The sequence below is a fragment of the Bos taurus genome, chromosome 6, assembly GCF_002263795.3.
Source record: "Bos taurus isolate L1 Dominette 01449 registration number 42190680 breed Hereford chromosome 6, ARS-UCD2.0, whole genome shotgun sequence".
Classification (NCBI taxonomy): domain Eukaryota; kingdom Metazoa; phylum Chordata; class Mammalia; order Artiodactyla; family Bovidae; genus Bos; species Bos taurus.
The window spans coordinates 25460533-25523185 of NC_037333.1; the positions used below are offsets into that span (position 1 = coordinate 25460533).

Here is a 62653-nt window from a genome sequence, read left to right on the forward strand (position 1 = left end):
TTGGTTTGTAAAACGCCATAAAGGAAGGATTGAAAATTTTTACTGTGTAAAAGTACAAAATAAAATTTTCTTAAGGTGATTTTGAGATTTAGCCTTAGGTCATACTTGTGGGTCTAGATCTCCAAAAATCATCTTGAAATTGGTCAGAAGTGGTCTGACCAGTGTCATCTTGATTGTCTTAAGTAGAGCTAATCTTCAGTTTCAGGTTGGTTTGTTCCCATTTCCTTAAGGCCAGTTCTTGGAATTGTGACAGCTTATGTCATGGCCACAGTCTGTCAACGTAGTTAACTTCTACCTGATGGTGATTTCAGTATCTGTAAGACAGCTCACAGGATATGGCTCAGAATATTATCTGTAGCCCTTGAAGAGGAACTAAAGGTCCTTAACTATGGTTAATTACAGCTATTATCATTTAGTCTCCCCCCCCCCAATTTTTTTTCATTTATTTATTAACTTTTTAAAAATCAATTTATTTTTTAATGAAAGATAATTCTTTACAGAATGTTGTTGTTTTTTGTCAAACCTCAACATGAATCAGCCATAGATATACATATATCCCCTCCCTTTTCAACCTCCCTCCCATCTCCATCCCCATCCCACCCCTCTAGGTTGATACAGAGCCCCTGTTTGAGTTTCCTGAGCCATACAGCAAATTCCCATTGGCTATCAATTTTACATATGGTAGTGTAAATTTCCATGTTACTCTTTCCATACATCTCACCCTCTCTTCCCCTCTCCCCATGTTGATAAATCTATTCTCTATTTCTCCATTGTTGCCCTGTAAATAAATTCTTCAGTACCATTTTTCTAGATTCTGTATATATGTGTTAGAATATGATATTTATCTTTCCCTTTCTGACTCATTTCACTCTGTATAATAGGTTCTAGATTCATCTACCTCATTAGAACTGACTCAAATGTGTTCCTTTTTATGGCTGAGTAATATTCCATTGTGTATATGTACCATGATTTCTTTATCCATTCATCTGTTGATGGACATCTAGGTTGCTTCCATGTTTTAGCTATTGTAAATAGTGCTGCAAGGAACAATGGGATACATGTGCCTTTTTCAATTTTGGTTTCCTCAATGTATATGCCTAGGTAGTGGGATTGCTGGGTCATATGGTGGTTTTACTCCTAGTTTTTTAAGAAATCTCAATACCATCTTTCATAGTGGCTGTACCAATTTACATTCTCATCAAAAGTGTAAGAGTGTTCCCTTTTCTCGACACCTTCTCCAGTATTTACTGTTTACAGACTTTGATGATGGCCATTCTGACCAGTAGGAGGTGATATCTCATTGTCCTTTTCATTTTCATTTCTCTGATAATGAGCAATGTTGAGCATCTTCTCATGTGTTTGTTAGCCATCCGTATGTCTTCTTTGGAGAAATGTCTGTTTAGGTCTTTTCCCCACTTTTTGATTGGGTTGTTTGTTTTTCTGGTATTGAGTTGTATGACATGCTTGTATATTTTGGAAATTAATCCTTTGTCAGTAGATTCATTTGCTATTATCTTCTCCCATTCTGAGGGTTTTCTTTTCCTTTGCTTATAGTTCCCTTTGCTGTGCAAAAGCTTTTAAGTTTAATCAGGTCCCACTTGTTTACTTTTGTTTTTATTTCCATTACTCTAGGAGGTGGGTCTGAGGTTATTGATATTTCTCCCAGCAATCTTGCTTCCAGCTTGTGTTTCTTCCAGTCCAGCGTTTCTCATGATGTACTCTGCATAGAAGTTAAATAAGTGGGGTGACAATATACAGCCTTGACGAACTCCTTTTCCTATTTGGAACCAGTCCCTTGTTCCATGTCCAGTTCTAACTGTTGCTTCCTGACCTGCATATAGGTTTCTTAAGAGGCAAGTCAGGTGGTCTGGTATTCCCATCTCTTGAAGAATTTTCCACAGTTTATTGTGATCCACACAGTCAAAGGATTTGGCATAGTCAATAAAGCAGAAATAGATGTTTTTATGGAACTCTCTTGCTTTTTTCATGATCCAGCGGATGTTGGCAATTTGATCTCTGGTTCCTCTGCCTTTTCTAAAACCAGCTTGAACATCTGGAAGTTCACAGTTCACGTATTGCTGAAGCCTGGCTTGGAGAATTTTCAGCATTACTTTACTAGTGTGTGAGATGAGTGCAATTGTGCAGTAGTTTGAGCATTCTTTGGCTTTTCCTTTCTTTAAGATTGCCAGGAGAAATATCAATAATCTCAGATATTCAGATGACACCACCTTTATGGCAGAAAGTGAAGAGGAACTAAAAAGCCTCTTGATAAAAGTGAAAGAGGAGAGTGAAAAAGGGCTTAAAGCTCAACATTCAGAAAACTAAGATCATGGCATCTGGTCCCATCACTTCATGGGAAATAGACGAGGAAACAGTGGAAACAGTGTCAGACTTTATTTTGAGGGGCTCCAAAATCACTGCAGATGGTGATTGCAGCCATGAAATTAAAAGATGCTTACTCCTTGGAAGGAAAGTTATGACCAACCTAAATAGTATATTGAAAAGTAGAGATATTACTTTACCAACAAAGGTCCGTCTAGTCAAGGCTATGGTTTTTCCAGTGGTAATGTATGGATGTGAGAGTTGGACTGTGAAGAGAGCTCAGCGCCGAAGAATTGATGCTTTTAAACTGTGGTTGATGCTTTTGATCTGTGGTGTTGGAGAAGACTCTTGAGTGTCCCTTGGACTTCAAGGAGATCCAACCAGTCCATCCTAAAGGAGATCAGTCCTGGGTGTTCATTAGAAGGACTTATGCTGAAGCTGAAACTCCAATACTTTGGCCACCTCATGCGAACAGTTGACTCATTGGAAAAGATTCTGATGCTGGGAGGGATTGGGGGCAGGAGGAAAAGGGGACGACGGAGGATGAGATGGCTGGATGGCATCACTGACTCGATGGACATGAGTCTGAGTGAACTCCAGGAGTTGGTGATGGACAGGGAGGCCTGGCATGCTGGATTCATGGGGTCACAAAGAGTCAGACACGACTGAACTGAACTGAACTGAGGAGGTGGGTCATAGAGGATCTTGCTTCAATTTATGTCATTGAATGTTCTGTCTATGTTGTCCTCTAAGAGTTTTACAGTTTCTGGTCTTACATTTAGGTCTTTAATGCATTTTGAGTTTATCTCTGTGTATGGTGTTAGGAAGTGTTCTAATTTCATTCTTGTACATGTAGCTGTCCAGTTTTCCCAGCACCATTTATTGAAGAGGCTGTCTTTGCCCCATTGTATATTCTTGCCTCCTTTGTCAAAAATAAGGTGCCCATAGGTGCATTGGTTTATTTCTGGGCTTTGTTCCATTGTCTTGTTCCATTGGTCTGTATTTCTGTTTTTGTGCCAGTACCATACTATCTTGATGACTGTAGCTTTGTAGTATAATTAAAGCCAGGAAGGTTGATTCCTCCACCTCCATTCTTCTTTCTCAAGACTGCTTTGGCTATTCAGGGTCTTTGTGTTTCCATATGAATTTTTTGTTCTGGTTCTGTGAAAAATGCCATTGGTAATTTGATAGGAATCACATTGAATCTGTAGACTGTGTTTGGTAGTATAGCCATTTTCACAATATTGATTCTTCCTACCCAGGAACATGGAATATCTATTTGTTTATGTCACCTTTGATTTCTTTCATTGGTGTCTTATAATTTTCCAGGTACAGTTCTTTTGTCTCCTTAGGTAAGTTTATTCCTAGATATTTAATTCTTTTTGTTGTAATGTTGAAGGGGATTGATTCCTTACTTTATCTTTCTGATTTTTCATTGTTAGTATACAGAAATACAAGTGATTTCTGTGTATTGATTTTGTATACTGCAACTTTGCTAAATTCACTGATTAGCTCTGGTAATTTTCTGATACTATCTTTAGGGTTTTCTTTGTAAGGTATCATGTCATCTGCAAACAGTGAGAGCTTTACTTCTTTTCCCATCTGGATTCCTTTTATTTCTTTTTCTTCTCTGAACGCTGTAGCTAGGACTTCCAGAACTATTTTGAATAAGAGTGGTGAAAGTGGACACCCTTGTCTTGTTCCTGCTCTTAGGGGGAATGCTTTCAGTTTTTCACCATTGAGAATAATCTTTGCCATAGGCTATCATATATGGCCTTCACTATGTTGAGGTAGGTTCCTTCTATGCTCATTTTTGAAAAGTTTAAATCATAAATGGGTGCTGGATTTTGTCAAAGGCTTTTTCTGCATCTATTGAGAGTATCATATGATTTTTATCTTTCAATTTGTTAATATGGTGTATCACATTGATTGATTTGTGTATATTGAAGAATCCTTGCATCCCTGGAATAAACCCAACTTGATCATGGTGTATGAGCTTTTTGATGTGTTGCTGAATTCTGTTTACTAAAATTTTGTTGAGAATTTTTGCATCTATATTCATCAGTGGTATTGGCCTGTAGTTTTCTTTTTGTGTGTTGTCTTTGTCTAGTTTTGATATCAGGGTGATGGTGGCCTCGTAGAATGATTTTGGAAGTGTTCCTTCCTCTGCAATTTTTTGAAAGAGTCTTAGAAGGATAGGCATTAGCTTTTCTCTAAATGATAGAATTCTCCTATGAAGCCATCTGGTCCTGGGCATTTGTTTTTGGGGAAATTTTTTTATCACAGCTTCAATTTCAGTGCTTGTTCATAATTTCTATTTCTTTCTGGTTCAGTCTTGGAAGATTGAACTTTTCTAAGAATCTGTCCATTTCTTCCAGGTTATCTATTTTATTGCCATATAGTTTTTCATAATAGTCTCTTATAATCCTTTGTATTTCTCCATTGTCTGCTGTGACCACTCCTTTTTCATTTCTAATATTGTTGATTTGATTCTTCTCTCTTTTTTCCTTGATGAGTCTGGCTAAAGGTTTGTCAATTTTGTTTATCTTCTCAAAGAACCAGCTTTTAGTTTTATTAATCTTTACTATTGGCTCTTTCATTTCTTTTTCATTTATTTCTGCTCAGATCTTCATTTCTTTCCTTCTACTAATTTTGGGGTTTTTCTGTTGTTCTTTTTCCAGTTGTTTTTGGTATAAAGCTCGGTTGTCTATTCGATGGTTTTCTTATTTCTCGAGGTAGTATTGTATTGCTATAATCTTCACTCTTAGAAATGCTTTTGCTGCATCCTATAGGTTTTGAGTTGTCGTGTTTTCATTGTCATTTGTTTCTAGAAATTTTTTGATTTCCCTTTTGATTTCTTCAGTAACCTGTTGGTTATTTAGAAACGTGTTGTTTAATCTCCATGTGTCTGTGTTTCTTAGTTTTCTTCTTGTAATTGATATTTAGTCTCATAGCATTGTGGTCAGAAGAGATGCTTGATTTGATTTCAATTTTTTTTAATTTACTGAGGTTTGATTTGTGACCCAGGATGTGGTCTATCTGGAGAATATTCCATGTACACTTGAGAAGAAGGTGTATTCTGCATTTAGATGGAATGTCCTGAAGATATCAATGAGATCCATCTCATCTAATGTATCATTTAAGACTTGTGTTTCCTTATTAATTTTCTGTTTTGATGATCTGCCCATTGGTTAAAATCTCCTACTACTATTGTGTTATTGTCAACTTCTCCTTTTATGTCTGTTAGTGTTTGTCTTATGTATTGAGGTGCTCCTATGTTGGGTGCATAGATATTTACAATTTTTATGTCTTCCTCTTGGATTGACCCCTTGATCATTATGTAGTGTCCTTCCTTATCTCTTGTAATCTTCTTTATTTTAAGGTCTATTTTGTCTGATATGAAGATTGCTACTCCTGCTTTCTTTTGCTTCCCATTTGCATGGAATATATATTTCCACACTCTCACTTTCAGTCTATATGCATCTTTAGGTCTGAAGTGGGTTTCTTGTAGACAGCATATATATGGGGTCTTGTTTTTGTATCCATTCAGCCAGCCTGTGTCTTTTGGTTGGAGCATTTAATCCATTTACATTTAAAGTAATTATTGATATATATATTCCTATTGCCATTTTCTTAATTGCTTGGGGTTGATTTTGTAGATCTTTTTTCTTCTCTTGTATTTCTTGACTATATAACTCCCTTTAACATTTGTTGTAAAGCTGGTTTTGTGGTACTGAATTCTTTTAATTTTTGCTTGTCTGAAAAGCTTTTGATTTCTCCATCAATTTTGAATGAGATCCTTGCCAGGTACGGTAATCTTGGTTGTAGATTTTTCCCTTTCAGTACTTTAAATATATCCTGCCATTCACTTCTGGCCTGTAGAGTTTCTGCTGAAAGATCAGCTGTTAAGCATATGGGATTTCCCTTGTATGTTACTTGTTGCTTCTCTTTGGCTTCGTTTAATATTTTCATTGTGTTTAGTCTTTGTTAATGTGATTACTGTGTGTCTTGGCATGTTTCTCCTTGGATTTATTCTGTATGGGACTCTTGGACTTGATTAACTATTTCCTTTTCCATCTTGGGGAAATTTTCAACTATAACATCTTCAAAAATTTTCTCATACCCTTTCTTTTTCGCTTCTTCTGGGACACCTATAATAAGAATGTTTGTGTGTTTTATATTGTCCCAGAGGTCTCTGAGACTATCCTCCATTCTCTTCATTCTTTTTACTTTATTCTGCTCTTCAGAAGCTATTTCTACCACTTTATCTTCCAGCTCACTGATTCGTCTTCTGCTTCAGATATTCTGTTATTGACTCCTTCTAGAGTATTTTTTTCAGTAATTATGTTGTTTGTCTCTGTATGTTTATTCTTTCATTCTTCTAGGTTTTTATTAACGGGTTCTTGCATTTTCTCCATTTTATTTTCCAGGTTTTTTATCATCTTTACTATCATTATTCTGAATTCTTTTTCAGGTAGTTTGCCTATTTCCTCTTCATTTATTTGGACTTCTGTGTTTCTAGTTTATTCCTTCATTTTGTATTATTTCTCTGCCTTTTCATTATTTTTCTTAACTTATTGTGTTTGAGGTCTCCTTTTCCCAGGCTTCAGGGAAAGTTGAATTCTTTCCTTGAAGAAGGTTGAATTCTTTCTTCCTTTTGGTTTCTACCCTCCTAAGTTTGGTCCAGTGGTTTGTGTAAGCTTCATATAGTGTGAAATTTGTGCTGAGTTTTTGTTTGTTTGTTTGTTTTGCCTCTGATGGGCAAGGCTGAGTGAGGTGGTACTCCTGTCTACTGATGATTGGGTTTGTATTTTTGTTTTGTTTGTTGTGTAGATGAGACTTCCTACACAGGGTGCTTCTGGTGGTTGGGTGATACTGAGTCTTGTATTCAAGAGGTTTCCTTTGTGTGAGTTCTCACTATTTGATACACCCTAGGGGATGCGGGAGCCTGCTGGGCTGCCGTCTATGGGGTCGCACAGAGTCGGACACGACTGAAGCGATGCAGCAGCAGCAGCAGCAGGGTTAGTTCTCTGCAGCAGCAGCAGGGTTAGTTCTCTGGTAGTCTAGGGTCTTTGAGTCAGTGCTCCCACTCCAAAGACTCAGGGCTTGATCTCTGGTCAGGAACAAAGATTCCACAAGTGGTTTGTTATGGCATTCAGTGAGATTAAACTAAATATCTAAAAATGAGAAACCAAAGATGAACCCCAGACAAATGGCAGTTACAAAATAATGAAACAATAATTAAAATAATGAATATACACATATACATACGCACCCATGAACAAAGTAAAAACTCCAACAAAAATAAAGTATAGTAGACTGACCCAATGAACAAAGGAAATCAAAAATTATATTCACCAGTTAAGAACAAAACTAACTAAAGCAAAAACTAGAAAACAAAACTAAAGCAAGGTGCCAAGGGGGAATAAAGCAATGAAAACAAAACTAACAAATATATTGAGAGGAAAGGAAAGAAAGAAAGAATAGATAAGCAAAGTTAAACAGAGGTAGATGAAGATTAACTACAAGGTTAACTGCAAGGGGAAAAGATCAGTAGGAGAGGCAAACAAAGGAATAAATGTAGAAAACAATAGGTTTAAAAGAATTAAAATTAAAATTATAAAAAAGATAAAAGAAAAAAGGGAAAAAAAGAAAACTTCACAGAATTGCAAAAGCCCAATGTAGAGGCAGAGGTTTATAACAACAAAAAAAGTGTGAGTGAATATACACACACACATATATATACACCCATAAGCAAAATCAAAACAGTCCAACAAAAATAAAGTACAATAGATTGACCCAGAAGGAAACCAAAAATTATATCTACCAGAGCAAAACTAACTAAAGCATGAATTAGAAAACAAAATTAAAGCAAGGTGCCAATTGGGGAATAAAGCAATGGAAATAAAACTAACAAATATGTTGAGAGGAAAGGAGAGAAAGAAAAGAAGGAAAGAATAGATATGAAAAGTTAAATAGAGATAGATAAAGAATATTTATATACATTAAAGATTAACTGCAAGGGGAAAGAACAGTAGGAAAAGCAAACAAAGGAATAAATGTAGAAAAAATAATAATCGATTTTTTAAAATTAAAATTAGAAAAAGAGAAAAGAAAAAAAAAAAGAGAGAGAGAGAGAGAGAAACTCCACAGAACTGCAAAAGTCCAACATAGAGGCAGAGGTTTATAACAATAAAAAATGTGACTGAGAATAAAAAAGCTTAATTGGATTCCATAGAGCCAATAAAATTGACAACTACAATAGAGGGGAGGGAAAAAAGGGGGGGGAAAAGAAAAAAAATCCAAAAGAATCTGTAGAACAAGTCAAAACATAAGAATAATAAGTGTTTTTCTTGAGTCACTTCTGTCAGAGTTCTTTCCCTCTCTGGGAGTCACAGGACACCTTACCTCCCTAGGATGCCCTCCAACGCTGTGCTGATCTCTGGACCTGCTTTGGGGGCAGCTCAGATTCTAATCTGATCCTACTCCTGTGTATTCTTGCCTCCAATGCCCACAGCTATCAGAACTAGTGTGTTTTCTTTTGTGGGAGTTCTCAATGTCCTTTTATATATTCCATAGACACAGAGTCTGCCTAGTTGATCATGTGGATTTAATCTGCAGCTTGTACAGCTAGTGGGAAGGTTTTGGGTCTTCTTCCTTAGCCACACTGCCCCTGGTTTTCAATTATGGTTTTATTTCCACCTCTATATGTGAGTCATCCACTGGGGTTTGCTCCTGAGGCTGCCCTGAAGGATTTGGGTTTGCCCCTGCGAGGGCCAAGCGTGGAGGTGGTGCAGCTGCTTGGGTCGCAGGGGTTCTGGCAGCACCAGGTACTCAGCGGAGTTGACAGCTAGGGCAACAGGAAATATAGTGCTCTAGAAGGGTACAGCAACAAGTATTGGCCAATACGCTCCAGCATTCTTACCTGGAGAAACCCTCTCCTTGATAGAGAAGCCTGCCAGACCACACAGTCTACAGGGTCACAAAGAGTCCAACATGACTGAAGTGACCCTGCACACACAGATGCAAGACATTTTTTGCCTGTGGCAGCTCTGCCCCAGTGAGAATTGAGCATGAGGGTGGCACAGATGCTTGGCTTGCAGGGACCCTGGTGGCGCCAAGTGTGCAGGGACATGGACTGCCTCAGGTGCAGGAGCTATGGCCCTATCAAAGTCTTTTTTCAAGCCTCTTGTCGCTCACTGCAGATGGTGATTGCAGCCATGAAATTAAAAGATGCTTACTCCTTAAAAGGAAAGTTATGACCAACCTAGATAGCATATTCAAAAGCAGAGACATTACTTTGCCAACAAAGGTCCATATAGTCAAGGCTATGGTTTTTCCAGTGGTCATGTGTGGATGTGAGAGTTGGACTGTGAAGAAAGCTGAGCGCCGAAGAATTGATGCTTTTGAACTGTGATGTTGGAGAAGACTCTTGAGAGTCCCTTGGACTGCAAGGAGATCCAACCAGTCCATTCTGAAGGAGATCAGCCCTGGGATTTCTTTGGAAGGAATGATGCTAAAGCTGAAATTCCAGTACTTTGGCCACCTCATTCGAAGAGTTGACTCATTGGAAAAGACTCTGATGCTGGGAGGGATTGGGGGCAGGAGGAGAAGGGGATGACAGAGGATGAGATGGCTGGATGGCATCACCGACTCGATGGACGTGAGTTTGAGTGAACTCCAGGAGTTGGTGATGGATAGGGAGGCCTGGTGTGCTGCAGTTCATGGGGTTACAAAGAGTCGGACACGACTGAGCGACTGAACTGAACTGAACTGTAGCTGACAAACAGAAGGCCTCTTTGGCCAGTCTTTCTCCATAGCTCTGCCCATTCAGGTACTTAAAGGGCTCCCTTGCCTGGGTCCTTCTCTGTTGGTCAGTGCATCAGGCACTTAAAGGGGCACCGTGGGTGGGGTCCTACTCCATAGTTCAGTGCATCACGTGTTTGATGGGCCAGCCTTTCTATTGTTCACCTGCCGATGCTGGCATGTGAGGAGAGAGAGGCTATGGTGATGGCTCCACCCTCTGCGTGTAGACTTAGCAGTACTGCCTTGCTTCCATGGCTGCCTGACTTTCCTCCACCAGCATTTCCCACCACGATCTCCTCCCTCACATCCCCTCAGTCTGCCTCTCTGCAGTCAACAGCAGCCCTCACTCTGGGATTGCTCCACAATCCCTAAACTCCAGCTCCCAGCCACTGCACCTTCCAGGGAACCAGGGTTCCTGTCTGGGGTATGTATGGCTGTGGCAAGGACTGTCTGATTCTCATTCCATTTAGGCTGCCACAGGTCAGCTGTTCCACTCTCAGCCTTAAATGTTTCTCCTCTGACTCAGACAGTTGCCCCAGTGTGGGGATTGAACCCCTGCTTCAGGTCCCCCACCCACTGAGGGCAGGTCCAGTCCTACTAACACTCCTGTTTTTCCCCCTAGTTCCTTTGTCCTACTGAGTTTTGCATGGTTCTATATATTCTTTTCCACTTGTCAGGTACTCCTGTCCACTCTCAGCTAGTGTTCTGCATGCACTTGTGTGTCTGAAGGTGTATTCTTGATGTATCCGTCGAGAGAAATATACTTCACGTCCACCTACTCCTCTGCCATCTTGTCCCCCCCTCCCCTTTTTTTTAAATTAGACTTTTAGTTGGCATTTCAGTATAAAACTCTCAAAAATTAATAGAATGAATACACAGAAAAGTAGAAGGATAGTGTATACCATGAACCAATACAACATAATTTAAATTATACAATTTTCACACAATAGCAGAGTACAAATTCTATCCAAGTTCCCATAGACTATAAACCAAGAGACACTGGAACATATCCAAGGACATAAAACAAGGTGCAAAATTTTCATGATTAGTCTTGTCAGATTGTTTTTCTTTGCTTCTGCTTTTTCTCACTTCTGATTAAATTTATCCTTTGGCCAAAGTTTTTCCACACAGACAGTGTGTGGAAAATTTAATTTAATAAATAAATTTAATTTGTGTGGATAAAATAAATTTAATCTGTGTGGATCACAATAAACTGTGGAAAATTCTGAAAGAGATGGGAATACCAGACCACCTGACCTGCCTCTTGAGAAACCTATATGCAGGTCAGGAAGCAACAGTTAGAACTGGACATGGAACAACAGACTGGTTCCAAATAGGAAAAGGAGTACGTCAAGGCTGTATTTTATCACCCTGCTTATTTAACTTCTATGCAGAGTACATCATGAGAAACGCTGGACTGGAAGAAACACAAGCTGGAATCAAGATTGCCGGGAGAAATATCAATAACCTCAGATATGCAGATGACACCACCCTTATGGCAGAAAGTGAAGAGAAACTAAAAAGCCTCTTGATGAAAGTGAAAGAGGAGAGTGAAAAAGTCGGCTTAAAGCTCAACATTCAGAAAACGAAGATCATGGCATCTGGTCCCATCATTTCATGGGAAATAGATGGGGTAACAGTGGAAACAGTGTCAGACTTTATTTTTGGGGGCTCCAAAATCACTGCAGATGGTGACTGCAGCCATGAAATTAAAAGACACTTACTCCTTGGAAGGAAAGTTATGACCAACCTAGATAGCATATTCAAAAGCAGAGACATTACTTTGCTAACAAAGGTCCTTCTAGTCAAGGCTATGGTTTTTCCTGTGGTCATGTATGGATATGAGAGTTGGACTGTGAAGAAGGCTGAGCACCGAAGAATTGATGCTTTTGAACTGTGATGTTGGAGAAGACTCTTGAGAGTCCCTTGGACTGCAAGGGGATCCAATCAGTCCATTCTGAAGGAGATCAGCCCTGGGATTTCTTTGGAGGGAATGATCCTGAAGCTGAAACTCCAGTACTTTGGCCACCTCATGCGAAGAGTTGACTCATTGGAAAAGACTCTGATGCTGGGAGGGATTGGGGGCAGGAGGAGAAGGGGACGACAGAGGATGAGATGGCTGGATGGCATCACTGACTTGATGGACATGAGTCTGAGTGAACTCCAGGAGTTGGTGATGGACAGGGAGGCCTGGCGTGCTGCGATTTATGGGGTTGCAAAGAGTCGGACACTACTGAGCGACTGAACTGAACTGAAAGTTTTTCCACAGACAAAAGGCTGGCAGAGGACATGAGGAAGAAGGAGCATAGGGTCCTGCTACATTTCAGTACCACACAGCATTCTGTACCTCAAAAAGTTCATCTAATATCTGTTAAACCATTGAACAATTTCAAATTACTTGATCATTATTAAATATTTTATATGTGTAAGGCACTGCAGAGACACAAGATGAGTAAGTCTTTGTACTAAGGAGGAAGGTCAAGGAAAGAACTCAGTGTTTCAGATTATAAGGCAGAATAGGATAGATGGTGTAAAAAACATACCAATTGCCCTGGATGTTCAAAAGAAGGGAAAGAATGGAAAGATCAGAAGAGGCTTCATTTGGAAGATGATTTCTGAGATAAGCCTTGAAGGAAAAGTAGTAATTTCACCTACAGAAGTGGAGGTACAGGAAACAAAATTAACAAAGGAGGGTAAAAAGACACCCCACTCCAGTACTCTTGCCTGGAAAACCCCATGGATGGAGGAGCCTAGTAGGCTGAAGTCCATGGGGTCGCTAAGAATCGGACATGACTGAGCGACTTCACTTTCACTTTTCAGTTTCATGCATTGGAGAAGGAAATGGCAACCCACTCCAGTGTTCTTGCCTGGAGAATCCCAGGGACGGGGGAGCCTGGTGGGCTACCATCTCTGGGGTCGCACAGAGTCGGACACGACTGACGCGACTTAGCAGCAGCAGCAAGAGATAATCAGGTGACAGCTGAACTTTTCAGCTTTGTTGAAAACTAATGCATTAGCTCCTAAAGTGTACCTCCATACATATTAGTAGGTTAAAAATCCTTGAGTTACAGGATAGCAAATTCATATCTAATTTGATACATCTATTATGCAACCATTTAGATTTTTGAATAGGAAATTAAATGATTTTAATGTCCCTTTGGAAATCTATTTTGAAGAAGTAAGAGACTAGGAGGTCAATGAAGAAGTTGTGAGAGAAATACCATTCAAGAAACAGTGAGGAATACTATTTCACACCTGCTAGGATGGCTACAATGAAAGAAAAAAAAAAAGCAAGTATGGATGAAGAGTAGAGAAACTGGAAGCCTCATACATTGCTAGTTGAAAAGTTAAATGGTGCAACCATGACGAAAACGTTGGCAGTTGCTCAAAAGTTACACACAGAGTTAACTTAGCAATTTCATTCCTAGCTATATACTCAAAAGAATTGAAAAGATGTTTTCTACATGAAAAAACATACATGAATATTTTAGCAGAATATTTATCTGTAACAGCCAATAAGGGAAAAAATATATTCATCAACTGAAAAAATATAAATAAATAGTGGTATATCCATACAATATAATATTATTTGGCAATAAAAAAGGACATACTGATGCATGTTACAATATGAATGAAACTTGAAAACATTATGATAAGTGAAAATGCAAAAGGCCATACACTGTAAGATTCCATTTAAATAAAGTGTCCAGGATAGGCAAATTTACAAAGGCAGAAAGTGGATTAGTGGTTGCGCTAAGGATAGGTAAAGGGATAAATAAACTACTAAGTATCGGGTTTCTTTTTGGGGTGATGAAAATTCTTGAATTAGTATTCATGATGGCTGCATAATATTGTAAATATACTTAACAATCACTAAGCTGCATACTTTAAAATGGTCAAAATGCTGAGTTTTATGCTAAATGAATTTATCTCATTTTTTAAAAACAAAGAAGAAATACTGAAGAAATAAACTACAATGGTAGTTATGTGACTAGAAGGACAAATGAGGGAAATGTTAAGAAATTACAGCCTACATTTTTTTTTAATATTTAGGCTTTCTTTATTAAAAGTCAGGAGTTGATATTAAGCACAGCCAATAATTTTTGAACTTAATATGTTAACAGGAAAGCTGACATGAAACACAACATGAATTTCATAATTTGAACTCCACTGAGATATAGAAGCATAATTTTATTTTCTTATAGACATTTTTGACTACACAGTCAGTTTAATAATGGAAGGCAAGCTTATATCCCATTTGACATGCACATTCTGTTACAGTTGTGATTGGTGATTTCTGAGAATATTAGCTGTTGGATTGGAGGCAAATTTTTTATTAATTAATTTTTATTGAAGTATAGTTGTTTCACAATGTTAGTTTCTGCTATACAGCAAAGTGAATCAGATATATACACACACACACACACACACATATATATACACTCTTTTTTGGATTTCTATTTTAATGCAGAGTGCCAAAGAATAGCAAGGAGAGATAAGAAAGCCTTTCTTCGCGATCAATGCAAAGAAATAGAGGAAAACAATAGAATGGGAAAGACTAGAGATCTCTTCAAGAAAATTAGAGATACCAAGGGAACATTTCATGCAAAGATGGGCTCAATAAAGGACAGAAATGGTAGGGACCTAACAGAAGCAGAAGATATTAAGAAGAGGTGGCAAGAATACACAGAAGAACTATACAAAAAAGATCTTCATGACCCAGATAATCATGATCATGTGATCATTCACCTAGAGCCAGACATCCTGGAATGTGAAGTCAAGTGGGCCTTAGAAAGCATCACTATGAACAAAGCTAGGGGAGGTGATAGAATTCCAGTTGAGCTATTTCAAATCCTAAAAGATGATGCTGTGAAAGCGCTACATTCAATATGCCAGCAAATTTGGAAAACTCAGCTGTGGCCACAGGACTGGAAAAGGTCAGTTTTCATTCTAATCCCAAAGAAAGGCAATGCCAAAGAATGCTCAAACTACTGCACAATTGCATTCATCTCACATGCTAGTAAAGTAATGCTCAAAATTCTCCAAGCCAGGCTTCAGCAATATGTGAACCATGAACTTCCAGATGTTCAAGCTGGTTTTAGAAAAGACAGAGAAACCAGAGATCAAATTGCCAACATCCGCTGGATCATCGAAAAAGCAAGAGAGTTCCAGAAAAACATCTATTTCTGCTTTATTGACTATGCCAAAGCCTTTGTGTGGATCACAATAACCTGTGGAAAATCTGAAAGAGATGGAAATACCAGACCACCTGACCTGCCTCTTCAGAAATCTGTATGCAGGTCAGAAAGCAACCGTTAGAACTGGACATGGAACAATAGACTGGTTCCAAATAGGAAAAGGAGTACATCAAGGCTCTATATTGTCACCCTGCTTATTTAACTTCTATGCAGAGTACATCATGAGAAACGATGGGCTGGAAGAAGCAGAAGCTGGAATCAAGATTGCCAGGAGAAATACCAATAACTTCAGATATGCAGATGACACCACCCTTATGGCAGAAAGTGAAGAGAAACTAAAGAGCCTCTTGATCAAAGTGAAAGAGGAGAGTGAAAAGGGGCTTAAAGCTCAACGTCCAGAAAACTAAGATCACGGCATCTGGTCCCATCACTTCATGGGAAATAGATGGGGAAACAGTGGAAACAGTGGCTGACTTTATTTCTGGGGGCTCCAAAATCACTGCAGATGGTTATGGCAGCCATGAAATTAAAAGACGCTTACTCCTTGGAAGGAAAGTTATGACCAATGTAGACAGCATAGGAAGAAACAGAGACATTACATTGCCAACAAAGGTCCATCTAGTCAAGGCTATGGTTTTTCCAGGAGTCATGTATGGATGTGAGAGTTGGACTGTGAAGAAAGCTGAGCACCGAAGAATCGATGTTGGAGAAGACTCTTGAGAGTCTCTTGGACTGCAAGGAGATCCAACCAGTCCATCCTAAAGGAGATCAGTCCTGGGTGTTCATTGGCAGGGCTGATGCTGAAGTTGAAACTCCAGCACTTTGGCCACCTCATGTGAAAAGCTGACTCATTTGAAAATACCCTGATGCTGGGAAAGACTGAAGGTGGGAGGAGAAGGGGACGACAGAGGTTGAGATGGTTGGATGGCATCACCAACTCAATGAACATGAGTTTGGGTAAACTCCAGGAGTTGGTGATGGACAGGAAGGCCTGGCGTGCTGCGGTCAATGGGGTCACAAAGAGTTGGACATGACTGAGGAACTGAAAGAACTGATATCAGATATTTTAACTTGCAAAAAAAAAAAAAAAAACTAAAATCAAAGAAGCATAATTATATATAGGAAATAGAGGAAATGTGCATTAAAAAGCAAGAGCTAGTTTTTGCAGAAACAGAACAAATTCAATTTGAACCATTATGGATCCCAAATATGTTGTTTGGGTGTTTATACTGAGATTAATGAATTACTATTAAAATAATGTATATATTAATTCAATGGGTGAGAGATTATACTTTTAAACATATATAACATTGGAAATTTTGAGAACAACACAAGTCTGAAAATCAACTGTTAGAAAAGGTAAAGCCATCCTCATGGAAAGAATCTACAATATTAATTTTAGAATTGGAAGACACCTTCACATTCAAAATCCCAGGGTTCTACCATTCGAAATCTCTTACCCAGTTTCCACTCAAAACACTTCTTAGCAGGTTCTTTATGAAAGAATATAAAAGACAGTCCCCATCTTCAAAGAAGCTCATCAAAGTGCAGCACAAAAAGAAAGGCAGAAAGAAGGTAAATACCTAGCATTCAGAAAATATGTTAAAGCATATTGGGTTTCCAAGGTAAATACTCAATTTGCCCAGCACTTATTAAGTACCTAGTATCTTTCAGGACTCTGAAGTACTCTGTGAAGGGTGTAAAATGTAAGTAAATACAATCATTATAGTTAAGGACACTGGAGGCTGGAGACAGAGTCGTTTTGCTTCATGTAGCTATCTATGTGTGAGCAGTAAGGAGATGGAAACACAATGAATGCTGTAGAGATTCAAAGAAAAAAAAGATCTTTTTTAAGAATATGTTCTTAAGGTCCTGAATAAGTTCAGGGCTTCCCTGGTGGCCCAGAGGTTAAGAACCCACCTACCAATGCAGAGGACACTGGTTCAATGACCCCTGGTCTGGAAAGGGATCATGCCCCCCTTGCCCCACATGCTGTGGGCAACTAAGGGCATGGGCCACAACTACTGAGCCCAGGCACCCTGGAGCACATGCTTCACAAGAGAAGTCACCACAATGAGGAGCACGCAACTGCAACTAAAGAGTAGCTCCCCCACTCCACCGCAACTACAGAAAGCTGGCACACATCAAGGAAGACCCAGTATAAGCAAAAGCAAATGAATCTTTAAAAACAAAGAATATGTTCGTTTAGTAGGAAGAACTGGCAGCAGTAGGTGTTCTAATCAGGGGAACCAGTTTAGACAAAATCATGGAGGCAGGAAGGCAGGCACACAGTACATTGGAGGAGAGCTGGAAGATAAGTTCTGAAACACAGACTGGGTTGTAGATAAATGGTCTTGAATGCCAGAATGAGAATTCAGTAGGAGAGTTCTTGATGGTTTTAGATGAAGAGAATGATATAGTAAAAATTGTTGAAAATACTCATCTAGGGTTGGGTCGTGGGCTCTGAGCAGCCCCTGCCCGATGGCAGCAGTAGTTCTAGGGGGAGACACCGTGGGTCCTGAACGTATCTTCCCCAATCAGACTGAGAAACTGGGGCCACATCAGGGCCCCACGGAAGGCACAGAGGATTGGAGCAGTGAGGAACCAGAGGAAGAACAAGAGGAAACAGGGGCAGGCCCAGCTGGCTACTCCTACCAGCCTCTGAACCAAGATCCTGAACAAGAGGAGGTGGAACTGGCACCAGTGGGGGATGGAGAAGATGTAGTTGCTGATATTCAAGATCGGATCCAGGCCCTGGGGCTTCATTCGCCTGCCGGACCCACCACTAGAAAGTGAGGACGAAGATGAGCAGGGAGATACAACATTGAACAACCACAGCTCTATTCCCATGGACCCAGAACACGTAGAGCTGATGAAAAGGACAATGGCTGGCATAAGCTTGCCTGCACCAGGGGTTCCTACCTGGGCTCATGAGATATCAGATGCCCAGTGGGAAGATGTGGTACAAAAGGCCCTCCAAGCCTGGCAGGCCACCCCTACCTGGTAGTGACCACCCTTAGAGCTGCCATAACTCCCTACATTCCAGGCCAGAACCAGCACAGGACTGAACACATCGTGGTTGTCACATTCATCTCCATCCTCCCCAGCTCCCCTCCACATCAAGGCAAATCAGACTTCTTCTCAGAGACCCACTTTATTCAGTTCTGTACATATGGGGACATCGGCCCAAGCCCAACCCACCTTAGCATGTATCACTCTGTGGAGAATAAAGAACCCTAGATACATAGCCAAAAAAAAAAAGAGAGAGAGTACTCATCTAACAACATTTTGAAACACAGACTGGCAGAGGCAGCTCTGCATAGGAAAATCAGTTTTTAAAAAAAGGCTATTGTGATGACATAAGCAATAAGTAAGATTACTCTTATCTATCTTGTCTACATGTAATAATAAAAACAGAAAAAGGGAAATGAAAGGCACACGAGAGGTAGAATACACAAAGCTTGTAAACAATGCAGAAAGCAAGGTCAAGCGGGGTTTCAGAAGATTGGAGATGCTAGTGCCAAAACAGGCAAGCTAGAGAAAGGAGCCTGGAGTCAAGAAAGAAGATGAAATTATTCCGTGAACACTATTAAAATAGAAACATCTAAAAAAACAGAAACATCTAGGAGCACACAGAAACTCCTGGCAGAAGTTTGGATTAAAGAGAAAGAAGTCATAAAAATAAAATAAGAAACACTAGAAAGAAATTTTTAAAGGTCACTTTTTAAAAAATGAGGCCACTGACAATTTTCCAAAGAATTTTCAATTAAAATATAGAGATGGAAACCAGACAAGTAGAGAAGTGAAACCATGAGTAGTGAGAAAGTAGAAACGAAGAGTAAAAATCGTACTTCTAAACATTGTGATAGAAAAACGTAGTCAATAATAGAATATTAGTTAAAGTTTTAACTAATATAAAGATAGTTCTACTATCTCTCTGGAGAAGATAGTAGAATACTATGGCTTTTTACCAACAGGATGAAAAGTATTTCAATATTTTAACAGTTGGCTTCACCTTAATAGGGTATGTTGGTTGCATAAAAGCCCTGAACTTTCCCTAAGGAAACTCAAGCACAAACACAACAAGAATACATGAAAGGAATTTTTAAGCAATCCTGATTCACTATAAAACAGAAAATGGATGAAAAAATTGTGGTCAATTCATATAATGGAATACTCTACAGTATTCATATAATGGAATACTCTACAATAATTGAAATAAAGTGTAGCTACAGCCAATGTGGCTAAATCTCACAAAAATAGTTGAGAGGGAAAAAAGCCATGAAAGAACACATGCCCTATGACTCTATCCATATAACTTCTAATCTGTAAAACTAAACTATATTGTATAGAGAAGCATAAATCATAAAAGAAATGCAAGAAAATTATTACTAGCATTGTGAAAGAGAAGGATGGATATAGGAGGGATTCTGAGGCACTGGAGATGTTTGTTAATTTTATAACTATATGATAACTTATCTAATAGCTTTAATGACCTTTATAATTATCTGTTGACTTATCCAATAAGTTTAATGACCTTTTCTATGTTATCTTATATTTTGCAATAAAGGAAGAAAAAAAACAAGTAAACAAAAATCTCCCAAAACATTTGGAAGAAATGAGGGTTTGCAGCTGAAACAAGATAGCACAAATGATGACGTGAATAGAAGGGCAAAGTTTCAGATTACAGCAAACAAAAAGGAGAGAAAATGATTGGAGAACACAAGAGCTGAAATGGTATTTATTCAAAGTCAATTCATTACAGGATATGGAACACCCTGGATAGAAGTAGAAGAGCTTCTTAAATCAGAGAGAAACTTTGAGAGAAACTTCCAAGGCAAATTTCCCAAAGAAAATGGGCACCAAGGGAAAAGTAAGCAAATATACCATTTCTTTGATCAATTCTTTTGGGATTTTGTGTGTGTGTATGTCTCTTTATTGGAGAAGGCAATGGCACCCCACTCCAGGACTCTTGCCTGGAAAATCCCATGGACAGAGGAGCCTGGTGGTCTGTGGTCCATGGGGTCGCTAGGAGTCGGACACAACTGAGCGACTTCACTTCACTTTTCGCTTTCATGCACTGGAGAAGGAAATGGCAACCCACTCCAGTGTTCTTGCCTGGAGAGTCCCGGGGACAGCGGAGCCGGGTGGGCTGCTGTCTCTGGGGTCGCACAGAGTCGGACACGACTAAGGTGACTTAGCAGCATGTCTCTTTATACATCTGCTAAAAGAAGTTTCCTTGGGTATTGCTCTCAGAAAGCAGCAATTTAAAGCTGATCAAAAGCTAAGTCCCAGGGAATTCCTTGGAGGTCCAGTGGTTAGGACTCTGCACTTCCACTGCAAGGGCAGGGGTTCAACTCCTGGTCAGGGAACTAAGATTCTGCATGCCATATGGCCAGCCGGAAGAAGAAGCTAAGTTCCCATCAAGAGATGTATGGATAAAGAGGATGTGGTATATCCACACACGAACACACACACACCCACACACACACAATGAACGTTCAGTTCAGTTCTGTTACTCAGTCGTGTCGGACTATTTGTGACCCCGTGGACCACAGCACGCCAGGCTTCCCTGTCCATCACCAACTCCCAGAGCTTACTCAAATTCATGTCCATCGAGTCAGTGATGCCATCCAACCATCACAACCTCTGTCATCCCCTTCTCCTCCCACCTTCAATCTTTCCCAGCATCAGGGTCTTTTCCAATGAGTCAGTTCTGCACATCAGGTGGCCAAAGTATTGGAGTTTCAGCTTCAGCATCATTCCTTCCAATGATTCTAAAACTCAACATTCAGAAAACTAAGATCATGGCATCCGATCCCATCATTTCATGGCAAATAGATGGGGAAACAATGGAAACAGTGAGAGACTTTATTTTCTTAGGCTCCAAAATGACTGCATATGGTGACTGCAGCCAAGAAATTAAAAGATACTTGCTCCTTGGAAGAAAAGCTATGACCAATCTAGACAGCATATTAAAAAAGCAGAGACCAATTATACTTCAAAAACAAATAGAAAAAGAGGTCGGGTTTGTGGTTACCAGAAGCAGGGCGGGGGCAGGGAGCGCGGGGGTGGAGGGGGATGGAGAGAAAGAATTGCATGTAGTCAAAAGGTACAAACTTCCAAACCTCCAGTTATAAGACAAATAAGTAGTAGAGATATAAAGTACAACATGGTAAATATAATCAACACTGCTGAATGTTATACTTAAAAGTTGTTAAGAAGGTAAATCCTGAGTTATCATAGGAAAAATTTTTTTTCTTTCTTTAATTTTATGTCTATATGAGATGATGGATGTTCACTAATCCCACTGTAGTAATCATTTCATCATATATGTATGTCAGATCATTATCCTATATACCCCTTGAACTTAAACAGGGCTGTATATCAATCATATTTTAATAAATCTGAAGAAAAAAATAAAGATGATCAAAAGGATATGAGTGACCTCCATGCTAGGAATTTACTCTAGAAAATAATTGAATTTGCCAAAATGCTTACTACAAGGGTGTTCAATTAAATACTATTTATAGCAGCCCAAAAAAGAGAGATTTCAGTACCTGTGCCATAATCATAAAATTTGTATTTGTTAAAATTTTAGAAAAGAATATGGAAAAATATTCATTGTATATTAATAAGTATAAAAAAATTATAAAATATTACATACAATTTTGTCCCAAGTGAAAAAGCTCAAAGGATCTACCTCAAAATCATAAAGTAGAAGACAAAATTACAGATGGGTTTTGTTTTTTTTCTTATTTGCATTTCTATGTTTAATTTATAATAAGACTAATGATATTTAAAATACAGTTCAAATTGCATAACAAGTATCAAAAATACGTGTTCATGTGAACAAAGACTAGGAATATCATACCAAAAGTAAACATAATAGCATTAGAATGAAGTATAGGTTTATTTCTTTCTACTTTCCTTCGATATTACTTATATTTAAAATTAAAAATAAAATTTTAAGGGGCTAAAATTATAGATTATAGAATCTTTAATGCTTAATTTCTTTTCATATATTTTTATCCAGGTTTCAAAGGGACAAAATCTTTAATGTACATTCCACTGATAAATTTAATAATTATGTAAGCCTCATCTCTTAAACTTTTTTGTGCAAATGAATCACATGGGGATCTTGTTCAAAAGCAGGTTTTGATTCAGTGGATTTTGGACAGGGCTTATAGCTCTAGCAAATTCCCAGATGATGTTAATAACTGCTAGTGTCAAGGAGGTTCACATTTTGAGTAGCAAAGTTGTAAAACACATTCGCTCTAGCAATAAGGATTCAGGTAATGCAGAGCTGATAAATCAATCGCTCAATCATAAAATACATATTGGTCATCTACTCTCTCCAAATCCTATAAATTTATCCTCTCTGTTCTGGAGAGGGGAAAAAATCAAGGCCTTACATTAAGGTAAATTTTAAAACACCTGTTTTTTTCAAAAATTAAAAGTGCAATGACTATAATGTAGACTTTGACTTCCTATTGTCAATTAAGGTCCCTTGTCTTTACAATAACTGTGTATAACATCCAGCCACAAACCCCAAAACTCTCTTTCATGAAATAATGGTATCAACATGTTCTTTCACTTTTTTCCACGATATTTTTCTTTCTGTCTTTCTTCCTCCCTTCTGTTCTTTACCCCTCGCCCTTTCCTCCTTTCTCCCTCTTTCTCAGATTATTAAATGCAAAGCAGCTATCGCCTGGGAAGCAAACAAGCCCCTCAGCATTGAAGAGGTTGAGGTAGCTCCCCCCAAGGATCATGAAGTTCGAATCCAGGTGAGTATGGAGTTTCCCAGGGCAGGATAAACAAGACACCAAATGCTGACTTGGCTTTGGTCAGGTCAGACCTACGTGGTTTGACTGAGAGTCTCAGGAGTTTCCCACTGTGGGGAATTACGTTTTTAGGTTCACATCAAAAACAGGTATTTATTCCCAGGAGGGATGAATTATAAGAATCAGACACAGGAATTTACATTAGATTAGAATTAGGTAGGTTTTCTTTTTGTTTTCCAGTTGCCAGGTATTGACAGATGTTTTAAAAGGAAGATTGAGAGTTTGGTTCAAAATAAGAAAAGATCTGAAGTGCTAAGGGTCTTGGGTGCTCACAGGAGGGAACAGAAGCGAGAGAGCAGGGAGAAGAGACGGTACTGAGCAGAGAGGCATCATAGGTGACAAGGTGGGTCAATTTCTCTATTTTCCCTACAGTTGACCTGGCTTATATTTTTCCTCGGGATCACCCAGTAAGAGATTTTGCCTGAGACTGAATGAGATATCCTCATGAACAGAATCTTGAAGAATAATGCAGGGATACTTTCTAATTAATTAAGATAATCCTTTATTTGATACAGCTCTTTTAACTATAAAAGTTTATTACCTCAATTGTATTTCATTTAGTTTCAATAAAATCTGAACAAGCCCTGGAAGCCTGTGTTCCCTGCACTCCCTCTAATAGACTTTTATTACCTTTGATTTCTCCCCTCCTAGAGACAGTGACTGCCAATTCTCTGTGTGATTTTTCAGGGACAGTGAAAGGAAGAAAACAAAGATGCATTAAGAGGAAAGAATATATCCTAATATATTTTTAATTGTTCTTTTTATTTTTCAAAATGCAGTTCTTTTATTGACCTCAATGAGTGTTGTTAAGTTTCAAGGTGTCATTGGCCTAAAATTATCCTAACAACCCTATTGATATAATTACAGAAACAGGACTCAAGTCTGTGATTGCTTTGCAGATAATTGCCACTGCTCTGTGCCATTCTGATGCCCATATTCTCCATCCTCAATTTGAGGGGGGGGTTTTCCCAGTGATTCTTGGCCATGAGGCTGCAGGAATTGTGGAAAGTATTGGGCCAGGAGTGACCAACTTCAAACCAGGTATTTTAATTTCTGATTCCAACTAAACGGAAACGTCAGGGTATTTCAGGGATAATTCTGCTACAGTCTTGCCTTTGCATGCTATAATCAATCTCTACTTACATAAGGGGACCATCTTTTCCAAAGCGAAACTAAGACACACAATCTATCACAATCTAACAATGAGGCAGAATATCTGCAGTCAGAACTGTCTAATGAAATCTGGAAAACACAGTCACTTTATTTACATCCAGCACTGAGAAGTTGTCCTACGAAGCAAAGCTACAAAGTGAGCTTACACCGAAGCCTCCGTGGGGGCACAGATGACAATTTACAGCAACCTCCTCTAAATAAAACAGAACTATTTTAATATATAAAGAATGAAGACCCTTAGGTAGCTTAAGTGGGAAATATTATGCATATGTCAATGTTAGCTGAAATGTTTTCTTGGGAACTTGTAAGATAAATATATATAAAGCATGACAATAGCCGAAATTATTTACTTTACATGTTGTAACAGATCCACCAAATACTGGAATATGAGCTATGCAATTGTCACTTATCTAGGATGAACCATATCCTTCTTTCTTCCTTTAATGAAGATGTTCCAAATTGAGAGGTATATTAGTATCTTTCTGTTAGGTAGTTAGAATAGGAAACAGGAGTCCAGAATGGCGGTGGCTAAAAAACAAGGAAAGGACAAGTCCGTGAAAATAGAACAAAGGAAGGTCCAAGGACCACAGTGAGGACCTCAGGTAGAACAAACAGCACCCCTGGCTAGCCCAACTTACACAGGGCAGGCCCAGGGGAGAGGAAAAGACATAAAAAGAGGAGCCAAAGGGCGGGGGGTCTCTCTCTCTCCCGCACGCTGGGGCACTCTTCTCTTCGCATCTTTGGGTCGGCATGCCCTCACGCCTCGAGGATGGATTTTCCTGCTATTTTCTAAATGAAATAGAGCTGTAACGCAGAGCTGTAACGCTAATTTGTCTAAGAGCTATAACACGGTCTGTCCAAGACCTGAGAACTGTGACAAGCTGAGGGCTTTAATGTCTTATCACATTTCTATTCCAAACAAGATTATAGAAGCAAATTGCTCTTCAAAATTTGGAATCTTCAAAGAAGTCCAGCCAATTAAGGCACAGCTCTGCCACTTACTGGCTGTGTAACCTTAGTCAGCTAAGTCACTTTTCTGTGACTCAGTTTAGATTTCCATTTTCTAAAATGGGGATAATAATAGTACCCATCTCAAAGAGTTATTCTGAGAATTAAAGAGATAATATATGCAAGCAGTTAGAATGGTGACTGACACATATTAAAGGTTGAACAAATGTTAATTATCATTATTGGACTTTAGTCATCAGAGGCTAGAGGTCTTTGTTAAATTCAAATTGAATAAAAAGTAGAAAAATGTAGAATTTGAGTGAACTATGGTGAAACATGGAGATGATATATAATTTACTCTCCATATCAAGCCTATTGCCCATATCTCCTATAATTAAGGTGTTTACAAATGTAATAAATAATAGGCATGACATAGTAAATAATAGTCATGATGCAGAGTGTTGCAAGGACAACAAAGTGTCAGACAGGATTCTGCACTTGAAGGTATCAATACAGATGTGTTGCTAGACTGTCCAGCAGAGAAAAAAAGAAAAAAGATAACATATGCAGTACTTGGGAGAATCAGCAATCTTGTAGGTTAACAAAGTATTGTAGCTACCTATACTTCCTACCGAATATAAGATATATACAATAAAGAATAGTGTTTTCCACCAATTCGCCTGGTGAAAACTATAAGTAACAACCGTGCATCATCCAACACTTGGCCTTTTTTTTCTAGGTGACAAAGTAATTCCACTCTACGCACCTCAATGTGGAAAATGCAAGTTCTGTCTAAGTCCACGCACAAATTTTTGTGGAAAACTCAAGTAAGCTCTATAAGCTATTAGTAAGATAGCTGGTACAAATATTTTGAGCAGTACATTGGCATACCTAAATGGAGTTGAAAATGTTCATATTCTGTACCCACCAATTCTTGGTGTGTATAAGAAGCCATTGCAAAATCACACAAATGGACATGTACTAGTATGATCACTGCCACATTGTAATAACAAGAAACTGAAAATATGACAAATGTCTATCAATAGGAGAACATATTAACAATCACTGTGTAGTAACACAATGGAATTACCACATAAAAGTGAGAATGGCTAAACTTGCTCTGAATGTTTCAACCCAGAATAATCTCACACTTATAATGGTAAGGGAAAGAAGCAAGTTTATGACATATATTTAGCCATATACAATAACAATACCATATACTGTATTGTTTATGGTTTATGTGAATATAGTAAAGAAAATGATAAGTGCCAAATTGAGAATAATAGCTACTCAAGGTTATTGCTGAGCCATGAAAGACTGGGATTCTTGGCCTCCAGAGGAGAGGAATTCAGTCTGGGGCCAGCGACAAGGCTTGATCACTCAGAGTTTTAATAAGGTTTTTTTAAAGTATAAAAGAGAGAAAACTTCTGTCATAGATATCAGAACAGGGCAGACAGAGTGCCTCTCCCGACCCCCCGCTAGTCTTTAAGGGGATATTATATAGTTTCTAGCAGGCTGCTAATTAGAGAAAGGAAATGTCTCAAAACTCAGAGTGGTACCAGGCCTCTCACCCACAACATGCATTTTGAGATAACATTGGCACAAGGTGAGTCATCCCGGGCCATAAAACCATTGCCGTGAATCTTGAACAAAGGCAGGTTTCCAAGCAAATATATGGTTTCATTAACATAGATTAGGAGAACAATTGTATGAGTAAAACATATTGGGCTCTGAGTCTTAGGTGGAACCTACTTGAAGACAGACTCTAGGGTAAATACATAGTTCATTAACGTAGCTTAAGAGAAACATTTCCATAAGAAAAATGCATTGGTTTGCTCAAGGTTTGAGAAAAGTTAAGTTCAGGTGGAGCCAGGTATTGTCATGACAACACAGAATTTTAAGAGAAACCTTTTAAGTTTGTATAGAGAAGGGGAAAAAAATCTGACACTTGTAGTTGTTTCCTTCTGCCACTTCAGAGAGAGATAAAAAATGTCTGACTCTTGCAGCCCATTTCCTCTGTTTGGAGACCCCTAGCCTTCCTGCCTTTTACCCTATTATTCCCGCCTTTTCTTTTAGGAGAATTATGTTGCCTAGGGAAAGGGGAGTCATTCTCGTTCCGTAACTGCTTCCAAGCTGGTAAGAGGCATTGTCCCTAAATTGATGAGGCAACATATTCTCCTAACCTTCATATTGAGGGTCTCTGATCCAGGGGCCTCAAGTAGTAGCTGGTGGAAGCTGCCGCAGTCAACAGGAGTTTGAGTCAACCATTTGTAACTTAAAAACCTTCGTGTAACTAGAAAGAAATCCAGCTACACTGTTACAGATGCAGGGAGCAAACAGCAAAAACAGAACAATAAGCAAAAAGTCACATTATGTCCATAGTTAAGGTACAAAGTGTTGCACCTGTTGATTTTAAGGTTGTTAGATGTCATCAGATTAATGAGGCATCACATATAATTGTTGTCATCGAAGGTAGTCACAGATTTGCAGTAAGTCCTTTTCCTGAAGTGGAAGGACTCCCATCATGGGAAGCTATCCACTGATGAAGAGTGGAGCACTCCACAGACCCAGTAATTACATCGATTGTGGAATGCAGTGTGGGAGTGAGCCCAGGACAGGAAGGCATTATCTTGAGGATCAAACAGCAGACTCAGGAATTTTGGAGTCAGCAGAATCAGGCTCACATAGATGATCAGGTTATTGTACTGAATAATTGTACTGTATTGTACTGAATATTGTACTGTACTTTTCAGATTATTGTACTGAAAAGTACAAAGTAAGACATAGAAAGTAAAGGCATAAAATGGCATCACTTAGTTCTGGTCAGGGTGCTACTTCTTAACTCAAGTGTGGTACACCCACGAATCAATTCCTGGCACTTTGACAGCTGTGGGAGAAGAAAGAATAACCTGGTAAGGGCCTTCCCAGAGAGAGGGATTGGCCCCCCAGATCCCAGTACTTTTATCAGGACCTCTGTTCTTGGCTCAAACAGAAGCTTTTTTGACTCAGAGGCTGGGTCAGGAGTTACCTCCCAGAGTTCCTTTAATGCCTGTTGAAAAGCTAAGAGCTGAGTTACATAATTAGTTAATTCCAAGGCTTTAGGAAAACTTTTCCATTGAGCATTTTCAGGAATTACTGATCATCCATCCTCAGACTGTAACCATCCTTTATCAAAGGATGATAAACTTTGCTCCTCTTTTCTCATATCTTTCTAATTCTTCCTCAGTATATTGTGGTTTTCCTTATCCACAGGACCTGTCCAGATCAAAGGCCTCTGTCATGAAGGGGTTTCCTTAAGTGCCACCTTTCTGACTTGACAGCCAGCTGATTACCCTTTACTCCTGTCCCTGCTGTGCCCTTTGCAATGCATAACAGCTACTTCTTTCGCACAATATATAGCAGTTAAAAGTCTCTCTGAAATGTGCTTAATAGGGTCTCCTGTTGCTATTTTAAATTGTCTTTCTTTCCAATTTGCAGCATGAGCATGTAAAGTCAAATAAGCATACTTAGAATCAATGTAGATATTTACTTGCTGCCCTTTGCTTAACTTGAGAGCCAGAACCACAATCTCCACTAGCTGAGCACTCGTTCCCTGGGAGAGATTTTGCTTCTAAAACCTGTTCAGCCATTACCATGGCATAACCTGCTTTATGCTTCCCATCCCGAACAAAAGAACTACCATCTGTAAATATTTCCATGTCAGGATTGTCTAATGGGGTATCCGTCAGATCTTCCTGAGCTGCATAAAGTTGGAAATTGAAAACAATCATGATCGGGTGTTTCATTTTCTTTTTCAGGAAGGAAAGAGGCAGGATTTAAGTTTCCACAAACTTTAAGATTAGTTATTGGTCCTTCTAACAACAATGACTGATATTTAAGAAGCCAACTGTCATCCAAATATTAACCTTAGAGTTTAAGAATACACTCCTATAGGCTGCTGGTGAGGCCTTTGGGGTTGTGTCAAAAATTCCAAGGCCATACCTTTTATTTCAGTGACAAATTAATTTCTGACCCTGTGGGCAAGCTTCAAGCTGGAGCTTGCAGGAGAGCAGTCTGAAGAGCCTTAAAAGCCTTTGAGTATCTGGGGACCAAAGCAGCTTGTCAGTTTGGGCTTGCTGAGTTTCAGTTATAAGTTTATACAAAGGCCAGGCAAGTTCCCCATAACTGGGAATCCAAATGCAGCAGTACCCTACGATTCCAAAAAAATCCTCTCAATTGTCTTAAAGTCATAGGTAGAGGATGATTTAATATAGGTTTAACTCAGAAAGCAAACTTCAAATCAATGACTGAAAAATACTTGACTCATTCAGGAATTTCAGACAACAGAGTACAAGGATTAGGCACCATGGGGTGTAAAGGAACTACAGCCTCATTTATTGTTTGTAAATCTTGAACTAGTCTCCATTTATCATTTGACTTCTTTATACCCAGAATAGGAGTGTTGCACGGATTGTTACAGGGAATTAATAGCCCCAGCTCCTTTAAATTCTCAATAATGGGTTTTAACTCTCCCTTAACCTCAGGTTTCAGTGGATACTGCTTTTTATGTTAAAATAAATGTGGGTATTTGAGCTTGACAACTACAGGGATAGCGTTTTGTGCTCGAACCACAGACTTTCCATCAGCCAACACTCTCGGATTTACATTTTGTTCAATTAAAGGGAGAGAAAGGGAGGGCTCTATATTCACAAAAACAGAGGCATGGACTTTACTCAGTATATCCCTCCCCAAAATGGGTGAGGGAGACTCTGGCACGATCAGAAACTCATATGAAAATAGCAGAGTCCCAAATGCATACTGAAATAATAACATTTGGCTTGTCCAGACAGTCCCATTATGGAAGCAGATCTGGGAGAAAGTGGGCCAGAGGCTTCAGTAAGCACACAGTAAGTTGGCCCAGTGTCCAAAAGGAAATCGACGGATTGGCACCCCCACAGTTATTAATACTCAGAGTTCCTCAGATGTAATTAGGACAGGAGCTTGTATGGGGACCCCTCGGCACCTTCAGTCCTGATTGTCTTGAGAGTTTGACCCCTGAAACCTACGCCTCTGGGGGCAGTCTCTCCTCCAGTGTGGTCCCTTGCAGACCAGACATGGAGCCAGGGCAACTTAGATGCCTGAGGGCAATCCTGTTTGAGGTGCCCCTCCTTTCCATGGTAATAGCAAGCCTATCCCTTTTCACCTGGGTCCTTCTGGGAATTTTTCTCAGGCTGTTTAAGAATGGTTCGGACAGCCATTATAAGGGTTTCCGCCTGTTTTGTCATTCTCTGCCTTTCTTTTCCTCACATTCCCTGCCATAATAGACTGTCTGAGCCTGCTGCAACAGATTATCTAAAGACTGATTTGGCCTATATACCTGTTTTACAGCAGATATCTGGAGCCGATTGAGTGAAAAATCTATCTTTTAAGATCACTCTTCCCTCTTCATTTTTGGGATCAGTCTCCGTGAATCTGCAAAGGGCTTCCCTCAGTCTATCTAGGAATTCACCAGGAGCTTCCTTCTCTTCCTGTTCTGTTTTCTGTTTGCCAGTTTGGCACAGTTTAAAGACTTATTTTAAAGTCACGTGTTTGCCTGAGCCCAAAAATACATCTGACAAAATGACTCTGATCCCATCTTCCTTTAGCTGTGTTACAGTCCCAATCTCATTCTATAGTTGGGACCGCCTGATTCTCAGTGGGGAGAGCAGCTATCTTGTCCTCCATCTTCCCCACTGATTGATTACCAAGCCATTCATCTCCATAAGCAACCACTTTCCCCAAAACTCGAGTTTTTGAGGCAGGAGTTAATGTTTGTCTCAAGACATACATCACACTCTTCCAAGTAAGGTCATAAAGCAGAGTAACACCCTTAAAAGCGCTAATATATTTTTCTGGGTACTCTAAACAGTCTCCTAGATCCTCCTTGATTCTTTGTATTTCTTGATAAGAAAAGGACTTATTAACTCTCATAGACTGATTATTTCTCCCAGTGGGTGCTTCATGAAGATGCAACAGCTTGTGTGGCTGTTCCTCAGCCCCTCTGGCTGCTCTGCGCATATGATCCCAGGAATAGATTGGAGAAACCTACTTTTCTTTATCTCTTTGTCTCCTGTCTTCCATCTCATCCTGTATGTCACCCTTAGCTTTTGCTGTTGATAAGGCCCACATTGTATTAGAGAAGGAAATGGCAACCCACTCCAGTGTTCTTGCCTGGAGAATCCCAGGGACAGGGGAGCCTGGTGGGCTGCCATTTATGGGGTCGCACAGAGTTGAACATGACTGAAGTGACTTAGCAGCAGCAGCAGTTCCCACATTGTAGGGCAAGTGCAGAGAAAAAGAGACTGAGCCAGGCAGTCAGGCAAGAAAAAGGAAATTTAGTAGAGGGAAAAGAGAGGGTGAGTGGCTCTTAAGGAGAACCAGCATTCTCCCTTTCTGACGTAGTCCTTCTTATAGCCCACCAGTGAAAAGTTCTCTGAAGGGATGGTCACACAGCTGGAGGTCTGGAATCTGGTGGTCTTGCAGCTTTGAGAACTTAGGTGCCAGTGAGATAACCGAATGCCATTTGGGCAATTTGATCAGTCTCACAGATCACTGTGATTTATTCTTTGTGAGGTCGACATAAGAAGCCATCTTATCAATGAGACCCCATGTGGGCCCTATCACACATGGGGTCTCATTGTCAGAAAACCCGGGAGGGAAGATCCACTGCAACTGGGTGGGCTCCTCTCATGAGCCCACCTCCAGTGGTCCCCTCCCTTGGACCTTGCCAAGAAACTGAGATGAGCTCCGGGATGGGACTCTCCACTTGCCTTGCTGGAGCGACATCCACACACCAGCCCACATTTCATCCATCGGTTACAAGGGTGAGTGAAATCCCATTCCCTCGGATCCTCTCTCTCTAGCCTCTTTTCCAAGTCCTAGCGCTAGGCAGGAGGATCTCCAGGGCCCTAGGGCCCTCAGCCTTGCGCCCCATCTGACTCTGAAATAGGGGACTCCCATTACAAAGCAGACTATTATTACTCTCTGAGAAAGTCCTGAGAATGGGGACGCCTTTTCTCTCAGACCTTTCTCCTCACTCTTGCCCTTGTCTAACCTCCCTATTCATCCATAATGGGAAATTCTCAATCCTAGCCCTCAAAATCTATTCCTCTAAGATGCCTTTTCCAAAACCTAAAAGCCTTGGGCTTCCAAGGGGAGATAAGACCAAAAAGGCTTATTTACTATTCTAACATTGGCTGGCACAACACAGACTTGATAACAGGCTCCAATGGCCAGAAAACAGAACTCTCAATTATAATACCCTATGGGACCTTGATAACATCTGCTGCCACAAGTGGTTAGAAATCCCTTATGTTCAGGCTTTCTTCACTCTCTACTCTCAACGCTCTCTCTGTGAATCCTGCTCTACTTCTCAAATACTCTTAGCCTATCCTAATACAATGTCTCCCGATTCCTGATCAGACTTTTCTTCTTCTTCCTTAGACCCTTCCAACCACAGCCTACCCCCTGTCGCTCCCAATCCCCTTGCCTGTAATAAGCTCTGAGATCTCAGCCCCACCCTGTACCCTAAGGGTCCCAAGGCTTTACCCAGACCACCCTAGATCTCTTCCCCATAGCCAGTCCTGAACAACTTTAAAACAGGAAACTTCACCACGGACCCCGCTCCTTCCCCTGCTCCACTCCTCCCTTCAGGGGAAGTAGCTGGAGTAGAAGGCATTGTTAGGGTTCATGTCCCGTTCTCCCTCACGATTTGTCTCAGACTGAAAAGCATCTTGGCTCCTTCTCCTCATACCTGGATAATTATCTAAAAGAATTCAAGTGTCTTACCCAGTCTTATGACTTAACCTGGCATGATATTTACATCGTACTTTCCTCCACTCTTCTCACAGAAGAGAAGGAATGAGTATGGCAAGCCTCTCAGGTGCATGCTGATGAGATACACAGGACAGATGACACTAAGCCCGTAGGGGCAACAGCTGTCCCCCGAGAAGATCCCAATTGGGATTATCAGGCAGGGAGACCTGGACGAGCAGCCCGTAATCACATGGTTGCTTGTCTCATTGTGGGCCTTCAAAAGACAGGGCATAAAGCCATCAACTTTGATAAGCTCCGGGAAATAACTCAAGGGCTAGATGAAAACCCAGCACAATTTCTAGCCAGGTTAACAGAAGCGCTACAAAAATATACAAAATTAGACCCCACTTCAGCAGAGGGCACCATTGTCCTTAACACCCATTTTATCTCCCAGTCATCCCCAGATATCCAAAAGAAACTAAAAAAGGCAGAAGGCCCTCAAACCCCTCAACGAGACCTTTTAAATTCAGCCTCTAAGATTTTCAATAACCGGGAAGAATAGGCAAAGCTAGAGAAGGCCCAAAGAGATCAGACCAAATGCCACCTTTTATCCCTTGCCCTATGTGGCTCCAAGCCACCATCAACCAACAAAAGAAGGAAGCCACCTGGACTCTGCTTCAACTACGGCAAAGAAGGCCATTGGACCTGCTCATGCCTAAAGCCAAGGCCCCCTCCAGGTCCATGTCCCAGCTGTGGCATAATGGGACATTGGAAGGTCAGCTGCCCAAATCCACCTCCAGGGATCCAGACATTCCCCTCCAGGTTCTGAGCAGGAGTCCTCCAACCCAGCTCTGCCCAGCTTCCTCAGATTTGCCACTGAAGACTAAAGGTGCCCAGGGCCCCAGGCCCCAACTCTCATCACCTCTACAGAGCCCAGGGTAACTTTTACAGTGGCAGGACCACTTACAAGCCTTCACCAACTGAACTATCCACGAGCTACTTCTAACTCACTCAGATTATCAAAAACTTCGACCCCACACAAATCCCCTTGGCCCGCATTCCAGCCTTTTCTTATCTTACCCCCACAGTGTCTTATCTTACCCCCATGATGCTCCTGTCCTGCAGGAAGCAGTTACAGAAGATTGACCTTTGGCCCTTATCCTAAATCAAAAAGGCTGGAATGATAGGGCCCACATGGGGTCTCATTGATAAGATGGCTCATTATGTCGACCTTGCAAATGAAGAATAAAATCACAGTGATCTGTGAGACTGACCAAATTGCCAAAATGGCATCCTGTTATCTCACTGGCACTTATCTTCTCAAAGCTGCAAGACCACCAGATTCCAGACCTCTGGCTATGTGACCATCTTTTCAGAGAATTTTTCATTGGTTGGGTATAAGAAGGACTCCATCAGAAAGGGAGAACACTGGTTCTCCTTAAGAGCCAGTCACTCTCTCTTTTCCCTCTAATAAATTTCCTTTTTCTTGCCTGACTGCCCAGCTCACTCTTTTCCTCTGCACTCGCCTTACAGCTGTCTGAGCTTCTCTTACTTCAACTGTCTGAGTTTCTTTGAAACCAGCGTAGTCTGAGGTCATAATGAGACCGGGGTTGTTTGGACCTCTTCTTGGGCAGTTTGAATCTCAGTTTGGGTTTTTACTGAGGCAACCCTTCTGGGCGGGGTTGGGGGCCTGACTTTCAGTTTGGAGCCCCGGGTAAGGGGGCAAAGTAGGAGGACAGGAGGGAGCTGGTTTCATACCCAAATCTATGCCCTTAGGACATAAGTCCGGCATGTCTTGCAGAGAAAAAGGCCAACACATATGCTACTTCTACCCATTTCCTTTGTTTTCTACAGAACTGGTCTAATTGTAAAATAGTATTATAATTAAGATAATTATATCCAACTGGCCACCGTTTGCCTTCCTCCAATGGATACCGTGGCCATGCAGTATCACATAGGAATATCAGGCATACCATCTTTAAGCTCTAAGGATCAAATCTACCCCAGTTTTTCAGGATACAGTTCAAAGGAGTGAGGCTGGAATTGTTAGCTCCCATCTGTAAGAGACAAAAAAAGTGACCAGCACCATCTTTCTACTGGAGGCGTCCCTCCCTGCTCTAGACGGGGGTGTAGACAGACTTTCCACCGAAGCTTTCCTTCCCTGGTCCGACTTAAGTCTGTCCCTTACTGATGCAGGCACCATACTCGGACCTCCCGGTTCTACCACCAAGGCGGGGTGAAGATGCACCAGGGGTATACCTGATGGCATCCCAGACTGATTTTCTGTTCTTTACCTGCCTGTTACCCTCTCACTTCTACAGAGGATGAGAGAGAAATGCAATGCGTCACAGTAATTTATTCCAAGGCCACATGGATTGGAGCTAGATTTTGAATCTAGGCAGTCTGGATCCGGAGTCAAAAATCTTAATTGCCTTATTTTTTCTTAGACTATAGAAACGAAATATTTATCTTTAGTGCTAATTGAAACTAGTTATTTCAGAAGCTAAAATTTTACTACTCATATCTATGCATGCATGCGTGCTCAGTTGCTACAGCCGTGTCGGACTCTTTGCAACTCAATGGACCGTAGTCCTCCAGGCTCTTCTCCCCATACTGTGCCTCAATTTACTCATCTATAAAAAGGAGACAATAATACCTACTTCACAGGGTTGTTGCAGATATTCAAAAAATGAATAGACCCTTTTGCAAACCTCTAATGAAATAACAGATTTTGGCAATGACCATCAGCTCTTTCCAGCATTACAAAGAGATAAGCTATTACATGCCTCCAGGTGAGGCATACACTACATACGCTATTTTAGCAATATTCCTACAAAAACATAAAATTTGAATCAGATCAAGCATTTAAATCAAAAATACTAGTTTAGGGGAAATACAGCGATGGAGAAATTATGCTAAACCAGATTACAGGAACATAATCAGAAAAATCTAGAGTGAAGAAAATTCTGTAGGACAAATAACTATTTATTCAACAAAAAAAAACTGCAGGGGAACAAACAAGGGGTAGGGTGAGAACCTATAAATCAAGAGACATAAGAGACATACCAACCAAATGAAATCTGTAGAATTAAAAGAATCTTTTAGCGACACATACTGAAATATTTACAGATGAAACAGTGATGTCTGAGATTTACTTGAAAATAGTCCAAAGTGGGGAGGGTAGGTGCTTGCGTCAGGGAGCAGGTAAGTACTTTCTTTCAGGAAAGTAATCAGTTGTCCATCAACTTTCCCTTTTTTGTATCTTTTTTTTCCCTAGGCATTTTAAAAATCCTATGGGTGATCAAAAATTAATGGAAGATGGAACCAGCAGGTTTACCTGCAAAGGAAAACCAATTTACCATTTCATGGGGACCAGTACCTTCAGTCAGTACACTGTGGTCTCAGATGTCAACCTTGCCAAACTAGAGGACGATGCCAATTTAGAGAGAGTTTGTCTGCTTGGATGTGCATTTTCAACTGGCTATGGAGCTGTCATCAACAATGCCAAGGTAAAATGGTTAATCACCAGGCTGTGTAAGATAGATGTTACTGGGAGGCAGCATGATAAAGCAGCCAGATTTATCTTCAAAAACTGGCTCTGTCATTTATTACCTTTGTGATTCTAGGCAAGGTATTTAACCTCTCCACTCCTCTCTCTCTCTACTGTAATATCTATTACAAATAACTGTGGGATAATTAAATCATATTACATATGTAAGACATCTGGCCCAGAGGCTAGCACATAGCTGGCATCCAGTTCATGTTAATTTCCTTTCCTTTACTAGTATGTTAGATTATTGACTATCCCTGATTTAAGCACAGTCTGCTTAAACATGTCCCCTAAACATGTCCCTTGTCCTGGGACAGCAGATCCGGTCAAGAAACAACAGAAACTATACCCATATAGCCACCTAGTTTCTCCCCGATGCAGCAGATTAGAAAGTGAAAGTGAAAGAAAGTGAAGTCGCTCAGTCGTGTCCGACCCCGTGGACTGTAGCCAGGCTCCTCTGTCCATGGGATTCTCCAGGCAAGAATATTGGAGTGGGTTGCCATTTCCTGTCTCTCAAATGTAGTAATTCATCTCTACATCTCCCTTTGCCCCTTTGTGGCTTCAAGGGAGGATCTCAGATGGCAGCCCTGATGGTGGCAAGATGCGTCCCTGAAATTCCATGTTAGAATTTAGAAGCTTTTACAAAGCTTTTACAAAGCTCTGACAGACTAGAGAGATGTCACTATCACTTGGATGCTTCAAACGACCTCCTTTTTTTTCTTTTTTTTTTTTAATTTGTACTGCCTGCCTGCAAGCAAAGTCTCCCCTTCCATCCACTCCCACTTCCTCCTCCCTCTGGTGCCACCTGAGAAGCTGGTCCCCAGGCCGCCCTCGCTGTCCTCATGCAGCACCCGATAGGTGAACCCACCCCCTTGCCTCCAAGTGCACCCCCATGGGCAGATCTGAACACACTATCCATCTTTCTTGTCTTCCTGTCCTTGGTTACCCTCTCTCCCTCTCTCCATCTGTCCACTAGCGCTCACTCTGCCTATTTCAAGGGCCTCATTCTGAGCTTCGGGAGGCTGAGAGAAAGCACAGAGCTGCCAGAGTCAGGCACACGTAGGTTTCAACCGCGCTTTACCACTTCTGCGGGATTTTGCATGTTCAGTTGCTAAGTTGTGTCCAACTCTTTGCAACCCGGTGGATTGTAGCCCACAAGGCTCCTCTGTCCATGCGATTTCCCAGGCAAGACTACTGGTGACCTCCTTATTTGAACCTCCTTGACATCAATCTTTATCCCTTAACTCTAAACTGCAAAATGCAACCAGCTTGGTCTTCCTAAACAACAAAATCTGGAGATTTCATTCCCCTTTAATTATTCCCCTTTTCTTTCAATATGCTAGTCATTCTTTCTATTTCCTTTCATGGCTTGCTGTTCCCCTGGGCCTGACCCCCAGTCTCTGAGTTCTAAATGTGGCCTCTAGACTTTTCTTCACACCTGGCTCCCACCAACACTGCCTGGAAAGCTCCCCTACTTCTTCTGTCTGACTCCATTTATTTGTCACTTCCCATTGGAAACCTACTCCATCCTCCCAGGCATGCATTGGGCATCCCTCACAGTTTCCCCTAAAGTATCTGTATTTATCCCTTTCTTCCTTCTTATCACACTACAGAGATATTTCCCACTTATTTCTCCTTCTTATTAGATGATTTGTTCCATAAGGACAAGAATTCTCTCTTGTTCGTTGTGATGGCTCTGGGGCCTAGCCTTGTGCCTGGCACATAGTATGAGCTTGGAAAGTTTTCAGCAAGTGAATGAATAAAGCCAGGTTCATATGTAACCCCTAAAACATCTTGGTGAGGCTTGGTCCTCAGCTTTGCAATCCAACTATTTTTTTTATATAAGATTACATAGAGTTGATCAGTGTCAAGAAAATGAAGTCAGCTGAACCAAAATAAAAGGCTGATCTAGTAGCCAAAATATCAAGATACAACTTTTAGTTGAGAATTATATCAGTCAAGCAGATAGGGATGCTATTCTTGGCTCTCGGTATATTATCTCTTTCTAAAAATTCATTCATTCATTTATTCATTAGCAAAAATTTAAGACTATATGAGAAGTCAAACTATAATCTGAAGGCTCCTACAGGAAGGGTATTGTTAGTTGGGAGAAGTTAAGAGCTGATGTGACCCTGGCATTCAAGGCATATTTTCCTCTAGATAACACTGGAGACACAGGAAAGAATTACTGTTCTTTGCTACAATCACCAGCACCACCACCACCACAGCTACCTTTTCACCCTGCCCTTTTCTGGACTCCATGTTGACTATTACCTTCTACCACTTTAGTCTTTCTTCAGGGATATTAACCCTTGAGATTCAGCCATAATTTTCTTTTAAATCTAGTCAAAGCTTACCTAAATTCCCAGAATCTGTTCTTCCCGATGCTGAAGAACAGCTAATCCACCTCATGAGATACTCAAAAAAGAGAAATAAATTTGATAGGAGCAAGTAAAAAGAAATGAATTGTCAGTAATCTAGACAAAAGGCAAGAGCTTTAATAATTTTTAATTTACCTCTGAGAAGAAAAGTGATACAATAACTCTGATTAATTATTAAGGACCATTCCCCTTGTTCTTATCAATCTGATTGCATCCTTTATTGCCAAATTAATTACATTTCATAGAGATCTTTGAAAGCATAAAAATGTCCTAAGAGTGTTGTCTGTAGATAGATAATCATACACTATTTAAAGCTCTATTTTTAAGTGGGGTTATACCTTATAACCTTCCCTTGTGGCTCACATGGTAAAGAGTTCACCTGCAATGCAGGAGACTGGGCTTCAGTCCCTGGGTCGGGAAGATCCCTGGGAGGAGGGCATGGCAATCCACTCCAGGATTCTTGTCTGGAGAATCCCATGGATAGAGATGCCTGGTGGGCTACAGTCGATGGGGTTGTATAGAGTCGGACATGACTAAGTGACTAACACAAATAAAAAAACAAACAATACTTTATAATGACCCCCCCACCCCAAACTGCAATTAAAGACACTTTTACACAAAATGTCCAGTTGTATCACACAATTGGTAGTGTACTCAGTTTATGCACTGTTGTAAGCTATGCACAACTGTGTACAACATTGCTTCAATGAGAAAAATGCATGTCTACTTCCAATTAGACTTACTGGCGAACTTTATAACAGTCTCTGGAGAAATACATTTGGAAATATACTAAACTCATACTACAGTATCACAGTAAAGATTACATAGTATGTATAGAACAGTATTCTGAATATTTACAAAATATATATATTCTTTTTCCCTGAGTAGCAAAAGCCAGTGTATGCATGTCTGCTGCTGCTGCTGCTGCTGCTAAGTCACTTCAGTCATGGACAGCTCTGTGCGACCCCATAGATGGCAGCCCACCAGGCTCCCCCACCCCTGGTATTCTCCAGGCAAGAACACTGAAGTGGGTTGCCATTTCCTTCTCCAATCCATGAAAGTGAAAAGTGAAAGTGAAATTGCTCAGTCATGTCCAACTCTTAGTGACCCCATGGACTGCAGCCTACCAGGCTCCTCCATCCATGGATTTTCCAGGCAAGAGTACTGGAGTAGGTTGCCATTTCCTTCTCCAGGAGATATTGCCGACCCAGGGATTGAACCCAGGTCTCCCACATTGTAGGCAGATGCTTTACCGTCTGAGCCACCAGGGAAGATCTATTTTAAAAAGAAACCAATAAGCCCTTTAAAATGTGTGGGCTTCAGTTTTTGTTCTCATAACACTAAAGGGAAAAGGAAGACAAGAGAACGATTTTTACTTGGGTTTGTAGAATTATGAGCTGATAATTCTAATTCTAAAGCCTTCAAATGTTTCTTCAAATTTAGCCAGTGATTCATACATTTTCACATTGGCAAATTTCCCCCATTTAGCTATATCATTTAGCTTTACAACAGACAGGCTTTTATATATCTGTTCCTTCCCCCACTTAGGAGAAGGCAATGACACCCCACTCCAGTACTCTTGCCTGGAAAATCCCATGGATGGAGGAGCCTGGTAGGCTGCAATCCATGGGGTCGCTAAGAGTCGGACACGACTGAGCAACTTCCCTTTCACTTTTCACTTTCATGCATTGGAGAAGGAAATGGCAACCCACTCCAGTGTTCTTGCCTGGAGAATCCCAGGGACGGGGGAGCCTGGTAGGCTGCCGTCTATGGGGTCGCACAGAGTCAGACACAACTGAAGCGACTCAGCAGCAGCAGCAGCAGCAGCCCCCACTTAACTCTGTCCCTTTTTTTGCTCCCACTTCACTCTGTCCCTTTTTCAAAAATGGGACCAGCTGCTTGAAAAGTTAATTTATAATGTTCTTGCCTGCAGGTCACACCTGGTTCTACCTGTGCCATCTTTGGCCTAGGAGGTGTCGGTCTCTCTGCTGTAATGGGTTGTAAAGCATCAGGAGCTTCCCGAATCATAGTTGTTGACATCAATAGTGAGAAGTTTACAAAGGCCAAAGCCCTTGGAGCCACTGACTGCCTCAATCCTAAAGACCTAGACAAACCCATTCAAGAGGTCATTGTTGAAATGACCAATGGAGGTGTGGACTTTGCCTTTGAGTGTGTAGGCGGAGCTAAAATCATGGTATGTATTTTTTTTTATAATAGATATAATAAATATTGCTTATTGACATAATTGACATTGAAAATATATTAATATGTTTATATTTAATATTAATATTTACGTATACATAAGTTAACTTTCAGAGAAGGCAGTCGCACCCCACTCCAGTACTCTTGCCTGGAAAATCCCATGGATGGAGGAGCCTGGTATGCTGCAGTCCATGGGGTCACTAGGAGTCGGACACGACTGAGCGATTTCACTTTCCCTTTTCCCTTTCATGCATTGGAGAAGGAAATGGCAACCCACTCCAGTGTTCTTGCCTGGAGAATCCCAGGGATGGAGGAACCTGGTGGGCTGCCGTCTCTGGGGTTGCACAGAGTCGGACACGACTGAAGCGACTTAGCAGCAGCAGCAGCAAGTTAACTTTATATAAGCAATACTTATTAATATATTAGATGCCATTATACATTACATAACATGTAATTAATTTTTATTTGTTATATTGCTAATTACTACTTAATATTAATGTGTTATTAACATTTGTTTATTCTTTCACATGAAATTCAGCAAAAACATTAAGAGAAAACTTACAAATTAAAACTTTATAAAAGAATTGTCCTATGAGAAATGACGGAAAAAGAAAAGGTAGTCCTAGAAGAGGGAATAGAGAGGGTGACTGGTGTCCCTCCTAACAGCCAAAGGTATCCACTCTCACATTAAAATACAGCCAGGAGAGGTTAGCAACCTGCAAACAAGCCATTTCTGTCCAAGAGATCTAAATAAATGGTCTGCAGAATTAGGTCCAAATTACGTGTGAAATTTTCAATTGAAAAATCAACAAGCTGCAAAATTAAATCTAAATCCTTTTTTCCTAAACACTACAGTTTTGATTCATTCAGATTTCTTCTCCTCTCAGGACAGGAAAGGAGGGCCTTTCTAAGTGCAGGGTCCTGAGCAACTGCATGATTGCAGATCCACACCTCTAGTCCTGTATGTTCTGCTCCAAAAGATGGGATAAAGAGCCAACAGGCAACGTAGGGATTAGTTAGCCTCCAGAGTGCGCAGCCTTAGTCTCCAGCAAATACTCGCCTAATGCATATTTGCTCAAAGACACCATTAGGAAGGGTTTGTTTTGTTTTTTTAACAAGATGATTAGAGAAGTCATCAATTAAATTTTCTGTCTATGGAGAAATTAGTGAGAACTTTTCTTTCATTAGTGAGAACTGTGAAGTATTAATAGTTATGACACTATTTCTTTTTATTTACACTTTCACTCAGCCTGGCTCCTAAAACTCTCCTCTAAGGAGAGGCTTTCCAGGTGGCACTAGCAGTAAAGAACCCATCTACCAATGCAGGAGACACAAGAGGTGACGGTTTAATCCCTAGAGAAGGAAATGGCAACCCACTCCAGTATTCTTGCCTGGGAAATTCCATGAACAGAGGAGCCTGGTGGGCTACAGCCAACAGGGTTGCAAAATGTGTGTGTATGTTAGTCACTCAGTCGTGTTTGACTCTTTATGACCCCATGGACTGTAGCCCACCAGGATCCTCTGTCCAAGGAATTTCAGGCAAGAATACTATAGTGGGTCACCTTTTCCTTCTCCAGGGGATCTTCCCAACCCAGGGATTGAACCTGGGTCTCCACACTGCAGGCAGATTCTTTGCCATCCAAACACCAGGGGTCGCAAAGAGGCGGACACAACTGGGCACTGCTGCTGCTGCTGCTGCTAAGTCGCTTCAGTTATGTCCGACTCTGTGCGACCCCATAGACAGCAGCCCACCAGGCTCCACCTTCCCTAGGATTCTCCAGGCAAGAACATTGGAGTGGGTTGCCATTTCCTTCTCCAATGCATGAAAGTGAAAGTGAAGTCACTCAAGCGTGTCCGACTCTTCTCGACCCCATGGACTGCAGCCTACCAGGCTCCTCCGTCCATGGGATTTTCCAGGCAAGAGTACTGGAGTGGGGTGCCATTTGCCTTCTCCACAACTGGGCACTGGGAGGCTATAAAGAATGCAATTCTGTAGTTCAGTCTCCCAGGAACAGGCTTTGCTGATTCTTCTCCTCAGTTCTCACCTGACATGTCTTCCCCAGGAGAGAATGGAAACTGGAAAGAGCTGCTGAGAGCAATAGGCCGCCCTTCCTGGGTCTTGCCTCTCAGAACAGTTTCACTGCAAATAGTGTGACTGCTTAAGAGAGGATCTGGCCATTAATAAGCGTATGCACCTATGTGCTCAGTTGCTCAGTCCTGTCTGACTCTTTATGACCCCACAGACTAGCCCACCATGCTCCTCTGTCCCTGGGATTTCCTAGGCAAGAATACTGGAGTGGGTTGCCATTACCTCATCTAGGAGATCTTCCTGACCCGTGTCTTCTGCATTGGCAGACAGATTTGTTACCACTGCACCACCTGGGAAGGACTCAATAAATGCTATTACTGAAATTCATGCAGGGAGGGCTCCTTGTCCTGCACTGCTCCTCTGCAGCCAAAGCTTCAGGCCCCACTATTTAAATTGTCCTTGGAACCTGAGGACTGCAATGTGCTACATCCATTCCTCCACTTCCCACGGCTCACATGTTTCACAGCACTGAAATTCAGCCTATTTAACCTTATTTTTCTAGTACAGAGATTCTCAAAACTTTAGAAGTATCTGGGGAGTTGTTTTTCAGTGTCAATGAATAGACCCATATCTAGGATATTCTCACGCACTGGGGACCAAGGTACTAATATTTATTACAAGTTTGTCAAGCTGAGAACCACGGATCTAAATCTTTCAGGTTCCATTATTATCTTATTTATTACACCAAGAAATGTATTTTAAATTATGGAGCAGAATCACACTAGAGAATCCAAATGAAAAGAGATGGGTTTATTTAACCACAAAAAATAAGCTGCCTACCCTTCCACAAAGGGAAAGGAAAGCTAAATTTCTAGATTGTTGAAGACATTCCAGTAATGGGTATGAACTTGATTCTGATTATTTCTAATGCTCTAAAGCAGCCTAAGAAACCCAACAAAGCAATTAGAAATTTACAGTAATGGACAATTTTATAAGATTTTGAGAATTAAAAATAATTCTCATCAAAAGTTATCAGAGGCTACTAAATAAAACCCTATATTTGCATATAATACCCATTTAACTAAGTCATATTTATGGAGGTCAATTCCCTGCTTGGAGAAAAGCTCAGAAATGGAGAAAAGGGCAATAGGAAAGATATTAAATTTAAAAACATAGAGGAGGGTTCTTTGGCAGTCCTGTGGTTAAGATTCCACACTTTCACTGCAGAGGGCACAGGTTTAATCCCTGGCCAGCGAACTAAGATCTTATTTGGCAAAACTAATACAATTATGTAAAGTTTAAAAAAAAAAAAAAAAATCCCTAAGCCGCATGGCACAGCCAAACCCCAAATGGGAATAATCTAAGCAGCTCCCTTAAGGTAACAAGCAGTGCCTGTGTTGTTTTCCTCTCTTTGTGGGTTCTTCTGTACAATATGCGTTAAACAAAAATGCTTCTGCCATACAAGAAATGTAGAAAGTAAAAGAGTTGCTATTTAGAAATGTTAGAAATTTTCAAAACTATAAATAAACACATATTCAAATAAAGATTTCAAAACACATTCTAAAAGTTCTAGGTCATTTTCCATCCCTAGTAAGACAGACAGAGACAACGAGAGAAGAGAGAGCGAATATACCGTACTTCAGACTGCTTCTTTCATATACTGTTCAGTGATGAAAAGCAACAGTATTTCTAGTGGAACTTCTGTAAGTAAAGTCACCTTGTGAAGTAAAAGTCACCTTGACAAGTGAGAATCAAGTTGACTACGTACTATGGCAAAGGAGAAGAAAATGGCACCCCACTCCAGTACTCTTGCCTGGGAAATCCCATGGACAGAGGGGCCTGGTAGGCTACAATCCATGGGGTCACAAAGAGTCAGTCACAACTGAGCGACTTCACTTTACTCACTTCACTCACTTCATACTTTATCACTGGAGAAGGAAATGGCAACCCACTCCAGTATTCTTGCCTGGAGAATCCCATGGACAGAGGAGCCTGGCGGGCCACAGTCCATGGGGTCGCAGAGAGTCAGACATGACTGAAGTGACTGAGCACTCATGGCAAAGGATATGGGGTAAATTATACTTTTCTTCTATAACATTAGTCTCAAAAGATTTTTAAATGTTCCACTACACCACAGGGCTTCTGTGTGGAATGGCCATCCACAAGTTTATATTTTTCTTAAACTTATTTATGTTTTCAATCTTGGCATTTCATATTAACTCCAAACCTGCAGTGGTTAAGATAACAATATTTTTTCTTCTCTCATGCAAAGATCAGTGCAAATCCTCTGGGTCCCTGTTTTCCATGTAATGACTTAGCTATGAAGGAAGTTCTAATTCATGGCTTTACAATCTTAACACGAGGTTCTCTGGGTTGTTAGAGCAGAAGGGATAGCTGGCAGGTTGCCCACTGGCTTTTCCATTTTGGCCAGGAAATGGCACACATCACTCTGGCCTGTAGCCCAGAACTAGTCACGTGACTCTATGTAACCTCAGGAGAGCTAAAAACTATAGGGAAGCAGATGAAATGTTTGATGAGCAGCAGCCACTATCATTTTCTGTTTAACTGTTTTGTCTTCTGTTTTAAATAGCATTTCTTTTAATTTATCCTACATTGAGATCTATTAAGTTTCCAGTATATGCCTCATATTTACTTATTCACTCTCTCTTCATGACTTAATTTGGATCCTAAGCCTCTGGAATTGCAAATATCTTTGCATATTCCATTGTAAATGGTCAAAAACTTGTTGATTCGAGTTTACAATATCATCTATAGATCTTTCCTTAACTTCATGTATGTGTATTTTTCTTGACATACAATGAAATACACTATAGGTTCAGCATAACTGTGGCATTAAACAGAGTAAAATATGTTTTGTTTCATTTAAATATCATTTTTGATGATGTTCAGAATTTTATTGGATGTGCTATCTGAAACAGAACATAAGTGCCGTAAGTCTCAATCTATATCATGACCATAAGGTCATAATGCAGAATTGTGTAAATTTTCCCTGAAGCATTGAACATACCCACATTGCAGTTCATGTTCTACTTTTCTACCTACTCGGCTAATCTTTTTTTGTTTGACCTTCCAGAGAGCTGCCCTGGACAGTGTAACAGTAGGTTGGGGAGTGTGCACTATCATTGGAGTAAACGTTGGTGACAATGGACTGAATGTTTCTGCAATGGAGCTATTAATGGGCCGTACTCTAACTGGAACAAGCTTTGGTGGTCAGTTTTTGTTTTCTTTTTTCTTCATAGCAGTACTCAAATTATCATAATGAAGGTTACTGAAAGAAAAATTATTTTTTTAAAATATTGAGTGCCTAGAACATATCTGAAGACTATATGAAAGCTATTTATTCTGTTGATTACTTGAAAGTAAACAGAATTTTTATAGAAGGATAACTGTAATTTGCAAATTGAAATTCATTTTACATTGAAATAGACCAACATAGGGGAACAAAAGGTAGACTTGGATCAAACTGAGATAATTCCTTATCTAAAAATAGAAAATAATCTTGAATTTTTCTCTTAAAAAAATTTAATAGATTAAAAATACAAAAATAAATAAATAAAGATGGCAGGGGGATAATCTATTTAAAACAACCCATATCTGACCTAAAAATTTCATTCATTTGACAAACACTGGTGAAACTATCCCTTCATGTCAAGACCCATGTGTTTATTTGACATTTTCGGCAATTACAGGTTGGAAAGGTGTCACTTCTGTTCCAAAACTGGCTGCTGACTACAAGAATAAGAAATTGGATTTGGATGCATTGGTGACCCATACCCTACCTTTTGACAAAGTCAATGAGGCATTTGACCTAATGTACCAAGGAAAAAGGTAAATTACCAGATGAGTGAGCAGTCTGAAAAATCTTTACAATGATTCTATTTTCATTTGATGTTGAAAACTAACCAGTTTGTCTTTTCTGACACTTTCCACATTATCAGAAGTACTTAAAACCCTTAAAAGATTAAATAGTGGTCATTTGGAAAAGAGAAAATCTTCCTACTCTATCTCCATAATATACATGGAGTATATTAAGTCATGTCTGATTCTTTACGACTCCATGGAGTGCACCACACTAGGCTTCCCTTGTCTTTCACTATCTCCCAGACAGTCTTTCATTGTCTCTGGCTAAGTTCTCTCTCTTTCACTAACTCACTCTCTCTTTGCTCAAAGTTATGTCCACTGAGTCAGTGACGCCATCTAACCATCTCATCCTCTGTCGCCCACTTCTCTTCCTGCCCTCAATCTTTCCCAGCATCAGGGTCTTTTCCAATGAGTCAGCTCTTCACATCACGTGGCCGAAGTATTGGAGCTTCAGCTTCAGCATCAGTCCTTCCAATGAATATTCAGAGTTGATTTCCATACACTGTTCCAAAATAGAGTGATGGTATAAACTGACATACATTTTCCCCTTCATAAACAATTTTTAACTCAGTTGGGGCTACTCTGGAGAGAGAGTGATTTCTAGATTATAATGTCAGGTTCCTTTGGTACATTATTGCCCTAGATCTGGAATCATTGTGGTCTGCAATTGACATAGAAGGCCCACTCCAGGCCCTTAATTATCAGATTCAAATGAAAACCATGAAAATGTGAGCAGTTGGGGGCAGATGTCCAATACTTCAAGGATATCCCAACTCTCTCATTTTCTAGGTTTGTCATTGGTATCCTGTAAGTAATTCAAGTCTACAATTTCAGCTATATTGTCCTCTCTTGGCATAGACCCTAAGAACTGATTTATAAAAGTGTCCCAATTATGGGATCCCTAGTAACTGTGGAGCAAGACTAAGATCAATGATTTTGGTTAAAATAACCACAGCATTGGTCAATGGGAGCAAAGGACAAAACACCAGGAACAGTATTGAACAGAGAAAATGCAAACAGGCAACAAAAAGAAAATATATCACAAAAGAGGCAGGGGAAAACCATACAGTTAAATGACAGGAATCTGAAGCAGAGAATAAATGTTGCAAAAGAAGGAAATAGGTCCACAGTATGAAGACCCAGGATATTTCCTGGGGAAGAAACCTGAGAAAATATCTCTACTACATGAACTTCCTAATTTGCAAATGTGTTCATTGCAACATATCAAAAGGAACTTCAATTAACAAAAAAAAAAAAAAAGGAAATCATCCCTGCTGAGTGAGGTGAAGATGATTTTCTTTGCAGTTTGAGAGCAGACTCCCTGTGTTTTCAGATAGCTTAACAGAAAAGGAATGTGTGAAGAAGAAACTGAATCTCTTGCATGAATTTCTGCAAATAGAAATAAAGAAGCAGTTATGTGACTATGTAAATTACATAAAGAAGAATTATCAGTGGAGGGCTACTTGGGTAAAATCAAATCCTTTTTATATAAAGATCTATCCTTAGAGAACAGAACTCAGGCTTTCAGTTGGGAAGTGAATGGATGTCTAGAAAACAAGTGGTAAAGACTGCAGAATGAGAACAGCAGAGGAAAACGAGTCCCCCAATCTTGTTTCTAAACTTTGTATACCTAGAAAAAGCAAGTCAGATGAGAAACAAAGTTTAGGCCCACCCAGGATTATAAGGCAAACTAGCAGGCAGACCACCATCACATCTCATTTCACAAGGAGACCTGAGGAAGAAATTGAAAGACCAAAACTGGACAATTTTGTCAATGAAGAAGAAAAGAACCAAGAGGAAAAAAGACATAAAGTCACATCCAGAGAACCAGTTGCTAGATCACTTGCTGCAGAAGAACCAGAAAGAGTAAAACCCATAAACATACTTGGAAGTGGAAGAACAAAGAGATGAAGAGATTTAGAAGTCAAGCAAAGAACCAATACCTAAACAGAAATCTAAGGAGGAGCCACACAGAACCAGAAGTTCAGGCTGAAATGGATAAAGGAGATAAGAAAGATGGAAAGAAACACAGAAGACAACCCAAAGATTCTGGCTGCCAGAGACCTGGAGAAAAATAACCTGAAAGAGTAAAATCACAAGTTTCTCATTACAAAGATAAGGGTGAAAAGTTCTGGAAACTGGAAGTCCAAGATTAAAGTGCCAGCAGAGAGCAGAAGCGATGCAAAACTACATCCAAAGACCCAACTGAGAAAAAGAAAAAACAGCTCAAACTAAAACAGTGGTGTCCTCCAAGCACCACCCTCTGAAGTGCATTCAATGCAGACAGTACCTGGATGATATCACATCAGACTTCTTGGACCTGTTCCTAGTAGCCAAATGTGAGGACATGTAGCTTTTCACACATCCACAGCAAAGTAAAGGTCTAGAAAGTTCTGTCAGAAAACTAGGCCTTGGAGAGGGGATGGATTCTGATGCCCTGATGGCAGAGGATGATAGGGAGACCTATATCTATAAGCAGTGGTATGATCAAGACTATGAGAGATTTGACTCCCCTCCAAAAACTCAGCTGATGGAGGAAAAGTAAAAAGTCTACACAAGCTGTGCTTATCTGACTGAAATGAGGCAACAAGAAATTCCCAAGACCACAGAGCAGCTTGAGCACCTGGATGGCCGAGTTCCCTACAGTTCAGTTACCAAGCATATCATTCAATATCAAGTGGGTGAAAGTGTATATACCTCTACCCTGAGGCCTTCACGTTGGACATGCAGCTATCCAGTCCTGTAAAACACTCACAGAAGGAGCCTGTGGATGAAGATCTGAATCCAGAATACTACAAGAAATACATCAAACTATGTCAAAGGCAGAGACCTGGACACCCCTGAGCTATACTGAATTGGCCACAGAAGACATCTTCTGTATAAAGAGTAATGGCAAGCCCAATGAGAGAGACATCAAGGTCAGACAAGTTCTACAGGTGGGCAAAGGCCTCTGCTCTTCCAGGAGGCAGTAGACTCTGCCAGAAAATCATGCCTACAATGGAGTTGTAACATTGCACACATGGTGGTGTTTTAAGAGTTAGGTAGAGGTAGTTCTTTTTCCAAATGTTTCTAATTATCTGTGGGCACTGACAGTAACTATAACTATCTGTCATAGCCCTTGCTTTTAGACCTCTATTTTAAAGTTGCAGAGCTCTTTCTGCAAAAGAAATCCATGAGCAGAAGTCCAGTGAATGACAAAAGCACAGGGGTGGAATGTGTGGGCTCTGTCTGAGCCACCCTCCCACAGGGATCCTTGAGTTCGTTTTATGACTGTCTGCATTCTGCTCCTTCTCATGAGTCCCTTCCCACTCCCTGCTCTTTCTGGGCTCTCCTCCCTTCCTTTTTACAGGGTCTCTCCCTGTCCACACTTTTCCTAATATCTTGACTTCACTCAGTCTTTTTCTGGGGTCCTAACAGTGGTTAGGAGCTAACCTGAAACTAATTCATACAGATATAAAGTTGCTTTACTTCCTACCTATTGCAAAGTGAAGATTTTCTAGAGGAAAAAAAAATAATAAAAGGAAAAATAAGCATTATTTTTTAAGCTACAAAGAATAACTTAGACTGTGTAAGCCCCACAATATCTTGTACAATTTCAATAACCCTGTAAGTAGTATTCATCACATTAGGAGTTAGATTAGGATTTAGGGCCTTACTGGGCTTTTCTAGTGACTCAGATGGTAAAGAATCTGCCTGCAGTGTGGGAGACCTGGGTTTGATCCCTGGGTTGGGAAGATCCCCTGGAGAAGAGAACAGTTATCCACTCCAGTATTGTGGCCTGGAGAATTCCATGGACAGAGGAGCCTGGCAGGCTACAGTCCATAGGGTTGAAAAAGAGTCGGACATGACTGAGCAACTTTCACTTTCACTTTAGAGCCTTACTGGCATTCATTGCTCCTCCAGCACTCTTTCTCAGTCATGGCATATATCCACAAGGACTGCTAAGTAGCAGCAAAACGGAAAATGTTGTACTACTTTACCAATACCTGGGCAAGGCTGCCACACTATACCATGTAGGCCTGATAATCAGTGGTAGAATGGAGGCCGAGGGGTAGACCACCTGAATGGAGGTCTCCTGCTTCCCCCTGGCTCACCAAGAAAACCAGTTGACTGCCCACACAGCTAGAAAGGTGGCAAAAGAGAAGGCAGAGGATGGGCCTCCCCAAGGATGCTGATACATCCAGGTATGCTGATGCCATACAGGAACAGGAAGTACAACTGAGGTTAGACCCTCTGCCATACCAACTGATAGTAGCAAGGTAGTGGAGGGAACACAACACCCAGTTGGCCTCTTAAGGTCCAATGGCCCTGACTTATGGGGTGGAAAGGCCACAGAAGTTCTCCTTCCATCAGAAGGTGTATCTCCAGGTCCTGGGTGAAAACAGTACATAGGCTGGCAACCTGCTGATGCCAGGGATTTCACAGCTCCAACAGTAAGGTCCAGGAGAAGATTCTATATATTGAAGGAGTAGAAATCTTTGAATTCTCCGAAAGCAGCATTCTAACACATCAGCCACTCGTTTTTTTGATGCCCAATTTACTCTAAGCTACAGGAGAGCCAAGAACAGTTACCCCCCTTCTCTATAACATCAGTGGGCAACAAGAACGTTGCCCAGAGTCAAGTGAGGGTCTCCAATTTTTCCCCAGATTACTAACACCATATGAAATATTAGTAATGTCATGAATGGAAGTGGGTGACAAGATAAAAGAAATTAGGCTTAGCGAAGTAGGTATCTATACAGAAATATTAAACCAAATCTTGAAACAAACAAAAAAAATTAATTGTGGATTTTGGTGAAATTTACCATGAAAATTATACTGATTGTTGTTTTATTATTATTAACAGCATTCGAACAGTCCTGCTCTTTTGACAACACCAGGAAGAATTTGGAATACTAGCTAACTAAATCTGAACCTGTCTACTTAATCCGTTACCTGATATGATGAATAATGATAGCCATGAGTTTAAACAGATATTTACAGTTAACACCCAATATATCAATATTTCCTATGTTAAATAACCTTGATAGTTGATATGTTTATGAAGAGAGTCATAGGATGTTTAGGCATTGTTTAAAACTAGTTCTGGAGAGCTGGAAGTGGGGAATGAAGGGGTCATAAATAAAACTAGATTGTCTATATGTTTATAATTTTTTAGGTGGGGTGATAAATATATGGGGTTTCATTATACTGCTCTCTCTACTGTTGTATATGTTTTAATTTTTCCATAATAAAAATCTTTTTACCAGAAAAAAATCACTATGGATATGTAGACTACAATAAGATATAGATATCTTTAAAACGTACATCATATATGTAACACAGTTTACAATAAGTAACAAGCTGCTGCTGCTGCTGCTGTTGCTGCTAAGTCACTTCAGTCGTGTCCGACTCTGTGCGACCCCATAGACGGCAGCCCACCAGGCTCCCCCGTCCCTGGGATTCTCCAGGCAAGAACACTGGAGTGGGCTGCCATTTCCTTCTCCAATGCATGAAAGTGAAAAGTGAAAAGTGAAGTCGCTCAGTCATACTCTTCCTTAATTAGCTGCTAAATAATTTTAATACCTGTTAATTTCTCTTAGCTCCACTTCACCACTGCAAACTATAATCACAAGTGTGGGATATCAGAAACTATATAAATGAGTGTATAAATATATATATTTTTAAAGAAAATATATTTATACTCTCTAATTTCCATTTTTATTAAATAAGACCCCTTTTTTATTTAAGAATTATCACAACATACAATGTGAACATCTATTTACTAAATTTGTACTAAATAATCTATTAATAATTTATATTAATCTATTTTCTATATTCAACTAGAAATGACAAAGAACAATGTATTTATTATAAATGTAAATAGAGCTATAAATAGTTGCAAGACATAATAGACAATAAGATTAATATGAAAAGCAAAATGAGAGTTTTCAAACTGTTATACTAACAGATTTTACAATGGACAGTTTAAGATAGATAATAATTCAGATCAGAGTAACAAAGACTATTTCTCAGTTTAGGATAATTTCTGAAATCTACCAGTTTGGGGTTTTTGTTTGTTTGTTTGTTTGTTTTAACGTTTACCACACACTGAACTCTGAGAGAAGATAAACTTCTCTGAAGCTTTGGCTAGGAAGGTAGTAATATCTCAAAGTAGAAACTTATATTTCTGTTTATTTAAATTCTCTCTCATTAGAAATAGCAGCCAGTTAATCCACCAGTTAAGGCTCCCTTTGTTGGCATTGTGGGGGATAGGATGCACCCCATGTGTGGCTGGCCTTTCTCATGCTATTCCCTACGTTAGTTCTGTTCTTTCTCCTCATGCCCTGCCCTCCTCTCCTTGGCTTCCTCAGTCCTTCCTAGGTCTAGCTTGAGACCCACCTCCTCTCAGATCTTGGCAGCCACAAAGCTGTATTTATTCCCTGATCTTTGGCTCTTAATGTCTTCAGTGAAATCTTACCACATGCAGCTTCTTCCATTGTTATTTTCAAGTCTATGTTGGTAAACTCCTTAAAGGTAGAAAAATCCTTGAATCCACACTTCTATTAGAAATGCTCAATGGATACATTTTGTCTGATACCAAAATTTATCCTCACAATGTTGTAGCCATGCTTTCCAGGAAACAAACTCACTCAGATGGACAATGTAGATAGTGGGGTGTAGTTTATTACACCTGCAGGCCCAAGGCAGAGTCTCTTTTTAGCCAAGGACCCCGACCAGTCTTTGTGAAAATCTTACATACCCTAAGTGTACGTGCCCAAACCTGCCTCCCCAAATTCCCTGAAACTAGTCTGAACAAATGAAAAGAAAGATGCAATCAAAGTTAACCCGTGATTCAGATACCTTATGGCACCCCACTCCAGTACTCTTGCCTGGAAAATCCCATGGGCGGAGGAGCCTGGAGGGCTGCAGTCCATGGGGTGGCTAAGAGTCGAATACGACTGAGCGACTTCACTTTCACTTTTCACTTTCATGCATTGGAGAAGGAAATGGCAACCCACTCCAGTGTTCTTGCCTGGAGAATCCCAGGGATGGGGGAGCCTGGTGGGCTGCTGTCTATGGGGTTGCACAGAGTCGGACATGACTGAAGTGACTTAGCTGTAGCTGTAAGCCTAGGTAGTTAACAGTGAACAATGATCAATAGGCCTGTGGTCATACCCCAATAAGCATAATAGAATTTATGATTCTATTTGGTTACACAGATAATTAGGGTATTCTTTCAGGCGATGGAGAGTCTAGGTACGAGCCCTGGGGCTCTTCTATGGGGGCGGGGGGGTCTGGTTTTCCAGTTGGTATATCGTTTCCATAGATACTGGGCATATAGTTCAAAGTCTACAGTCCAGCCCAAGATGGAGTCCTGCTTTCAAGATGGAGCCTGTTCTGTCTGTTTCCTCCTTCAACAAGTCTCCGAATAGTTTGTATTAGACCTTTTGAATGAAATTTTTCTAAAACATTTCTGTACCTCTCTTTTTTTCCTATATAGAGAAACGCAAATCTAACTCTAATAACTTAGAATAGCCATTAGGAATATTATTTTTAATTAGTAATATTAATTAATTAAAACTATTAACTATAATAAAGTTAATTATTTATTAGTTAATAAATAATTGTTAATAAAGTTATTAATTATTAACTATAATAAATAATAAAGTTAATTAGTAAAATTAATAACTAGGTTAATAACAATTAACTAAGCTGTGAAGCAGTAGTTTCCCTCTCTCCCTCCAAACACTCATGCTCACTATCCCTGCCGCTATCAGTCTTCTATTTTTCCACATCTGCTTCTTTGATTTGAAAAACAAAAAAAGTCTCATTATTCTTAACAAAGATGCTGGGAATATTTATGAAATCAGTGAAAACTCAGGATGATACGTATGGGGTTTAAGTCTTAACCATTATCATTCCTTTAGCAGCAAAGGACTTTTTTCTCATCCAGGTCCCCAATTGAAATTCCTAGTGAATTTAAATAGTATAATTCTCCCAAATGTGCATCTAATGTCTAAGTTACCCAAATAGCTCTCTCTTAAAGTAAGAAATAATGCTGTTTTTACAGAATATTCCAGAAACAATAAAAATCATGCAACAACAAATCATTTGCTAATATGCAGAAAACTTCCATTTAAAACCTGCACTTTAGAGACATATAAAATAATCTGCAAACTACTGACAACTGTATGGTTTTCTTGAGGGCTCTAATAGTCATCTGTTACTTTTTAAATGTTACTTTAAAATTTTTTTCTTTTTCATTATGGTTTATTATAGGATATTGAATATATTTCCCTGTGCTATACGATAGGACCTTGTTGTTTATCCATTCTACATATAATAGTTTGCATCTGCTAGCCCCAAACTCTCAATTCATCCCTCTCTAAAATGTTACCGGTTTTTTTTTTGGCTGTGCCTCTTGGCTTGTGGGATCTAACCAGCAGTGGGAGCTCCAAGTCCTAATCATTGGACCAACCACCAGAAAATTCCCTAAAATGTTACTTTTTGAAATACCAGGGGCAATACAAGTTATAGTATTTCTAGGGCACAAAGCCACTGAAACAAAACTGAAATGGAACTTGACTCCTCCAAAAGAAAAATATGAAATGAAAAATCCACCAGGTAAAGGTTTGTATTCCCTAACATAGTAAGATACACAGGTGTGTTTTTTTAAGGATATTGTGACCTGCAATAATTAGAAATCTTTAAAAATGCCAGTTAACAGGGTGAATAATACCTGAATAAAAGCAATACCATCACTTTTTCTTAGAAGGAAAAAAAAAGATTTCTTAAGAGATATTAACTGTCTTCAAATGTCTTGGACTGTCATTGTTTTCTAAACGCTACCACAATGCCCTCTGGTGTTTGTTTCTTTAATATTTTTCCATCTATTTGCTTTGAGAAAATGGGCTTCCCTGGTGGCTTAGATGGTAAAGAATCTGCCTGCAATGTGGGAAATCGGGGTTCAATCCCTGGGTTGGGAAGATTCCCTGGAGTAGGAAATGGCAACCCACTCTAGTATATTGCCTGGAGAATTCTATGGACAGAGGAGCCTGGCAGGCTACAGTCCACGGGGTCACAGAGTCAGACACAACTGAGCAACTAACACTTTCACACACTTCCTTTGAGAAAAAGAATTCAGGGAGACAACAGCAACTTTCACATATATCACAGTTGACATTTTTAAAAGTACTTTCATGTACATTACTTAATTTGATTCTTCAAAATTATCACTGGACCACAGCTTTTTGAGAGCAAGGCCATTTTTAATATTCTTTAGGTGCTTTGCAAAGAGGTCAAATTTTTCTTTATGGTTAAAACTAAAGTTTGCCTCCCTAGTTCTGTTCTCTAGAGCATCACAAAATTCAGTCCCTCTTCTAGCTGCAGCCGCCTAACACACCTCTTTCTCCCTTACCACGTCCTCTTTATTCCTGATTACATATTGCTAAGTATTCTTAAACTTGATATTCCACACGCAGTCTGAGAAACACCTATTCTGAATAATATACCATTAAATGCAGGTTATATTTGTATATTCTTTAGTCAGTCATCTCCATTGTTGACAAATATTGAACTGTGTAAAAGCCCTAAATATTTCCTCTCTGGAATGCTATTAAACCAGAATGCACTTATTCTATCAGTTAAACCCAAGGATAGACCATTTTTCTTCTCTGAAGTTTCAAGGTCTTTTTAGAAAGAATTTGTACGTATATTAGGCATTTAATAATTAAAAAGGAGAGACTTTCTTGGTGGTCCAGTAGTTAAGACTCCATGCATCCACTGCAGGGCGACACAAGTTCTATCCCCGGTCAGGGAATTAAGATCCTGCAGGCCACACAATATGGCCAAAAAGTAAAATAAAAATAGAAGAAGGAAAACAATAGCCTCTTTATTTTACTGTTATTAAATAACATTTTTATCCCTTTCTCCATTTCCATCAATAAAATTCTTTTTATAGGCCTGCTTCAGTTCCATTTAGTTCAGTTGCTCAGTCTTGTCCGACTCTTTGCGACCCCGTGAATCGCAGCATGCCAGTCCTCCCTGTCCATCACCAACTCCCGGGGTCCACTCAGACTCACGTCCATCAAGTCGGTGATGCCATCCAGCCATCTCATCCTCTGTCGTCCCCTTCTCCTCCTGCCCCCAATCCCTCCCAGCATCAGAGTCTTTTCCAATGAGTCAACTCTTCGCATGAGGGGGCCAAAGTACTGGAGTTTCATCTTTAGCATCATTCCCTCCAAAGAAATTCCAGGGCTGATCTCCTTCAGAATGGACTGGTTGGACCTCCTTGCAGTCCAAGGGACTCTCAAGAGTCTTCTCCAACACCACAGTTCAAAAGCATCAATTCTTCAGCGCTCAGCCTTCTTCACAGTCCAACTCTCACATCCATACATGACCACAGGAAAAACCATAGCCTTCACTAGAAGGACCTTTGTTGGCAAAGTAATGTCTCTGCTTTTGAATATGCTATCTAGGTTGGTCATAACTTTCCTTCCAAGCAGTAAGCATCTTTTAATTTTATGGCTGCAGTCACCATCTGTAGTGATTTTGGAGCCCAGAAAAATAAAGTCTGACACTGTTTTCACTGTTTCCCCATCTATTTCCCATGAAGTGGTGGGACCGGATGCCATGATCTTCATTTTCTGAATGTTGAGCTTTAAGCCAACTTTTTCACTCTCCTCTTTCACTTTCATCAAGAGGCTCTTTAGTTCTTCACTTTCTGCCATAAGCGTGGTGTCATATGCATATCTGAGGTTATTGATATTTCTCCCGGCAATCTTGATTCCAGTTTGTGTTTCTTCCAGTCCAGCGTTTCTCATGATGTACTCAGCATAGAAGTTAAATAAACAGGGTGACAATATACGAACTCCTAGTATCTCTAAAAATTTCTAACTTCTATAAGCTGTAGTAAAATATGCTAACTTTACAACATTCCTTAAATCTTTAACTTCTAACTGTTTTAATTATTTCTAAGCCCTAAATTCAGTAAACTCCTTTGCCATAAACATTCTCCTCACAAATAGGCTTCAGATAGCAATCCCTCCCATGGCCTCAAGCTACAGCCTATGTGCTCATCCTGGAACACTCTTTTGTAAAAGCCCTTGAACAAATGTCAATGATTAACTTTATGAATTATTTTCTGAGCACACCTGCAGAAGGCTTTGTGCCTTCTCCTGCTCCTCTCAAGAACAATAAGCACCTTAATATTCCTTTTCAGTCAACTCAGCTGAGGAGAGGAAAAGACAAGTCAGAATTACAAGGCTTAACTCCTTAATCCCGGGTCCGTGCCTGCGCAATGAGGAGAGGGGGCTGGGGGCCATGCCTCCATTTTGTCAGTGATGCCTAACGCAGCTCCCAATAAAATAGGAAAAGGAGTACGTCGAGGCTGTACATTGACACCCTGCTCACTTAACTTATATGCAGAGTGCATCATGAGAAACGTTGGGCTGGAAGAAGCACAAGCTGGAATCAAGATTGCCCGGAGAAATATCAATAACCTCAGATATGCAGATGACACCACCCTTATGGCAGAAAGTGAAGAAGAACTAAAGAGCCTCTTGATGAAACTGAAAGAGGAGAGTGAAAAAGTTGGCTTAAAGCTCAACATTCAGAAAACGAAGATCATGGCATCTGGTCCCATCACTTCATGGCAAATAGATGGGGAAACAGTGGAAAATTTATTTTGGGGGGCTCCAAAATCACTGCAGATGGTGACTTGCCGCCATGAAATTAAAAGACACTTGTTCCTTGGAAGAAAAGTTATGACCAACCTAGACAGCATATTAAAAAGCAGAGACATTACTTTGCTGACAAAGGTCCATCTAGTCAAGGCTATGGTTTTTGTAGTAGTCATGTATGGATGTGAGAGTTGGACTATGAAGAAAGGTGAGTGCCAAAGAATTGATGCTTTTTAACTGTGGTGTTGGAGAAGACTCGAGAGTCCTTTGGACTCCAAGGAGATCCAACCAGTCCATCCTAAAGGAAATCATTCCTGAATATTCATTGGAAGCGCTGATGCTGAAGCTGAAACTCCAATACTTTGGCCACCTGATGTGAAGAACTGACTCGTTGGAAAAGACCCTGATGGTGGGAATAATTGAGGGTGGGAAGAGAAGGGGACAACAGAGGGTGGGATGGTTGGATGGCATCACCAAGTCAATGGACATGAGTTTGAGTAAACTCTGGGAGTTGGTGATGGACAGGGATGCCTGGCATGCTACAGTCCATGGGGTTGCAAAGAGTTGGACACGACTGAGCAACTGAACTGAACTGAATACTGCATTGTCTAGATGAGCCACAATTTATCCATTCACCTGCTGAAGAATATCTTGGTTGCTTCCAAGTTTTGGCAACTATGAGTAAAGCTGTTATAAATCTTTGTGGGCATTAGTTTTCAACCTTTGGGTAAATATCAAGGAACAGGATTGCTGGATAGTATAGTAAGAAAATGTTTAGTTTTATAGGAAATCAACAAACTGTCTTCCAAAGTGGCTGTACCATTACACAATCCTACCAACAATGAATGAGAATTCCTGTTGCATTCGGTGATTTTGGATTTTGGCCATTCTAATAAGTGAGTAGTAGTATCTTACGACTGAGCGACTTCACTTTCACTTTTCACTTTCATGCATTGGAGAAGGAAATGGCAACCCACTCCAGTGTTCTTGCCTGGAGAATCCCAGGGATGGGGGAGCCTGGTGGGCTGCCATCTGTGGGGTCGCACAGAGTCAGACACAACTGAAGCAACGCAGCAGCAGCAGCAGTATCTTATTGTTTTAATTTACAGTTCCCAAATGACATATGATGTTGAATACCTTTTTATATGCTTAGTTGCAACATGGTGTGACTTTAATGACCAATTTTTTCAGATCTTTGCCCATTTTTTAATTGAGTTTTTAGTTTTCTTATTAAGAGTTCTTTGTATATTTTGGGAAATGGTCCTTTATCAGATACACCTTGCCAATATTATCTGTCTGTAGCTTGTCCTATTCTCTTGACAGTGTACTTCAGAGAGCAGAATTTTTTTATATTAGTGATGTCCAGCTTATTAATTGTTCTTTTTATAGATCATGCCTTTGGTATTTTAAAAGTAATCACAATAACCAAGGTCATCTAGATTTTCTCCTATGTTATCTTCTAGGGCTTTTATAGTTTTGCATTTTACATTCAGGTCTATGATCCATTACGGGTTTTAATTTTTGTGAAGTTTGCTTCTAGTTTCTTTTTTTTTTTGGCATGTGAATGGCCAGTTGTTCCAGTTACCTTTTTTTTTTTTTTTTTACCAAAAGACTACATTTTACCAAAAAGATTACATTTTCTCCATTGCATTTTCTTAGATATGTTGTCAAAAATCATTGACTGTATTTATGTGGGTCTGTGTCTGGGCTCTCTATTCTGTTCCACTGATCTATTTGTCTATTCTTTTGCCAATAACCACACTGTCTTGATTATTACCGCTTTATAGTAGGTCTTGAGGTTGGGTAGTGTCAGTCCTCCAACTTTCCTCTTTTCCTTCAATATTGAGTTGACTATTCTGGGTCTTTTGCCTCTTCATATAAACTTTAGAGTCAGTTTGTCAACAGCACAAAAATAACTGCTGACACTTTCTAACACCATACACACACACACACACAAACTCAAAATGAATTAAATTTCTAAATTTAAGACCAGAAACTATACAATTCCTAGAGGAAAACATAGGCAAAACACCTCTGACATAACTCACAGCAATATCCTCTATGACCCACCTCCTAGAGTAATGGAAATAAAAGCAAAAATAAACAAATGGGACCTAATTAAACTTAAAAGACTTTGCAAAATGATGGAAACTATAAGCAAGGTGAAAAGACAGCCTTTAGAATGGGAGAAAATAATAGCAAATGAAACAACTGACAAAGAATTAATCCCCAAAATATACAAGCAGCTCAATACCAGAAAAGTAAATGACCCAATCAAAAAATGGGCCAAAGAATTAAACAGACAGTTCTCCAAAGAAGACATAAAACACATGAAAAAATGCTCAGCATCACTTATTATCAGAGAAATGCAAATCAAAACCACAATGAGGTATGCTGGTTCAGAATGGCTGCCATCAAAAAGTATACAAACAATAAAAGCTGGAGAGGGTGTGGAGCAAAGGGAACCCTCTTACACTGTTGGTGGGAATGCAAACTAGTACAGCCACTATGGAAAACAGTGTGGAGATTCCTTAAAAAACTGGAAATAGAACTGCCATAAGACCCAGCAATCCCACTGCTGGGCATACACACTGAGGAAACCAGACTGAGAGAGATAGGTGTACCTAAATGTTCGTTGCAGCACTGTTTACAGTAGCTACAACATGGAACCAACCTAGATGTCCATCGGCAGACAAATGGATAAGAAAGTTGTACATATATAAAATGAAATATTATTCAGCTATAAAAAAGAATGCATTTGAGTCAGTTCTAATGAGATGGATGAAACTGGAGCCTATTGTACAGAGTGAAGTCAGAAAGAAAAACACCAAAACAGTATATTAACGCACATATATGGAATTTAGAAAGATGGTAACAATGACCCTATATGCAAGACAGGAAAAGAGACACAGATGTAAAGAACAAACTTTTGGACTCTGACGGAGAAGGCGAGGGTAGAGTGATTTGAGAGAATAGCACTGAAACATGTATATTATCATATGTGAAAGAGATGACCAGTCCAAGTTCGATACATGAAACAGGGCACTCAAAGCTGTTGCACTGGGACAACTCAGAGGGATGGGACAGGGAGGGAAGTGTGAGGGGGGTTTGGGACAGGGGGACACATATATACCCATGGCTGATTCATGTCAATGTATGGCAAAAACCACCATAATACTGTAAAGTAATTAGCCTCCAATTAAAATTAATTAAAAAAATAATAACTTGCTGAGACTTTTATTGGAATTGTGTTGAATCTATAAATCAAGAGAGGGAGAAATGGCTTCTTGACAGTATCAAGTCTTCCTATCTGTGATCATGGAATAAATATCTCTGCATTTATTTCATTCTTGCTCCTTCAGATTTTTGCAGTTTTTCTTTACAGATCTATACATACCTTACTAAACTTAAACCCAAGTATTTCATTTTCCCCATACTAATGTAAATTATGTTGTTTTTAATTTCCAATTCCACTTGTTCGTTGCTGGTATATAGGAAAGTATGGTATATACGAAACCAATGGACTCTTGTGTACCACCTATATCCTTCAACTTTGCTATAGTCATTAGTTAGTTCCACAAGTTTTTTGAGAATTCTTACAAATTAGGTCACAAAGAGTCAGATACAACTTAGTGACTGAAAAAGAACAACAGATTTTCTATACAGTCATATCATCTGTGAACAAAGACCACTTTATTTCTTCCTTGCCAATCACTGTATCTTTTATTGTCTTGGCTTACTGCATTAACTAGGATTTCCAGTGTAATATTGAGAAGGAGTGGTCAGAAAGGATATCCTTGCCTGGAGCCTGATTTTAGTAGGAAAGCTTCTACTTTCTCATCATTAAGTATGTTGTTAGCTGTAGATTTGTTGTAGATATTC

General features: G+C 40.0%; 1 protein-coding gene and 1 pseudogene across 1 annotated transcript; both read left to right on the forward strand.

Moving 5' to 3' along the window:
- The first annotated feature begins 17639 nt into the window (after positions 1-17639).
- Positions 17640-18573, forward strand: LOC616936 (male-enhanced antigen 1-like; annotated as a pseudogene).
- Positions 18574-20094: 1521 nt separating this feature from the next.
- ADH4 (alcohol dehydrogenase 4 (class II), pi polypeptide) lies at positions 20095-52356 on the forward strand. The gene is given in 9 exon segments (NM_001102059.2): positions 20095-20199; positions 23012-23113; positions 24070-24211; positions 26031-26118; positions 36342-36573; positions 40929-41189; positions 46321-46456; positions 46937-47075; positions 51955-52356. Coding segments are annotated over 9 exon segments (1143 nt in total). The 5' UTR covers positions 20095-20181; the 3' UTR covers positions 51980-52356.
- Positions 52357-62653: the final 10297 nt, after the last annotated feature.